General features: G+C 36.5%; 1 protein-coding gene and 3 long non-coding RNA genes across 4 annotated transcripts; 1 reads left to right on the forward strand and 3 right to left on the reverse strand.

The window, feature by feature from the left end:
- Positions 1-28,483: 28,483 nt before the first annotated feature.
- LOC110881426 lies at positions 28,484-31,457 on the reverse strand. The gene is made up of 3 exons (XR_002559728.2): positions 31,218-31,457; positions 29,967-30,056; positions 28,484-28,700 (listed from the first exon to the last, which is right to left on the reverse strand). It is a non-coding gene; the product is annotated as an uncharacterized LOC110881426 (long non-coding RNA).
- A 2,813-nt stretch (positions 31,458-34,270) lies between these two features.
- Positions 34,271-37,245, reverse strand: LOC110881425. Its single transcript, XR_002559727.2, has 3 exons — positions 37,005-37,245; positions 35,754-35,843; positions 34,271-34,487 (listed from the first exon to the last, which is right to left on the reverse strand). It is a non-coding gene; the product is annotated as an uncharacterized LOC110881425 (long non-coding RNA).
- A 13,406-nt stretch (positions 37,246-50,651) lies between these two features.
- On the reverse strand, positions 50,652-60,108 carry LOC110881424. Its single transcript, XR_002559726.2, has 3 exons — positions 59,818-60,108; positions 51,209-51,360; positions 50,652-51,123 (listed from the first exon to the last, which is right to left on the reverse strand). It is a non-coding gene; the product is annotated as an uncharacterized LOC110881424 (long non-coding RNA).
- Positions 60,109-61,768: 1,660 nt separating this feature from the next.
- Positions 61,769-64,362, forward strand: LOC110881257. Its single transcript, XM_022129576.2, has 3 exons — positions 61,769-61,877; positions 61,989-63,251; positions 63,347-64,362. The coding sequence occupies exons 1-3, from the start codon at positions 61,769-61,771 to the stop codon at positions 64,360-64,362; spliced, it is 2,388 nt and encodes a 795-aa protein (XP_021985268.2).
- Positions 64,363-72,089: the final 7,727 nt, after the last annotated feature.

The raw sequence follows: 72,089 nt of genomic DNA on the forward strand, positions 1-72,089 counted from the left end.
ACCAACTACCCACAGTATTTGTCACTCGACCGGATCTGTGACTCTGGTCATATCACCATTGGTTGCCCCAATGAATGACGTATATCACTTAATTTTAGGTTCGCCCACCTAATGTGATTAAAACAGTAGTAATGTGCACAATACCCCACATACTGGCTGTAATTTGGTGATTACATAAACTTAATCACTGTAATTATAATTCTGAAAATAATTTGGAGTATTGTAAAACAGTTGATAAAAAGAGAATGACTCACATTGCAGATTTAGTACGAACAGAATATGGATTAGCCTTGTTAACCTAATTTAAATAATAATGCACACAAAACCGGGTTAATGATCAATACAGCAGTTACGATAACTCACGAGATCAAATTCTCACAACGAACGACAAAGTGCGATACTTAAACATCCATCGAATTAACGACGAACGACAAAGTATCACCCTAATGTGGGCGGCACTTAAACATTCACTGGATATATTGATCAGTCGGAAAATGAATCGTAATAGCGATCGAGTGATTACCCTGTTTTGCGGCAGCAATTCGATATTAGTGTGTGTTTATTGTAATAATACTGTGATATCTCGACGTCCACAGAGAGTTTTCACGTCGTATTAACTTCAGAAAGCTACTGCCAAGGTCTGCTATTTATAGTGATTTTTGAGACATGCTTACGGACCGTATGGCTTTTCCCTTTACGGTCCGTAAAGGGTGCAGTCTAATTACATAGACTAGCTGGGTTTGGGACTAGCTTGTATGACTCACTCTAAATTCGAAATTCAATCTGTACAACGAGACATAAGGATAATTATCACTAGGGTTTACTCCCCTTGAGTTTTAGGGGCCCTGATCCTGATTCCAATTGTTCTAAAAATTTTAGGGTTAGTACAGAATTACTTGGGTGTCTCAATTAGGGTTTTCTTATCGACTAATTATCATCCTAATTATGGATTTTAATGAGAGTTGTTACAGTCGGCAACGAGATTTGCTTTGCCTAGGTGGTAGCGAATCTCACAGTCGTAATCGTTGAGAAGTTCAACCCATCTGCGTTGGCGCATATTCAGTTCCTTCTGGTTCAAGATAGGTTGTAGGCTCTTATGGTCGGTGAAAACCGTACACTTGGTACCGTATAGGTAGTGTCGCCAAATCTTTAACGCAAAAACAACTGCACCTGGTTCGAGATCGTGGGTTGTATAGTTCTTCTCGTGGACTTTGAGCTGACGAGAGGCATACGCGATAACCTTGTCCCGTTGCATAAGGACACAACCGAGACCTAGGTTAGAGGCATCGTAGTAGACTACAAAGTCGTCGTTTCCATCGAGTAACGCGAGTACAGGAGCGTCGCAAAGCATACGCTTGAGCGTTTGAAAGGCTTCCTCTTGTTCGGTTCCCCAAACAAAAGGCTTGTATTTATGCGTCAAAGAGGTAAGCGGGACAACGATTTTTGAGAAATCAGCGATAAATCGACGGTAATATTCCGCCAATCCAAGAAAAGAATGAACTTCGGACGAGGATTTTGGTATAAGCCAACTCTTAACTGCTTCAATCTTCATGGGATCGACGTGAATACCTTAACTATTGACGATGTGACCGAGGAATTGAACGTCCTCAAGCCAAAATTCACACTTGGAGAACTTGGCGTAGAGGCGATTCCCTTGGAGAAGCTCGAGAACCAAACGAAGATGTTACGCATGTTCGGCTTTCGACTTCGAATAGATAAGGATATCATCGAAAAACACGATGATGAAGCGGCCAAGAATGGGTTTACACACGCGATTCATCAAATCCATGAAAACCGCGGGTGCATTGTTGGTGCATATGTCTGTTGACTTCGTCTTGTATCGAGTCTTGTATCTAGAATGATAGACTAGGTCACGTAGTTCGAAAGAATAGGGAAACTGAGCTGAAACAGCAACTTCACACGAACTGACCAGTTCGTGCGAAGTGGCCAGTTCGCATGAACTGGACCATGTGTGTTTCATGCGAAGTGGGCATGCCTATATATAGTGGGCTTGGTCATTTCATTTGTAAGGTTTTGGATTCCGGTAGCGAAGCTCTGCCGAAGTATCTCAAGGGTGTAAATCGTTCCGAAATCAATATAAGAGATAGTTAAAGTGATTCTAGTGTGTATAAAGCTGAAATAACTCCAATACGTCTGATTCCGCCTTTCGTATTGGACGAGATCTCTTCTGAACGACTCGTTTGGTCGTCACAACGATTCTACAAGTGGTATCAGAGCTCAGGAGGAAGAGTTCTTACCATTTTCAGCTTGATTTCATCAAAATTTCTGATTTCTACTCACTTTCTTCACATTTTTTCAAAATTAAACGAGATTTTACGGATAAAATGGCTTGATTTTCTCACATAATACGCGAAACACTGTTTTAACAAACCCTTGAAAGAATCAGACCTAAAATCGAACTAAAACTTGATCAATTTTGGCAAAAACCATCCGATTGTGTGACATCAGCTTCACTTCGCTTGAATTGGACTTCCAGATCGTTTGAAATTGGATCAGTTCGCACGTAATGATCCAAATCGTGTGAAAAAGTTCTAGTTCGTTTGAAACAACACCTCAGATCGCGTGAAATTTGATTTCGGGTCGTGTCAAACTCAGTTCGCTTGAATTGTACCTCCACTTCGCGCGAAATGCATCCAGGTCGTGTGAGATTGTGCTTCAGTTCGTTTGGAGACCAACCAGTTCGCACGGATTGGTAGATTAGATCCAGTTCGTTTAGAGTGTTTCAGTTCGTATCAAATTCAATTCGTATTAGTTCAGATCGTGTGAAATAGTTCCAGGTTGTTTGAGTTTGGTTCAGATCGCTTGAAATTAGGTTCTTAGTTCGTGTGAAGCATCTCAGATCGTTTGAAAAAGTCTGTGTTTGTGAACTTTTGATACCGAATCATGGAGAACGAATTTTACAATGCATTTGCTACCCCGATCACTATGACTCAGAATGCGATGTTAGAAAATGAAATGGGCACCATGCAAAAACCGCCTAAGCTCATGAACATTGAGGAGTGTAGTGGATGGGAGGAACGTTTTGAAAATTGGGTTCAAGCAAATTATTTAGATGCATGGGAATGTATTGAATATCGATATATTAAACCGGTTAATGACAATGGAGAGAAGGTTGCTATTAAAGATCTAAGTGTTGATGAGAAAAACAAATACAAAAGTGAAAAGATGATGGTTAGTATCTTGCAGCAAGCTATTAAGGAAGAAATTTTGATTTTATTACAACACAACGGAAGTGCATACTCAATATGGAAAGAACTAAAATCGAAGTTTGTTGGAAGTGAAGACATGATCAAGATCAAAAAAAACGCTTTTGAAGAAAGATTTTGATCTATTTCGTGGATTAAAAACTGAAAACACCAAGCAGATTATAGAAAGATATTGCAATTTGGTGATGAACATGAAGAGACTGAACATCAAGAAAGATAATGATGAATGGATTGAAAAGTTGGCCGATGCGTTGCCACAAGATGTTTGGGGCACGTATCTTATGATGTTGAAAAATAAACCTGAATTTGACAATTTAACGTTGAGCAAGTTTATTGAACAACTAGAAGCTCAAGAGATGGAACAGCGAAAAATAGCGAGAATGAAGGACTTTGATGGTGAACAAGACATTGGTCTGTATTACAAAGGAGGTACTAGTGATAAGACCCACATTGCACCAAAAATTGAAACTGCTTTCAATGCAAAAAGTTCTTCTGGAGGGTCATCTCAAGGATCAAATAGCAAAACTGGATTTTCTTCATATCCATCATTTGATCCAAATTTTTCAGCAACTAAGAATGGCAAAGTACTATAATGCAACATTGCATTAAATCTTGAGAATGGTCAGAATTTTTCAGAAGAGGTTGCCAAAGGTCATATATTTTTGTTGGTAACTGTGTTAGAGTCTTATGATAGTTTAGTTGCGGGAAGGATTGGAAATCCAATGTTGACAAAAGAGGATTACGATCAGATCGATGCTGAGGAGATGGAATTAATGGATATTAAGTGGTGTTTGGCTAGTGTGTTGAAAAGAGCTGAGAAGTTTAAACAAATCACTGGAAGATATGATTTTCATGATACTAATGTTTCTACTTTAGGATTTGATAAATCTGATGTTACTTGTTTTCGTTGCAGGGAGAAAGGGCATTTCAAGCGAGAGTGCACAAACCGTGAAGCAAGTGGAGCTCAAAATCCTTTCGGAAACAATGATCATTATCGGAAAGCTATTTATCATCAAGTTGCTCAACTGCCGTATCAACAACAATCGCCACAAACTTCACATGCTAGGAAGGAGATTGAAGAATCAAAGAAAGCTTATCTAGTTAATCAAGATGATGAAAGATCGCCAAAAGGATTTAGCTGGGACAAATATATTTCAGATAATAGTAAAGCATGTTTGATAGATCAAGATGATGAAAATCTTCCAAAAGGCTTAAGTTGGGATGATTATGATCCTAACAGAACTTCTGATTATAAAGTTTTTGTTGCTCAAATCATTGATGATTCAAATACTGAAGAAGCAAAAAGTCCTAAAAAGAAAGAAGAAGAACCAGTTTCAACAAAAAGGGTTTCATGAAAAACACCAGTCGTTGAAGATAGTGATGATGATTATTATGAAAGAAAAATGAAAGAGCACTTAAGATTACTAGCCGAGAGAGATGACAATGATGATGCAAATGTTCGTGTGATAAAGAAGCAGGTTAAAAAACAAAATGAAAGTGATGATGAAGATGTTCGTGTAATAAAAAAGCAGGTCAAAGAAATTCCAGCTTTCAAGATTGAAAAGGAAGATATTGCAGAAGAGGTATCTGAGAAATGTGAAAATTGTGAGACTATGAAAAAGCACAACAACAAGTTGATTCATAACATGAACAGATTGAAAGAATCGTATGATGTTATAAACAAAGCCATGAATCAATATAACGAGTCAAGCAGTGAACAAGCAACAACTATGAAGACACTCAATGGAGCGTTCATGATTAATAATTACATTGAGATATGTGCTGAGCTTGGACAAAAATTGGAAACTCAGAGGATAGAAACTGAGAGAGTAAACAGGTTATTAAAAAGTTACTCAAGTTCTTCTTATGTGATTGACAGGATTTATCCTACAGTGGAAGGCATGAAAGCATTTGAAGAAGAGAAACCTGAAGAAAAGAATTCTGGTAAGAAACAAAGTGTCAGTTATAACAAGTGTCCACCTCCGCTTGAAAATGGATATTCTCCACGAAATCCTAATTCAGAAAGAGTCAAAAAGGCAACCAACTTAAAGTGGGAATCTGAACCTTCAGATAACTTTCCAGACAACATCGATGTCACTTTCACATCGTCTGACACTGATCATGAGTCCGAGATAATAAAGAAAGTGGTCGATCAGGTGTTGGCTAAGGATGAAGTGTCAGAGTCAAAATCTACGTCAAGGTCTGACACGTCAAAACCAACAGTCGAAAAGGGCAAACGGGTTTACAATAAAGATTTTCTGTTATCAAAAAATAATTTGAATGACGAAACATTCAAAGTAGCATATACTTTAAATGATTCCGACAAATTATATTCTGATGAAGAATTTCCAATAAGAGGTGTTAAAACTGAAATGATTAACAAGGTTTTCAAATTAACAGAAATTAATATTTCTGAAATAAAAGATGTAAATCTTACTGAAAATAAAAAAAATACACCTCAAGAGTTCAACAAAGGTTAAACAAGAAAAAAAAGGTTACAGTTCTGGTTCTGGTTATCAAAAGAAACCAAACCATAACGGTAATTTCAAAAAGAAAGGTTTAGGTTTTATTTCACCAGAAAATCATAAAAATGAGAAAACTTATAAACCAAAAACTGTATTTGTTTCAGGATCAAGTTCGGAAGAAGAAGAAAAGAGCTCATTCTGGAAGCAGACGAACAAAGAATTCCTTGCTCAGAAGCAAGAGGGAATGAAGAATAATGAGCAACATCAAAGGAAGGAGACGAGAACCTGTTTTCAATGCAAAACAGTTGGTCACATTGCCCGGAACTGTCCAAAGGCAATCCAAACAAAAAAAGGAGTCTCTGATAAACTCAAAGAAAAAGTTGTTGAGAAAACCAAACCACCAACTAAAAAATTTAAAGTTTTTGAAAATTCAATATTTGAGGTTGGTGAGTGTTCAAAAGGTTTTTACAAAAGAAAGGTGAATCTTAACAATCAAAAGTGGGTTGTTAAGAAATCTGATGTTAGTTCTGAAGATGAATCTGACTCGTCAAAGTCAGAGGAGTCATGTTCTGGCGATGAATCTGATTCGTTAAAATCGGATGAGCCACAAGTTGAGCTAAAAAAGGATATTTCAGTTCCGCCACTGAATGACAAAAATTTTCCACCATTGCGGGCTGAAAATATAAAATCAAAAATTGGAAAAGTTGAAATTTCAAATCAATTCTTTCCTGAAAAGAAAGAATTTGATGTTGAAAAATCTTTTAACCCCAAAGTGAAGCATATTTTTGGAAAAATGGTTGACGAAAAGGTAAAAGGGGTAAAGGAATTTTATGAATTGAAAAAGAGTAAACCAGATGAAGATGGTTCACCCATGTTCGTATCGTCATGGGATAGAACCTATCAAGAGTAAAATCCGGACTTGCCGGAGCTCCCAAGTTGGTAATCGTGGAGCATGAATCGGCATCTTTCTTAAGAATCTCAAAATTATCATATTTCAATTTACAAATGGTATTGTTGATAAGTGAACCTACAAGTGCTTAATCAAGGTCATTAAGTTGAACTTGATTTAACTTTCATACAAAAGGTTGAAATAACAATGTGATGAATTTAATCCCCGATTTTTCAAGAGGTTTGTGAAATGGAAAACACACTAATTTTCCGGAAAAAACACTTTGATTAAAACAAACTTAAGTGTTTTGAAATCATAATGGGAAAATAGTTTGTTGTCAGGAGGAGTTCTGATTGTTTATGCCAAGTGAATAGAGAGTTGAAGCATTTCTCATCAGTTTGTCAAATTTTTCTTTAAAGGGTTTTGAATTTTAGGGGAGTAAGAAATTTCAGAAAATCCAAAAACATTAGAAAATTTGAAAAATCCAAAAACATGATAAAATCTAAAAACCAAAAACATCGAAAAATTCAAAATGAGTTTTGTTGTGAAAAAGAGGAAATGATAGTATATCAGTTGACTATCACAGCACGCTAAAGAATTGGAAAGTCAAATGTTGTAGGATCGTTTGCACGACCAAACGAGTCGTTCAGAAGAGATCTCAACCAATACGAAAGGCGGAAACAGACGTATCGAAGTTATTTCAGCTGGTTTGCATACAGAATCACTTAAACTGTCTCTTGTATTGATATCAGATCGTTTTACAATGCTGGAGACACTTTGGCAGAGCTTCGCTACCGGAATTGAGATCTACCTAATGAAATGGACAAGGCACGTATTTATAGGCTCACCATTCCGCACGAGATGGCTCACACGAAATGGCTTCACCATTTCGTGCGAAATAGACATCTTCCATTTCGTGCGAAATGGCCCAGCTTCATTTCGTGCGAAATGGATTTCTCCATTTCGTGCGAAATGGTCACACTCACATATTTCTCGTATTTCGTGCTCTGATCTATCTAATCAAATACAAGACTCGATACAAGACGAAGTCGACAGACATATGCACCAACAGACTCCCCCTTAGATGTTGACGAAGTCTTCAGTGTCGAGTCTTCGGTATGTCAACCCTTCAGTCTTTATCAATTTTCACGCTCTGTTCAAAGTATTCTCCATTGTAAGCATCCTCAATCTCTATCTTCTTTTTTTTTCTCTTCCAGAATCTCAACCTGACTTTATCTTCTCTTGATCAGATCTCTTGATTCCTTAAGTTCATCAGCAGTTGTTATCTTGAACACAAATCCAGAATCAGAATCTGGCCCTCACATCTTCAGACTCCCTCTTGAATCAATCCTGGCTTTAATGTTTTCAGACTCCCCCTTTCAATAAGCTGGGATCGCAGTCTGGAATTCACAATCTACAGGCTTTGGATCGAAAACCTGGCTCTTTTAACTCTCACAGGTTCTAAGATCGTAACCTGGCTCTAACCTGCACAAACTCTACCTCAAAATAAATTTTCACAAATTTAACAATTTGACAAATTTATATACCACACGCAGATATCGTTTAATCATCAATCAACTTACTTTCGGGTAGATTTATTTATAACAATTTTTCAATTCAAAATCAACTCTCCCAACCCACTGTTCATCATGTTTAGCACTCGGAATTTTGAAAATCAGCTTTTCAACATCAGTTGTCGAAAATCTTTTTGTATTTTTCAAAATTTTATTTTAAAACACATTCTTTTTGGGTTTTTGTTTTTAATGGAAAGCAGTAAAGAAATATTTACACTCTAGGTTTATATTGCCTATAAATATTTTTGTGAGTTTGTTTAAGAAGATCATATCAGTTTATGAGACAAATCACTAACACCATTAAGCTTTAAACATTTTAAGTTCTAAACAATTCACTTAGATTGTCAGTATACTGATCCACTTAAATTTTCACACAAAGTTCAATTATTTCAAGATACGAGATTAGTGTTTTAAGAAACTTGAACTTATTTGCGTGTCCTACCTCAGAATATACTCCCGTATCCAGACTTCTATATTCAGTCTTACAGGTGATTGTACACTAATGATATCTGTAAATGGGTAAATGCGAAACCATGAGAGCTCAGGTTAGAACTTCCGTTTAGACAAAGAGATGATGGCTCGACTTTAGGTGTGTCCCGTTTGGGGATCTTTTCTTCAATCAGCACATGATTAGCATTTTTCAATGTTTCATCATTTTTATGCTGAGGGTGAGCTTTATGATTAAAGCATGTGCAAAGTATTATACGAGGACTAGGCTATTGCTCCCGCAAAATCAGAAGTCCTGGTATAATACCCCAGATATCACCACGCACAAAGACCTAGTATGTCAGAAATAGAAAGTCTTTCAAACAAGATTTCGGGGGTTACCCATATATCCGAGAGATGTTCCCCACGAAATAAGTAAGTATTCGTATTTAGGTTTATATCTCGAAAACAATCTACAGAATGTATAAAAACCTACTGGCATATCGTCAGTGAGATCGTTTATCACATTTGACTTTACATTTCTTTAGCGTGTTGTGATTGTCCACTGATGTACTATCATTTCCTCTTTTTCACAACAAAACTCGTTTTTGAATTTTTTAATGTTTTTGGCCTTTTGGATTTTATCATGTTTATGGATTTTTCAAATTTTCGAAATTTCTAAAAATTTTTACTCCTCCTAAAATCAAAAATATGTTTCAATTTTTGATTTTCAAAGAAAATTTGAAAACAAACTGTACAAGTAAAGTGACAACTGTTGTGAATTGCTTCAATTCGCCATCGCTTGGCATAAACAATCAGAACTCCCCCTGACAACAAACTATTTTCCCATTATAATTTCAAAACACTTAAGTTTGTTTTAATTAAAATGATATTTTCGGAAAATTAGTTTTGTTGAAATTCACCAACCACTTGTAGATTAGGGGTTTCATCACATTGTTTTTCAATCATCTATATGAAAGTTGAATCAAGTTCAACTTAATGAACTTGATTAACCACATGTAAGTTTAACAAACAAACATTTTCAAGAATGATGCCGATTCATGCTCCACGATTACCAACTTGGGAGCTCCGGCAAGTCCAGAGTTTAGTCATGATAGGTTCTATCCCAGTTACTAACCTGGGATGACCCATCTTCATCTGGTTTCTTCGTTTTCTTCTCATAAAATTCCTTTACCCCTTTTACCTTCCCGTCAATCATTTTTCCAAAAATTTTTTGAACTGTGGGGTTAAAGGCTTTTTCAACATCAAATTCTTTCTTTTCAGAAAAGAATTGATTTGAAATCTCAATTTTTCCAATTTTTGATTTCAAATTTTCAGCCCGCAATGGTGGAAAATTTGCATCATCCAATGGCGGAACTGAATTTTCACCTTTAATCTCAACTTGTGGCTCTACTAACTTTGACGAGTCAGATTTATCGCCAGAAAATAGCTCCTCTGATTTTGACGAATCAGAATCATTGCTAGAACTATCATCTGATTTCTTAACAACCCACTTTTTGTTGTTAAGCTTCACTTTTCTCTTGTAAAAACTCTTTGAACACTCACCAACCTCAAACTTTGAATTTTTGAAAACTTTAAATTGTTTGATTGGTGGTTCATTCTCAACCATCTTTTCTTTTAGTTTTTCAGAGACTACCTGTTTTGTTTGGATTGCCTTTGGACAGTTCCTGGCAATATGACCAACTGTTTTGCATTGAAAACAGGTTCACGTCTCCTTCTTCTTCTGAACAACTTCATTCTTCATTCCCTCTTACTTCTTAGCAAGGAATTCTTTGTTTGTCTGCTTCCTGAACAAATGCTCTTTTTCTTCTTCAGATGATGTTCCTGAAACAAAAACAGTTTTCGGTTTATAAGTTTTCTCATTTTATAATTTTCTGGTACAATAAATCCTAAACCTTTCTTTTTGAAATTACCGTTATGGTTTGGTTTCTTTTGAAAACCAGAACCAGAACTGTAACCTTTTTTATTGTTTAATTTTTGTTGAACTCTTAAGGTGTATTTTTTAGGTTTTTCAGTAAGATTTACATCTTTTATTTCAGAAATATTAATTTCTGTTAGCTTGAAAACCTTTTTGATCATTTCAGTTTTAACACCTCTTATTGGAAATTCCTCATCAGAAAATAATTTGTCTGAATCATTCAAAGTATATGCAACTTTGAATGTTTCGTTATTCAAATTACTTTTTGATAACAGAAATTCTTTATTGCAAACCCGTTTTCCCTTTTTGACTGTTGGACTTGAAGTCTCGGACTCAGACTTTGACTCTGACTTTGACTCCTTTGTTTCATCTTTATCAAACACCTGATCGACCACTTTCTTTATTAACTTGGACTCATGATCAGTGTCGGGTGATGTGAACATGACATCAATGTTGTCTGGCAATTTATCTGAAAGCTCAGATTCCCACTGTAAGTTGGTTGCCTTTTTTACTCTTTCTGAATTTGGATTTCGTGGAGAATATCCATTTTTAAGCGGAGGTGGACACTTGTTGTAACTGACACTTTGTTTCTTACCAGAATTCTTCTCTTTATTGTCTTCTTTTGTTTCGGAATTCTTCTCTTCAGATGTCTTTTCTTCAAACGCCTTCATGCCTTCAACTGTGGGATAAATCTTGTCAATCACATAAGAAGAACATGAGTAACTTTTTAACAACTTGTTTACTCTCTCAGTTTCGATCCTCTGAGTTTCCATCTTTTGTTCAAGCTTAGCACACATATCAATGTAATAATTGACCATTTCCTGCTTTATCATGTATGCTCCATTGAGTGTCTTCATGGCTGTAGATTTTTCACTACTTGACTCGTTATATTGATTCATGGCTTTGCTTAAGACATCATACGATTCTTTCAACCTGTTCATGTTGTGAATCACCTCGTTGTTGTATTTTTTCAAAGTCTCACAGTTTTCACAATTCTCAAACATCTTTTCTGCATCAGCTTCCTTTTTAATCTTGAAAGCTGGAACTTTTTTAACCTTTATCACTCGGACCTCTTCATCATCATTCTTACCTTTCATTCTTTCTTTATCTCTCTCGGATAAAAATTTTAAATGCTCTTTCATTTTATCTGCCCAATAATCATCTTCACTATCATCTTGTTTTTCAACCTTCTTCTTTGCCATCGAGCCTTTTCAGCATCTCTCTCGGCTAGATATTTTAAATGCTCTTTCATACTATTTGCCCAATAATCATTTTCATCATCTTCAACTTTTTGAGCAACAAAAGCTTTATGATCTGCAGTTCTGTAAGGATCAAAATCATCCCAACTGAAATCTTTTCGAAGCCTTTCATCATCTTGATCTGTCAGACATGCTTTACTCTCAGCTGAAATATATTTGTCCCAACTAAATCCTTTTGACGATCTTTCATCATCTTGATTCACCAGATAAGCTTTCTTTGATTCTTCAATCTCCTTCCTAGCATGAGCAGCTTGTGTTTGTTGTTGATACGGCTGTTGAGCAACTTGATGATAAATTGCTTTCCGATAGTAATCATTGTTGTTGAAAGGATTTTGAGCTCCACTTGCTTCGCGGTTTGTGCATTATTGCTTGAAATGCCCTTTTTCCCTGCAACGAAAACAAGTAACTTTAGATTTATCAAATCCTAAAGTAGAAACATTAGCATCACGGAAATCATCTCTTCCCGTAATTTGTTTAAACTTTTCAGCTCTTCTCAACACGCTCGCCAAACACCACTTAATATCCATAAGTTCCATCTCCTCAGCATCAATCTGATCGTAATCCTCTTTTGTCAACATTGGATTTCCGATCCTTCCTGCAACCAAACTCCCATAAGACTCTAACACAGTTACCAACAAAGACATATGACTTTTAGCTACTTCTTCAGAGTAATTTTGATCATTCTCAAGATTTAACGCAATGTTGCATTGTAGTACTTTGCCACTCTTGGTTGCTGAAAAATTTGGATCGAATGATGGATAAGAAGAAAATCCAGTTTTGCTACTTGATCCTTGAGATGAACCTCTAGAAGAACTTTTTGCATTGAAAGCAGTTTCAATCTTTGGTGCAATGTTGGTCTTATCACTAGTGCCTCCTTTGTAATACAGACCAATGTCTTGTTCACCATCATAGTTCTTCATTCTCACTATCTTTCGTTGTTCCATCTCTCGAGCTTTAAGTTGTTCAATAAACTCGGTCAGCGTTAGATTGTCAAATTCAGGTTTATTTTTCAACATCATAAGATACGTGCCCCAAACATCTTGTGGCAACGCATCGGCCAACTTTTCAATCAATTCTTCTTTATCTTTATTGATATTTAATCTCTTCATGTTCTTCACCAAATTGCAATATCTTTCTATAATCTGCTTGGTGTTTTCAGTTCTTAATCCACGGAGTAGATCAAATTCTTTCTTCATAAGCGACGTTTTGTTCTTGATCATCTCTTTACTTCCAACAAACTTCGATTTTAGTTCTTTCCATATTGATTGTGCACTTCCGTTGTGTTGTAGTAAAATCAAGATTTCTTCCTTAATAGCTTTCTGTAAGAGACTAACCATCATCTTTTCATCTTTGTATTTCTTTTTCTCATCAACACTCAGATCTTTAATATCAACCTTCTCTCTGTTGTCCTTAACTGGTCTGATATACTGATATTCAGTACATTCCCATGCATCTAAGTAATATGCTTGAACCCTATTTTCAAAACGTTCAGCCCATCCACTATACTCCTCAATAATCATAAGCTTAGGCGGTTTTTGCGTAGTGCCCGTTTCATTTTCTAGCATAGTATTCTGAGTAATAGTCATCGGACTAGCAAAGGCGTTGTAGAACTCGTTCTCCATGATTTGGTTATCAAAAATTCTCAAACACAGACTTTCAAACGAATTGGATTTCTTCAAACGAAATACTCTTCAAACGAAATGAACCTTTCATGCGAAAAGAACCCTGTTTAAACGAAATGAACCTTTCAAACGAAGTGGACTCTGTTCAAACGAAATGGATCAACTACTCCCAATTTGTACGAAATGAAATGTAGTTTCACACGAAATGACAATTGGTGCGAAATGAAGGCTCAATCCGTGCGAAATGGAAGCACTTTCAAACGAAATAACCCAATGAAGGTCCGTTTCATGCGAAATGGAAGCAAAGTCAAACGATCTGGTACCAATTCGTGCGAAATGGTGCTGACGTCATACTTTCAGACAGTTTTTGATTAAATTGATCAAGTTTTAAGCCGATTTAAGGTCTGATTCTTTCAAGGATTTGTTAAAACAATGTTTCACACGCTATTTGTGAAAATCAAGCCATTTTATCCATGAAAAATTGTTTAATTTTGAAAAATGTATAAAAGAAGGTGTAGAAATCAGAATTTTCAGCTAAAATGGTAAGAACTCTTCCTCCTGAGCTCTGATACCACTTGTAGGATCGTTTGCACGACCAAACGAGTCATTCAGAAGAGATCTCAACCAATACGAAAGGCGGAAACAGACGTATCAGAGTTATTTCAGCTGGTTTGCACACAGAATCACTTAAACTGTCTCTTGTATTGATATCAGATCGTTTTACAATGCTGGAGACACTTCGGCAGAGCTTCGCTACCGGAATTGAGATCTACCTAATGAAATGGACAAGGCACGTATTTATAGGCTCACATTTCGCACGAGATGGCTCAGACGAAATGGCTTCACCATTTCGTGCGAAATGGACATCTTCCATTTCGTGCGAAATGGTCACACTCATATACTTCTCGTATTTCGTGCCCTGATCTATCCAATCAAATACAAGGCTCGATATAAGACGAAGTCGACAGACATATGCACCAACAAATGTGATAAACGGTCTCACTGAGGATGTGCCAGTAGGGTTTTATACATTCAGTAGATTTTTTTCGAGATATAAACCTAAATATCAAATACTTACTTATCTCGTGGGGAACATCTCTTGGATATATGGGTAACCCCCGAAATCTTGTTTGAAAGACTTTCTATTTCTGACATACTCGGTCTTTGTGCGTGATGATATCTGGGGTATTATACCAGGACTTCTGATTTTGCGGGAGCAATAGCCTAGTCCTCGTATAATACTTTGCACAGCTTTAATCATAAAGCCCACCCTCAGCATAAAAAATGATGAAACATTGAAAAATGCTAATCATGTGATGTTGAAGAAAAGATCCCCAAACGGGACACACCTAAAGACGAGCCATCATCTCTTTGTCTAAACGGAAGTTCTACCTGAGCTCTCATGGTCTCGCATTACCCCTTTACAGATATCATTAGTGTACATTCACATGTAAGACTGAATATAGAAGTCTGGATACGAGAGTTTATTCTAAGATGGGACATGCGAATAAGTATAAGACCTTAAAACACTAATCTCGTATCTCAAAACAATTGAACTTTGTGTAAAAATTTAAGTGGATCAGTATACTGACAATCTAAGTGAATCGTTTAGAACTTAAAATGTTTAAAGCTTAACGGTGTTAGTGATTTGTCTCATAAACTGATATGATCCTCTTACACAAACTCACAAAAATATTGTCTGTAAATATTTCATTATTGCTTTCCATTAAAAACAAAAATCCAAAAAGAATGTGTTTTAGCATAAAATTTTGAAAAAACCAAATAGATTTTATTTCATCTTAGTTTCGACAACTGATGTAGATAAGCTGATTTTCAAAATTCCGAGTGCTAAACATGATGAACAGTGGGTTGGGAAAGTTTGTTTAGAAATAAGAAAAATGTTATTCTTACAAGTGGTCATCAGAAATTGTAAATTGTTAAATCATTTTGAATGATATTTACAAGTGATGGTTTGAGATTGATTTTACAGGTGGTAAGCAGAGATTAAATTTGTCAAATTTTAAATTTGTGAAATTTATTTCTAGGTAGAGATTGTGCAGGTAGAAGCAGCCAGATTTTGACTCCTAAGGATATGCAGATTCAAGCCAGGTTCCAGATCCTGTTGCTACGGAGAGCCAGGAAACGGTCCGGAATCTGTGAAAGCTGCAAAGCGTGAACAAAGTTTGAGCCAAGTTTCTGATCCAAAGCATGTAGATTGTGAATTCCAGACTGCGATCCCAGCTTATCGAAAGGGGGAGTCTGAAGACATTAAAGCCAGCTGCTGATGCTGATAAGAGAGAGAGGATAGAATCAGTTTGAGTTTCTGGAAGAGAAGAAAGATAGAGATCGAGGATGCTTAGAATGTCAAATACTTTGGAGAGAGCGAGAAGACTGATAAAGACTGAAGATGTGACATACCGAAGACTCGACACTGAAGACTTCGTCAACATCCAAGGGGGAGTCTGTTGGTGCATATGTCTGTCGACTTCATCTTGTATCGAGTCTTGTATCTAGAATGATAGACTAGGACACGTAGTTCGAAAGAATAAGGAAACTGAGCTGAAACAACAACTTCACATGAACTGACCAGTTCGTGCGAAGTGGCCAGTTCGCATGAACTAGACCATGTGTGTTTCATGCGAAGTGGGCATGCCTATATATAGTGGACTTGGTCATTTCATTTGTAAGGTTTTGGTATCCGGTAGCGAAGCTCTGCCGAAGTATCTCCGGGGTGTAAATCGTTCCGAAATCAATATAAGAGATAGTTAAAGTGATTCTAGTGTGTATAAAGCTGAAATAACTCTGATGCGTCTGATTCCGCCTTTCGTATTTGACGAGATCTCTTCTGAACGACTCGTTTGGTCGTCACAACGATCCTACATGCATTGGTAAGACAAAAGGGCATAACGACAAACTCATAGTGGCCGTAACGGGTTCGAAAAGCGGTTTTAGGGATATCTTTTTCCTGAATTTGTAACTGATGATAACCAGAGCGTAAATCGATCTTAGAAAAACACGTAGCGCCCTGCAATTGATCAAACAAATTGTCGATTCGGGGTAAGGGATAGCGATTTTTGATAGTAAGCTTATGATGTAACGACTTGCCCAAAAATGTCCTAAAACACTCCGTAAGTGAAAAACCGGACCCCTGAAACCTTAATGTTCATGAAAAACCAAGAAATTAAGAAATTAGAATTTCACGCGGGCCGCGTAAGACATAAGGGTACGCGGGCCGCGACAGATCGAAAATCACCGGATAAGCATGAAGGTCACGTAGCATGACACCCGTCGACCAGACGCCTACGCGGGCCGCGTAGGTGTTCCTTCGAGTTTACGCGGGCCGCGACGCGCCCCAGTTTCAGCCTATAAATAGAGGACAATAGTTTCATTTCAAATCGTTCAATTCTTTTCTTTCTCTTGTTCTCTTGTTCTGTCATTCTAATGTCAGAACTTCTAAATCCCGAAACTCTACCCGTATTAGGGTAATAACTCTAATCACTGGTACGATACTTTATCCGATCGATTATGTTGGATCGTCGTATGACCCGAATGAGTCAATCAGAAGAGTTTTTAGTCCATATACAAGTAGTAATTTGCGTGCCTAAATGTCGGGTAGGTTATCTGAGAATGATCTAACATGTTATATGTCAATGAAAGTGTTATGTGCAATGTCGTATGTTTGCTTATGAATGGGAATAGATGGGGAAGTTTATATGGGCATGAACCGTTAAAGTGAGTGCATGTTATGTGGTAGATACATGTAGGAACTTCGTGCTTATTTGAAGTCATTAGTAAACTAAGTGGTAATCATACTAGGACGTGTTTGACCGACCTTGACTGTTAGCTATTTTTGAGAGTCAAACCGAGCAACCAAAGGTGAGTTCACACACTTTCTAAGGCATGGGATTCCCGGTGGTTGGGAATGGGTTAAAGAATTAAAACGGAACCTACATATCCTCCTTGGGTAGGATATGTACGGCCATCCTCCATAGGTAGGATGCCAATATTAATCCTGCGTATTCTCCTTGGGTAGAATACGTACGTTCGTCCTCCTTGGGTAGGACAACAACCTTAAAACTTACTAGACAAAACTCTATCATTAAGTCCCTCATTTTATATCGACTTAATCGCCGAGGCCGATGGCGAGCGAGTCATTAGTTAATAGCGCTATTAGGTTTAACAAACCTCACACCGTGCCAGTCGGACGGGCGTGTACTAATGGACTATGGCAAACTGTCAATGATTATAGACATTGACTTAGGGCACAACTATTGTTCGTCAGTTGTCGATATGGTAACGGTCTAGTGGTTCACATGGGGAAGCCCCACTGATTATGGATATGGTTTGGGTAATAAAGAAGGAACTGGTTAATCATACTTTCAACTATGGGGTAACCCCTACGGCAAATAAGCCAACGAAAGACAAACCAGGTTTTCGGAAACAACATAAAACTAAACAACCAACCGTGACCTCACTCAACTTTGTTGTTGACTCGTTGTTACATGCCTTACAGGTCGCTAGATGCTTATGGAGCTTGCACGAGGAGGAGTATCGTTGTGGGATATGGACTATTATGTCCCGTGGTTAATAAATAAACTTTATGAAACTTATGGAACTCATGTTTTGGTCTTTAAACTTGTGAATTATGGAACTTATGTTTTGGACTTACGTTTATGCTTCCGCTGTTAACTTAAGGTCAGCTACTTTCTTTTGGTCACCAATTGTATTGTGGTTGGTTTTATTTACTTAATTACGATGTTCAATATGATTGGTAGCTCGATCCTGGTCATGTCACGCCTCCAAGCGGTGATACTCCGCATGGTGGATTTTGGGGTGTGACAGATTGGTATCAGAGCCATTGGTTATAGTGAACTTGGTTTTAAAAAGGGAAAAGCTTTTTAACAAAACCAGACTATAACCTGTACAGTGCTCAACGATCCACAACGACGCTTTGCTCAACGTGCAAGACTCGACACAATAGGTGGTATGATTTATGTTATATTGTCGGTTAGATAGTTCACACTGGGCGTTAATTAACGTGAAAATTGCTACTTGAACCTTGTGTGCTTATTCTCTACTGTCGTCCCACACTTACGCACTTTCGCGACACTTTTTTCACTTACGTTGCTTCGTTGTGAAGATCATGAACGGACGCAGAGGACGTATCAACCTAACTCAAGCCCAGTTGACGGCTTTGATCAATGAACGAGTTGCTGAGGCACTCGCAGCTATCCCTACAGGAGGTATAACCTGCCATGTCAACCCATCTTAGGGCGTTTAGACCCTACCCTCGCAAAACAACCCACGTGCTTAACCTTGTCTTTTATTCTCTCACGACAGGTCAACCTGCTCAGCCTCTTATGTGCACGTTCAAAACATTCATGGATTGCCGACCTAGTACTTTCAGCGGCACAGAGGGAGTTGTAGGCCTTCTTCACTGGTTCGAGAAGCTTGAGTCTGTTTTTGAGATGTGTGAATGCCCTGAAGATCGTAGGGTTAAATTTGCTACTGGAACGCTTGAAGGTGTTGCGTTAACCTGGTAGAAAGCACAGGTTCAACTGTTAGGGCTGGCGGTTGCTAATGCCACCCCATGGAACGACTTCAAAGAACTGATCAAAGAAGAGTATTGTAGTTGTGACGACATCCACAAGCTAGAGGTGGAATTTTTCAATCTGAAGATGACGGGGTCTGAAATTGAGGCATACACAAAGAGATCGAATGAATTAGCTATCTCGTGTCCTACTATGGCGGACCCTCCTATCAAACGTATTGAGCTGTACCTCAAGGGTCTAGTACCAGAGATTTAGAGTCACATGACTTCAGCTAACCTGGGCACCATTCAGCAAGTTATACGACTAGCTCACCATCTCACTGATCAGGCAGTTGAGCAGAACAAGCTACCCAAGCGTATTAGCACTACTACTACTTCTGATGCTCCCAATGATAACAAGTGCAAGTGGGATGGAAATTCGAGCAAGGGTTCTACTTTAGTTCAGTCTCAGCAGCGAAAGACTGATGACCACCAGAGTCCTGGTCAGCAATCTTCTGGTAGTCAAGGACAGGGTGGATACCGAGGGAACCACCCAAGTGCAACCGGTGCAACAAGCATCATAGCGGGCAGTGCCACAAGGGTCGTTGCCTGAGATGTAACAAGCTGGGTCATGAAGCCAAGGATTGCAGGAGTGTTAGGACCGGTTTCGATACCGTTCGATTGCGTAACGAACGTTCGACGTACGGAATCCGTGAACGTATGAGATCGAACACACAATAACGTACGAGAAAACGTGATTCGATTAAGATGACGTCTTGTACAATGCCGAGAATCACTTGGAGAGACTTTCTCTCTCTAGACTTTCTCTCTCTACAACTAGATCTCTAATTCTCCAAATAAGCTCCAAGTCTTCCAAAAGTCTTAATCTTTACAACTTAATAAGCTATTTATAGGCACAAGGATTATAAGGATTTCTCCTTATTTACAAGTTTGCCACCTTGCCCTTTTTAACTAGTTGTAACCTAGAATGCTTAAAAACCTTCGGTTTCTTCTATTTCTGCTACGGAATAGATTGACGGAGGCGATAGACAGATATTGCACTAACAGACTCCCCCTTGGATATTGCCGTAGTCAATCTCGTAGCGCCTTCTCTTTCTCTCTCTTGAACAGAATCCCCGTGGATCTGTCTTCAGGCTCCCCCTTTCGTCAAGCTTCCGTGCTTTTGGGATCGGCACCTGGATTTCCGTATACAAGCTCCTCCAGGAATGATACCTGGCTCTTTGTACGCTTTCGTTTGCCTTGAGCTTGTCTTCAGACTCCCCCTTAGACTCAGCTGTCGGGATCGTAGTCTGGCTTTCATCGTTTCACAAGATCAGGATCAGTTCCTGGCTTTGTTCTTCATCTGCTCAGGACTTGAAACCTGATTAACTTGCATATCCTCTACCTCATCATAAGTTTCACAAATTTATGTCAAATTAATTCCCGTAAACTTACCGGTAGAAATCATTTACAACAAACATATTAGTTACATCAAGTTCAAATAAATGACCTTGATTAACCAAATAAACCATTTATATATGTCATTTAAAGTTTTCAACATATTCCCCAAACCTGTTCATCATGATTAGCCCTCGAATTTTGAATATCAGCTATTCAAAATCAGCTGTCGAAAATCTTTTTGACTTTTCAAAAAATTTATGCTAAAACACTCCGAAAATCTTTTTGGGTTTTTGTTTTTGAATGAAATGCAGTAAACAAATATATACAAATAATATTTTTGTGAGTTTGTGTAAGAGGATCATATCAGTTCATGAGACGAATCACTAGCACCGTTAAGCTTTAATCATTTTAAGTTCTAAACGATTCACCTCGATTGACGATATAGTTGTCCTCTTAAATTTTCACACAATTCTCAATCTATTCAGGATACGATTTAGATGTTTTAGGAACTTAGATCAATTCATGTGTCCCACCTCTTGAATATACTCCCGTATCCAGAATCCCAATATTCAGTCTTACAGGCAAGAATACTACAATGATGTCTGTACATAAATTAGGGGAAAGATGCGAGAACTGAGGGATCTCAGGTCAGAACTTCCGTTCAGCAGAGAGATATCAGCTTCGACTTTGCAGTGTGTTCCCTTTAGAGAATCTTTTAGCTACAACAACTGATTATAAATTTTATTGTCTAATCAACCGAGGGCTTTATGCTATATTTCAAGCATTTTGGAGAAAGTATTAGCCAGGGACTAGGTCAGAACCACCGTTCAGCAGAAGTCCCGGAATAATACCCCAGACATCATAGAGTATAACCACCTAGTATATCAGAATACGAGACCTTTCAAACGAGATTTCAGGGGTTACCTATATATCCAAGTAATGTTCCCCACGAATTTCACCAGTTTGAAATTTTAGGTTTATATCCCGAATGAATCTACTAAATGTACGAAAACCTATCGTCACATCATTAGTGAGACCGTTTATCACATTTGACATTACATTTCTTTAGCGTGCTGTGATAGTCCACTGATTTACTATCATTTCCTCTTTTTCACAACAAAACTCATTTTTTAAATTTTTCAATGTTTTTGACTTTTTCAAATTTTCTAATTTTTTTAAAATTTTTCTCCCCCTAAAATCAAAATATGTTTCAATTTTGATTTTCAAGGAAAATTTGAAAACTGTACAAATAAAATGACAAACTGATATCGAATCACTTCAATTCTCCATCCACTTGGCGTAAACAATCAGAACTCCCCCTCACAACAAACTATTTTCCCATTTAGATTTCAAAACACTTAAGTTTGTTTTAATCAAAATGGTTTTTCCGGAAAATTAGTTTTGTGTGTTGTTTCATAAACTCGGGGTTATTTCATCACATTATTTTCCTTTAATCACAAACATCACTTGTAGAAAATCAAGTACAACTTAATGTCCCTGATTTACCACATGTAAGACGAAAAATCACCAGAGTGAAATTTCTCAAGAAATATGCCGATTCATGTTCCACGCTTACCAACCTGGGAACTCCGGCAAGTCAGGATTTTTCACTTGAAAAGATCCACCCAAGCCTGACCAGCCTTGGGTTTGATAGTTTTTACCTCAACAACTGGCTCTTCTGGTTTTGTCGAACCAGAATCATTGCCTGAGTGTGGCTTGTCTGACTTTGACCTGTCAGATTCATCGCCTGAAGGTGGCTTGTCTGATTTCGACATATCAGATTCATCGCCGACCTTTTTCTCGTCCTTTTTCGTCCTCAGATTTGCATCTGACGAATTCGGTTTACTTGACTTTGTTGTCGAGTGAATCGTTTCATCAGCACTATTATTCGATTTGTCGGGTGAACCGGAGGACAAAATCCTTTCGAGATATTCTCTCTCCTTCTTCCTCTTCTTCCGCATTCTGTCTTTTTGCCCCTGAGAAAGTTTTACTTTCGTTTCCTGAACTTTCTGTTCTTGAACTTTTGGTTCTTGAACTTTCTGTCCTTTAGGCTTGACATTGACTGGTTTCTTTGCCATTCTTTGAGATTCAGCCCTCGATCTTCCCATTGATCTCCTTGGGCAATCTCTTGCAATGTGACCTCTGATATTGCAATTAAAGCATCTTCTTGTCTCATAATTCCATCTTTGGCAGTTAACAGCAATGTGTCCTTGATAGCCACAAGAGTAACACACTTTGTTATCATACCTCTTCTCTCCTTCATATCGTATACCATTTTCATACCACACACTTAAATCATAGCATTGAGTTGCCATGTGGTAGTCATTTCTCTTCTTGTATCCTTGATTTGGCATTTGAGCACTGTGGTCAAACCTGCACCACATATTACCAACACTTTGTAAGTTTTCATTTTTAAATTTTTCTGTTTTTTGAAAATGATTGGATGACTTATCTGATGAGCTTTTATTTTCTTTTTTAGGATTTTTCAAATTTTTATCTTTTTGTTTCTGTTCCACAATCTTCTTTACAGGTTTTTGCTTTGAGCATTCACCTTTCTCAGTAGATTGCAAAACAGTATTTTCAATTTTTCTTTTAAATCTAAAAATATTTTTCTTTTCTTTTCTTTTTCTTTTTCATCATCAGATACATCATCACAATCTTCAATTTTGACTTTGTCAAAATTTGTGACCTTGTCACTTATTGGAACAGAATTGATCGGTTTTGGACAGGGAAAATTCAACCTATCTGATGAAGTCACAAAACCTTTCAATTTCGTTTCAAGTTCATCAATCTTGATCCTTGAATTCTCAGCTTCATTTTCAAGCTGAGATATTCTCTCAAGATGAGACTTAATTGATTTTTCATTTTCAATTTTAAGATTTTCAAGAACAGATTTTTCATTTTCCAAGACTTTTAACTGTTCTTGAAATCTTGTTTCATTTTTTTTCAGATTTTTGTTTTCCAATTTTATCCAGCAATCTTCATCTTCTGAAGATTTTCTTTTGCTTTCAATATCTTTTTCATTTTCTTTCAAAATTTTGTTTTCTGATGTTAAACTGTTCAAATCATTTAACAGTTTATCATTCTCAGATTTCAGTTTTTCACAGTTCAAGCGTAACTCCAGAATCTGTTCATTATCAGCCTTCTTCTCGATCTTCAAATTTTTGTTTTCCAATGTCAAACTCTCTACATCCTTCAGAAGTTTGCCATTGTCTATTTCTGATTTTTCGCATTTCAAACCATCTTCAATCATCTTTTCATATGTACCTGCACAAAAAAGTTTAACAAAATCAAGAGGATTCGAATCTTTATCAATATAACAACCCCTCTTAATATCATATCTCATATTCTTTTTTGCTGCAAGACACACATTAATTCGTTTTCTTATTTCGTTGATTACATTCAAATCAATATTTTTTGATTCTTCTTTTATTTCATCCAATAACTTCCTTTTATCTGCATTTTCATGAAACTGATGACTTGTAACTGTGTTGAACAGACTTCTAAGATCAATGCGTGATAATCTAGAATCTCGTTTTAGTTCATTATTCACAAATTTATTCCATTCCAAAGGTAACGCATCAACAAATTTTAATTTTTTATCATCATTTGAATACCAAACATTATGTTTATCTAATTTGATGATTAATTCCCAAAATCTCTCTTTCAACATCTCCATCGATTCATCCTTCATACACAAGAAATTTTCGTATCTGTTTATATAGACCTCTTTATCATATCTCGTTTCATTCCAAGCTTCCTTTTTCCAGTTATTCATATTTTCAAGATTCTTGTTTTCTTGTTCATCAAACATTTTTGTCAAATTTTTAATATTAGTGACTTGATTTAAAAAATGTTTTTCGCTCAAAATTCACACAATTTCAACTTCTTGGAATTTACCCCTTGTAGAAATCCCTCGAATCACCTGTGAACACACAACCAAATGATTAGTAAACAAAATATCAAAACCTCAAAAACTAATCAACTGTCTTTTGAACTTGTGATAAAACATGAGATTTGACCGAATTTAAACAAATGGGCTGTACCAAACAACCAATCACAAACACTTTAAGTGGGGCTGTGATGTGCAGTGGATTAAAAAATCTGATTGGGCCTCACACTCTTTAATGGGCAGTGCAAAAGATTATGTTGATTGGGCGGTGGAAATTGATATCAGCAACTGACCAACAAAATGATTTCACAAAATTTTGATTGTGGCCGACAATCAACTTGTAGTGGGGCGGTGTCTTTGAAAATATATTGGGTAAGTGGGGTGGTGGTGAACAGGTTACAACTATTGAATGTAGTTTTGGGCGGTGACACTTCAATCAACAACTACACGTAAATGGTATTTGGGCGGTGGAATGAAGAACCTGGATTGGATAGTTTTGGGCGGTGCAAAGTTTGAACGATGTTTGGATTTTCAAACTTAGTGGGCGGTGATGTCAGCTATTGATTCGTTTCACGTGATATTCAAACACTCACGTGATGTCACCTGATGGTTCAGACACTCACATGAAAAAGATGACTAATGAGCGACCCAACACTCAAACCTTATAAGCGAACCACGCTTGACACAAAAGCGGTTCAAGAGTTGACTTATGAGCGATTCACATGTGTCACTATGAGCGGTTCTGAATTTGTCTTAAAAGCAATCCAACACTTTTTCGTATAAGCGGTTTAACCCAAATATGTCCTATGAGCGATCCAACACTTGTTCGTATAAGCGGTTCATGTCAGATCTGATCGTATGACGCAAAATCGGACCAAAAAATCGTGATATCTCCAAAACGGCTTGGAGTTTTGAGCTGAAACTTGGTAGGGTTGTAGATCGAGTCTAAACGCACAACATATCCAAAAATCAGACGATTTGGACCGTGAAAACCTGTTCAATTTGACGTTTTTCAAAAAAAACGTGAAAAGTAGGTAGAAGATGATGAAATAGATGAAATCGGATCAAATTCTGCTGAAATCTAGTACGAAAAGATGTGTTTGATCAAGCAATCGAGCTCCTAGCTCTGATACCACTTGTTAGGACCGGTTTCGATTGCGTAACGAACGTTCGACGTGCGGAATCCGTGAACGTATGAGATCGAACACACAATAACGTACGAGAAAACGTGATTCGATTAAGATGACGTCTTGTACAATGCCTAGAATCACTTGGAGAGACTTTCTCTCTCTAGACTTTCTCTCTCTACAACTAGATCTCTAATTCTCTAAATAAGCTCCAAGTCTTCCAAAAGTCTTAATCTTTACAACTTAATAAGCTATTTATAGGCACAAGGATTATAAGGATTTCTCCTTATTTACAAGTTTGCCACCTTGCCCTTTTTAACTAGTTGTAACCTAGAATGCTTAAAAACCTTCGGTTTCTTCTATTTCTGCTACGGAATAGATTGACGGAGGCGATAGACAGATATTGCACTAACAAGGAGCCCACCTCCTGCGAATCAGAATCGTCAACAGCAACAACAAGCTCCACAAAACCACCAGCAGCAGCAACAGCAGGGCAATAAAGGATGCTTTCAGTGTGGCGCTGAAGGCCACTTTAAAAGGATCTGTCCTCAGCTGAACCAGAATCAGAACAACAACAACCAAGGAAACGGGAACAACAATGGAGGCAACAACGGGGGTAACAATAATGGCAATGGCGCCCGAGTCCGTGCCTTCGTGATTGGTTAGGGTGATGCAAGGAACGATCCCAACGTTGTGATGGATAAGTTTCTTCTGGATGACTTCTTTGTTACTGTTTTATTTGATTCGGGTGCCGATACTAGTTATGTGTCCTTAAAAGTTAGCCAAATGCTTAAGCGCACTCCAACACTTCTGAAAACGTTGACGTCACGTTCACCTCGTCTGACACTGATCATGAGTCTGAGTTAATCAAAAAGGTGGTCGATCAGGTGTTGGATACTGATGAGGAGTCTGAGTCAAAGTCTAAGTCTGGAGGGTCAAGTTCGTCAGTCAACAGTTCAAAACCGATGGTTAAACAGGTTTATAGTAAAGAGTTTTTGTTATCAAAATCGAATTTGAATGATGAACATTCGAAGTAGTTTATACTTTGAATGATTCTGACAAATTATATTATAACAAAGAATTTCCAATAAGAAGTTTTAGATCAGAAATGATTAAAAAGGTTTTCAAAATGACAGAAATTAATATTTCTGAAATAAAAGATTTAAATCTTACTGGAAAACCTAAAAAATACACTTCAAGAGTTCAACAGCGTTTGAACAAGATAAAAGGTTACAATTCTGGTTCTGGTTTTCAAAAGAAACCAAACCATAATGGTAGCTACAAAAAGAAAGGTTTAGGTTTTATTCCACCAGAAAATTATAAAAATGAGAAAAATTCTAAAACAAAAACAGAATTTGTTTCAGGTGGAAGTGCTGAGGATGAACAGAAGAAACCGTTCTAGAGACAATCAAACCAAGAGTTTCTTGTTGAGATGAAGAAAAAAGGAACTGGAGTTTTTCACAGAAAAGATACTCATACCTGTTTCAAATGCAATGAAGTTGGTCACATTGCATCAGTTTGTTCTCAAATGGCAAAACCAAAACAGGGAGTATCTGAAAAACTGAAAGAAAAAGTTGTTGATGTTGAACTACCAACTAAAAATTTTAAAATTTTTGAAAATTTTACTAATGAAGTTGGTGAATGTTCAAAGAAAAATGTTTATAAAAAGAAAGCAAAAGACAACCAAGTGTGGGTTGTTAAGAAGGGTGATGAGAAGGTCGGCGATGAATCTGATTCCATAAAATCAGGGGAGCCACAAGTGAAGGCACAGATTAAAGTAGTTGAGGAAAAGTTAGTATCTTCAAAAGATGATGTTGAAATTCCATCTTTGGAGTTTGAAAAAAATAAGCAAATGGTTGGTAAGGTGGAAATCTCAAATCAATTCTTTTCTGATCAAGAAGAATTTGATGTTGATAAAACATTCAATGGGAATGTTAAGAAAATATTTGGGAAAATGATTGAGGGGAAAGTAAAAGGGGTTAGAGATTTCTATGCTACAAAGAAAGCAACTTATAACCCGACTGAACAAGAGCTGAAAACACCCAAGGTTGGTAAGACTTGGGAGGAAATTCATTTCCCTTGAAGTCTTAGGACTATGCCGGAGATCCCAAGTTGGTAATCGTGGATCAGGAATCGGCATCATTCTTGTTATGTTTGTTTATGGTGAAAAGTTTGAAATTGTTGAAATTTTACAGGTGATGGACTATGCCGGAACTTCCAGGTTGGTAAGTGCGAAGCAGGAATCGGCATCCTGATTGGTAAAATGGTTTGTGTAGATGTTTTATTCCTACATATGGTTAAATGTTTTGGATATTCTTATAAGTGGTAAGAAGTTAATTCTGACAAAGGGATTACTCAAGGTCATTAGTTTGAACTTGATGTAATCCTGATACAAGTGGTTGAATGGACAAGATGATGAACCAATCCCTACAAGTGGTTTTTTTATCAAACCTACAAGTGGTAAAAACAAACTTATTTTCCGGAAAAATCATTTTGATTAAAACAAACTTAAGTGTTTTGAAATCATAATGAGAAAATAGTTTGTTGAAAGGGGGAGTTCTGATTGTTTATGCCTAGTGGATGGCGAATTGAGGCGATTTGATATCGGTTGTCATTGTTATGTACAATTTGTTTTCAAATTTTTTTAAATGTGTTTGCATTTTAGGGGGAGTAAGAAAATTTCAGAAAATCCAAAAACATTAGAAAATTTGAAAAAGTCAAAAACATGATAAAATTCAAAAATGAGTTTTGTTGTAAAAAGAGGAAATGATAGTACATCAGTTAACTATCACAACATGCTAAAGAAATGGAAAGATAAAATGTGATAAACAATCTCGCTGTGGATATGCCAGTAGGTTTTTGCACGTTTAGTAGATCGTGACGAGATATAACTTAAAAATTCAAACTTGCTTATATCGTGGGGAACAACTTCTTGAATATATGGGTAACCCCCGAAATCTTGTTTGAAAGGTCCCTCTTTCTGAGATATTAGGTCTTTATACTCAGTGATATCTGGGGTATTATCCCGGAACTTCTGCTGAATGGAAATTCTGACCTAGTCCCCGTATAATACTTTTTGCAAAATTGTAACACCCTAACACGCTTTAACTGAAAAGACGCAGCGGAATTACGTACCATAAAATTTCTTTCATTAAAAACGTTTTATACTACTTGAAACTTCAATATAAAATAACCTTTTTACAATATACGCAACCTTCGTACTCATTTACAAAATGAAAGTCTAACTTATGTCTATCATTTTACATACTCCAGGATCCCCGTACAATCTATCTTGCAACTCGGACCTTGATCGCTACACCTCATGATGATAATTTGTCATTCGTACAACCTGCACCCACCACATACATTCACAGCATTAGTATACATCATTTACATACAAGATTCTTAATCGTGTAATCTCGCTACGTTCTATCCACATATACTTTTCGTCCTGTTTTCTTTCTAGGTCTAGTCATTCCATCCGGGCGTCTAATCCTTGACGAACTTCAATGTAGTACCTGCACCATATTTCATTCTCGAGGCACACTTTTAATAACGTCAATACTTAAATGTATTGAAACTACGCATACATTACATACCTGACTGTGTACATACATCTCTACCCACATACATGCCTACATACATACATAACTACATACAACCATAAATACATGCATACCTAACTACATACAATCATACATTCATAAAACGGATCATAGCTACACATGTGCATACCTTCGCTCACACGTACATGTACTTACATAATTACATAAATACATTCGTACATACATACATACTACCTCATCTTCATGATTACTTATTAGCTTAAGTGTTTTGGGAAGAAGCTAAATCTATATATACTGACCCACATACTTAATTCGTTTTCCGTACACACGCTTACCCTTTCCATTCTTACTCATGCTTCCTAAACGCTTTTTAAATAACTTTCGGGTACATTTCGGACCTTAAAGATGAGTTCCACACTTAACCGTAGCTTATCAAGCCATTTGGTAGGGTTAAGGTGCATTATAGAAGCTTATCGGGGCTTGGGATGAATTCACGAGGCCCGAAATCAAGGGAAAACAAAGAAAATACATAACTTACAATTTGCACCTGACCTCCATCGTAAGCTACGGTGGCTACCGTAGCTTACGGTGGCCCCAAAACTTTACGGTGGCAATACACTGTCTTACGGCAGAAGGAAAGGCCCAGCATCCACCGTAGCTTACGGTGGGCACCGTAAGCTACGGCGATGCCCAGATCAGCCCCCAATTTTAATACTAAAATGTGCATAACTTTCTCGTCTTACATCCGTTTCACTTGAAACTTGTTTCTAAATGTTCATAAAACATTTCCCTACCTTATTAACTAAAAATTTATCCCTTGAGGTCCTTAAACCTCATAAATTACATCATCGATACACGATTCATGCATATATGTTTGACCCGCTTGATCTATATCATGCATTTCCCAACTTACCTAGCCACATTCGGCTACCTTCCATTAGACTAACCCTATCACTACTTTTACTTCACACTTTCTTACATAACTTCTAGATAATTTACCAAATAACAAAACATATTAAATCAAAAGGGTAAGTTTGGGATTCACTTACCTTGAGCGTCCGTTTTCGTATCCACTTTCTTGTCTCCTCTTGACCCGTTAGTCTTTCTTGCTTGAGTCCATTTCCACATGATCCCTAATGCTTTCGTGTCACCGCAATCACATCCTTGTTAGTATACATGATTTTACATAAAAATGATCATGTCGAATGCATAACTCGCAATTAGCTTTCATAGTCAAGCCTAACAAACATAAGGCATACGCCCAAATCATATCTTTTCAAACTCATACAATCCATCATGTTAACGCATAAAACGCATATTAATTTAACACATACCATATGACGTTCCAAGATCTTATAATTGTGTCAAAAATCTAGCTATGTCCCTTATGTCCAGTTGACTTCCAAAAGTCAACGGTTTAATGTATAAACTTCCGACTTAACTTCATATATTCACTACATCATATTAGGCTATACATATGACACTATATACATTTCCTACTTATGATGCAAATGTACTTACAGCCACATAATCACATAATCATACACGCATACATATTTACTCACACATACATTCGTTTCATTACACACACGTTCTTGTTAGCATATGAAATTATATAAGAGAACAACCATATTAATTCACAATTCACATTCGACTTCCATTAATCATATCAATAACACGTGGTACACTCATGGTGAAATACTCATTTAATCGCATGATCACTTGTTTACATGTACGCACCATACTAGGAACCTCATTAATTCTACAATTGCACCATAATTCATACTTAGCAATGAACTATATCTAAACTCAATTCTCATGTTATTTTACTATCAAACACCCTTTTATCACATTCCATAACTAATTACCACTTTCTTGCATATTATTTCACCTTCTACACTCACTTAGTCATTTCATCGAACACTTGGCATGCGTACAAGTTTCTAAACATGATGTACAAGTAACCTTCATTCTTTTCTTCCTAATTCTTGTTTTCAATCATCCAAACTACCAATAACAATTCAATCTCATACCATATTCAATATAACTAACAATTTGGTCACATGCAACATATCATATCAAGAATTAAACAAAGATTGGACATGGGTGACATACCCATGTCGCCATTTCTACTAACCCAAGTGGGTTTCATCTCCAAATCTCAATTAACATCAAATCTTGCATAATTCACATTCCAATGATAATTCTAACATATGTTCATGCTTAATTTCATCCCAATTCATGGATTAAGACCTAACCCATTTCATACAAGATCACCAATCTTAGTTTTTGAGACATACCTTTTGATCCTCTTGTGATGGTGAGCATTAATTCGTGTTTATTCATGATTTTGAGCTTGGATTCATCCTTCAATTTGGACTTCTTTAAGAACTAGGGTTTGCACCCCTTTGTTCTTCTCCAGAGCATTCCACGCACACACACACGATGTATGTGTGTTGTGTGTTGTGATTTTATTTAATAAAACATAACTTTCCCCCTTGTTCATATATGGTCCCTCAAGTTTGTTCCCTTGTTTGCTTTGCTAAACTTTTGACTAGGTATAATAACCTAGTTACTACATTCTATATTATTAAACATGGGGTCTCATTAGCAAATTTAGTAATTCGAGTTTTTGGAGCGTTACTTAACTAGGTTAAATAACCTAGTCGTTTATTTCATGCTAAGTCATATAAGAACACATGGCAATTATAAACATTCGGGTTTTGGGATGTTACAAGTCTACCCCCCTTAAAGAAGGTTTCGTCCCCGAAACCTTTCTCATTCAAACTAGACCAATTTTACTCTTACCCCTTTCAGGTTGTTCATTCACAATACTTACTACCACCTAAACGCTTTCGGGATCTTGACAAAGGTGTTATTCATGCATGAACGTAATTGAACACATCGTTCCTATGCCCTCATATTACGTAAATTACTTTCATAATTATACTTATGTTAGACTCTGCTCCAGAGCTCTTATTAGTGTCTTTTACTTTGTCTTTTACTTCATAATACTAGCTCTTAACACATATCATCACTAACGTTTCTTTCATCGAATTTATTCCAATTGTATACAATTATTAATTGTATAAACCTTAGTCTGTGGTTTGTTTCTAACTTCCTATCTAAGCATATTTCATTCATATATTTGCTAATCGAAATAAATCGATTTATTTCATACTACTCATACACCATACGCTACCTTTCATTTTGATCACTATGAGCCATGTTAAACATTCCATTACTATCATTACTCCCGATTACCTCTAAGCTCATAGAAGGGGTCGATACATTACCATACGCATACTATAATCATTCAAGGACTTATTATTACAGCTAGATTCACCCTTCTTAACTTATTTATCCATACTTAATCCACAAAGACTAAGCATTATTTCCATGGTTACTGCTGTTATTTATGCCATGCGTATCTTTTCTACAATGTCTTGTTCAAATGAACATGGCCAACAAGCCGAGCATCAAAATTAGCATTTCTTAATAACACTTGCCGTCTTTTATATTCTATCAGAATTTCCATAGTTACTAGCATTTAAGTTCAATACCACCCGAAGATCATTACAAACATTTGAAATTCACTCCTTATTGACATACATTCTTCTTATGTCAATTGTTAAAATTAAACTTTCCATATCATAACATTCATACCCTATCAGTCATTTCGTAGGTCTTTCTCTACCTACCAATCCATACCTATCCAATATGAATTACACCTTTTACTAACCTCGATTTCGTTGCATAATTAGATGGTCTGCAAACCGGATCTATCCGCTTCTTCACGAGTACTAGCCATATCAGGCCAGATTTCCTTCATCCGTGTAGTGTGCTTCCGCTCGTGCACATCCTTACCCCCAATTCAATGGGCTTCATCACCCTAAGAATTCCAACATCACCACCTACAAAATTGGCGGTTAGCATATCTCATTCAAATACTGAGTCCACTCGGCGATTAGTCACCTATAATTCTCTTACATATTACCTGCGTACATGCTATAACATATCCTACATTCAATTTCTTACACGCGATTCTTTCTTTTTAGTTACTTATTTCGTCAGCCCTTGCAGTTTGACCCTTTTAAGGTTAAACTGAATTTTCTTACCTATCATAGATGCATTGAGGTACACATTCGTACTTCCTTCCATTCATGCTTACTTACCAGGACCTCCATTACATCGTTTTGATATTCTTAACAAACTTGCCCCTCTTGTTCATACTTAATCCATTGTCTGGGTCATAGCCCGTCACTCATTCTGACTCCTAAGAGTAGATTTCTAGAACATCTACACATAACGGGTTTAAAACTTCTTTCTTTCATTTTAAAACTTAGCTTTGCGTGCCCATTACGATCATTCCTTTGTTCATTTACTTTACATTTACTCATAGAACTCGTTTGACATAACTACGGTCAATTATTGACATAATTCTGATGTGGGTAAATTTTATCCTTCATATGTTTTAAATCTGTCCTGCGGTTTCTAACCTATCCTTCATTCATTTTCTTCTTTCTATGATTTGAATCTGTCTCGCAGATTCAAGCATGTCATTCCTGCATTTCATTCCTTGAATCCGTCTTGCGGATTGAAACATTCCATTCGAGCCTTTCATTTCTTGAATCCGTCTCACAGATTCAAACATTCCATTCATATCTTTCATTCCTTACACGTGTTGAATCCGTCTCACGGATTCAACAGATCATTCATACTTTCATTCCTGAAAGTCTTACATTTCCCTTCACCCCCACGTCCACCTACTACCTAATTCTAACGGACATACCGGTAGCAATTATCACGGGCTCACGAACATCATACGGTTCTTGTGTATTGGCCAGGTACACGATCCACGTACTCGTTTCGTGTCTTCGTGTAATCGCCACTTTATGTCCAAGAATTAAGTTTCGGCACGTGTAACATTTCCAAAACTTCATTACCACTCTTATTATTCTATTTCATTTAAAATTTTCCTTTTACTTGATAGGTTTTACCATTTCATGCACCCATATGTTAATTCTACGTACCTCGGTAAATACCTCATATTACATACCTTGGTGCTGGCGCTAGACCGCATTCACAGATTATCCTTTCCAAGCAATCATGTTTACCTTACACATAACCTACTGTTTGTTATCTTCAAATACATACTTAAGCACATACTTACCTTGGCTTCTATCCTTAGATCTTGATCGAGTCTTAGATTGTACGGGTCCTTGGTCATGGGAGCACACCGGTTTGAGTTCAAGTATTTACCTCCTTCTACTTGATTCTCTCAAACCAGGGCTCTGATACCAACTTGTAACACCCTAACACGCTTTAACTGAAAAGACGCAGCGGAATTACGTACCATAAAATTTCTTTCATTAAAAACGTTTTATACTACTTGAAACTTCAATATAAAATAACCTTTTTACAATATACGCAACCTTCGTACTCATTTACAAAATGAAAGTCTAACTTATGTCTATCATTTTACATACTCCAGGATCCCCGTACAATCTATCTTGCAACTCGGACCTTGATCGCTACACCTCATGATGATAATTTGTCATTCGTACAACCTGCACCCACCACATACATTCACAGCATTAGTATACATCATTTACATACAAGATTCTTAATCGTGTAATCTCGCTACGTTCTATCCACATATACTTTTCGTCCTGTTTTCTTTCTAGGTCTAGTCATTCCATCCGGGCGTCTAATCCTTGACGAACTTCAATGTAGTACCTGCACCATATTTCATTCTCGAGGCACACTTTTAATAACGTCAATACTTAAATGTATTGAAACTACGCATACATTACATACCTGACTGTGTACATACATCTCTACCCACATACATGCCTACATACATACATAACTACATACAACCATAAATACATGCATACCTAACTACATACAATCATACATTCATAAAACGGATCATAGCTACACATGTGCATACCTTCGCTCACACGTACATGTACTTACATAATTACATAAATACATTCGTACATACATACATACTACCTCATCTTCATGATTACTTATTAGCTTAAGTGTTTTGGGAAGAAGCTAAATCTATATATACTGACCCACATACTTAATTCGTTTTCCGTACACACGCTTACCCTTTCCATTCTTACTCATGCTTCCTAAACGCTTTTTAAATAACTTTCGGGTACATTTCGGACCTTAAAGATGAGTTCCACACTTAACCGTAGCTTATCAAGCCATTTGGTAGGGTTAAGGTGCATTATAGAAGCTTATCGGGGCTTGGGATGAATTCACGAGGCCCGAAATCAAGGGAAAACAAAGAAAATACATAACTTACAATTTGCACCTGACCTCCATCGTAAGCTACGGTGGCTACCGTAGCTTACGGTGGCCCCAAAACTTTACGGTGGCAATACACTGTCTTACGGCAGAAGGAAAGGCCCAGCATCCACCGTAGCTTACGGTGGGCACCGTAAGCTACGGCGATGCCCAGATCAGCCCCCAATTTTAATACTAAAATGTGCATAACTTTCTCGTCTTACATCCGTTTCACTTGAAACTTGTTTCTAAATGTTCATAAAACATTTCCCTACCTTATTAACTAAAAATTTATCCCTTGAGGTCCTTAAACCTCATAAATTACATCATCGATACACGATTCATGCATATATGTTTGACCCGCTTGATCTATATCATGCATTTCCCAACTTACCTAGCCACATTCGGCTACCTTCCATTAGACTAACCCTATCACTACTTTTACTTCACACTTTCTTACATAACTTCTAGATAATTTACCAAATAACAAAACATATTAAATCAAAAGGGTAAGTTTGGGATTCACTTACCTTGAGCGTCCGTTTTCGTATCCACTTTCTTGTCTCCTCTTGACCCGTTAGTCTTTCTTGCTTGAGTCCATTTCCACATGATCCCTAATGCTTTCGTGTCACCGCAATCACATCCTTGTTAGTATACATGATTTTACATAAAAATGATCATGTCGAATGCATAACTCGCAATTAGCTTTCATAGTCAAGCCTAACAAACATAAGGCATACGCCCAAATCATATCTTTTCAAACTCATACAATCCATCATGTTAACGCATAAAACGCATATTAATTTAACACATACCATATGACGTTCCAAGATCTTATAATTGTGTCAAAAATCTAGCTATGTCCCTTATGTCCAGTTGACTTCCAAAAGTCAACGGTTTAATGTATAAACTTCCGACTTAACTTCATATATTCACTACATCATATTAGGCTATACATATGACACTATATACATTTCCTACTTATGATGCAAATGTACTTACAGCCACATAATCACATAATCATACACGCATACATATTTACTCACACATACATTCGTTTCATTACACACACGTTCTTGTTAGCATATGAAATTATATAAGAGAACAACCATATTAATTCACAATTCACATTCGACTTCCATTAATCATATCAATAACACGTGGTACACTCATGGTGAAATACTCATTTAATCGCATGATCACTTGTTTACATGTACGCACCATACTAGGAACCTCATTAATTCTACAATTGCACCATAATTCATACTTAGCAATGAACTATATCTAAACTCAATTCTCATGTTATTTTACTATCAAACACCCTTTTATCACATTCCATAACTAATTACCACTTTCTTGCATATTATTTCACCTTCTACACTCACTTAGTCATTTCATCGAACACTTGGCATGCGTACAAGTTTCTAAACATGATGTACAAGTAACCTTCATTCTTTTCTTCCTAATTCTTGTTTTCAATCATCCAAACTACCAATAACAATTCAATCTCATACCATATTCAATATAACTAACAATTTGGTCACATGCAACATATCATATCAAGAATTAAACAAAGATTGGACATGGGTGACATACCCATGTCGCCATTTCTACTAACCCAAGTGGGTTTCATCTCCAAATCTCAATTAACATCAAATCTTGCATAATTCACATTCCAATGATAATTCTAACATATGTTCATGCTTAATTTCATCCCAATTCATGGATTAAGACCTAACCCATTTCATACAAGATCACCAATCTTAGTTTTTGAGACATACCTTTTGATCCTCTTGTGATGGTGAGCATTAATTCGTGTTTATTCATGATTTTGAGCTTGGATTCATCCTTCAATTTGGACTTCTTTAAGAACTAGGGTTTGCACCCCTTTGTTCTTCTCCAGAGCATTCCACGCACACACACACGATGTATGTGTGTTGTGTGTTGTGATTTTATTTAATAAAACATAACTTTCCCCCTTGTTCATATATGGTCCCTCAAGTTTGTTCCCTTGTTTGCTTTGCTAAACTTTTGACTAGGTATAATAACCTAGTTACTACATTCTATATTATTAAACATGGGGTCTCATTAGCAAATTTAGTAATTCGAGTTTTTGGAGCGTTACTTAACTAGGTTAAATAACCTAGTCGTTTATTTCATGCTAAGTCATATAAGAACACATGGCAATTATAAACATTCGGGTTTTGGGATGTTACAAAAATGCTTGAAATATAGCGCAGCCCTCAGAAAAAATGATTAAACAATAAAATTGATAATCATTGCTGTTGAAGAAAAGATCCTCTAAAGGGGACACACCAAAAGTCGAAGCCGTCATCTCTTTGCGTATACGGAAGTATCGACCTGAGCTCTCACGGCCCTCGCAATATAACCCTTTTACAGATATCATCTGTGGTATACTCACCTGTAAGACTGAATATTGGGATCTGGATACAGGAGTATATTCAAGTAGTGGGACACGCGAATAAGTTTAAGTGCTTAAGACAATAATATCGTATCTCGGAACAGTTGAACTTTGTGTGAAAATTTAAATGGACCTATATATTGACAATCTAGGTGAATTGTTTAGAACTTAAAATGAAATCAAGCTTAACGGTGTTGGTGATATGTCTCAGAAACTGATATGATCCTCTTCCACAAACTCACAAAAATATTGTCTATAAATATTTCTTTACTACATTGTTTCATTTTATTAAAAAATTTTAGTGTGTTTTAGCATAAATTTTGAAAAATCCAAATAGATTTTCAACAACTGATATTGGAAAGCTAATTTTCAAAATTCCAAGTGCTAAACATGATGATCATGAAGTGAGGGGGAGTCTATGTTTAATGAAACTTGTTTTTGTGTAAATCAAACAAGTGGTTCATCATGCGTGTAGTGAGTAGGGAGTCTGAGTTAGTGCATTCATCTCGTCTATATTTGAAATGTGTAAAAATTTACTTTGAGGTAGAGATTGTGCAGATAACTTGAGCAGAACGTGAGCCAGGTTGCGATCTTGAAACCAGGCTGTTCGGTCCTAAGAAGCTTGTGTTTAGAGAGAGCCAGGTTTCCGATACCTGTGGATTCTAAATTGAAGAATAGAGCTAGGTGATCTTGGGATATGAGCCAGAAAACGATCCTGAAGCAGATGATGTTGATGAACTTAAGGAATGCCAGCACATTGTTAGGGGGAGTCTGTTGATGCTAATTGAGAGAGTGAAGCCCAGAGACTGATAAAGACTGAAGTTGCAAAGACTCGACATTGCAAGACTCGTCAACATCTGAGGGGGAGTCTGTTAGTGCATGCATCTGTCGACTTCATCTTGTATTGAGTCTTAGTTTAGATTGTATAGATCAAGACTCGTAGATCGAGAAAATAGCTGAATTTCATGTCTTATAGGCTGATTCCGCTTGAAGTGACAGTTGGTCATTTCAAGCGAAATCACAAGATCATATTCCGCTTGAGATGTCAGTTGTGGGGTTTCACTTGAACTGATGGTTCCGCTTGAGCATGTTCAAGCGGAATCAGAATAGTATATATAGGTGATGTGTGGTTCAGGCGAAATAAGAAGTAATAGTTGTGTAAGTTTCCGAATTCCATACCGAGGTGCTGCCGGTGTGAGGACTGAGCAGTAATCCGTTTTATATCAATTCAATCAGTGTTTAAAGCATATTGCAAGTTGTTTCGAACTCAGTTTCTTGTTTTCCGCACCTGAAACTGTTTCAAATTCCTCTGAACGACTTGTTCAGGTCGATACTCGATCCTACAGATTTCGTTACTGGCCTGCCTAGATCTCAACGCGGAAATGATACCATTTTGGTGATCGTGGATCGACTGACCAAGTCTGCACATTTTCTGGCTATCAAGGAAACGGATAAGTTTTCTACTCTAGCAGACATCTACCTAAAGGAAGTAGTATCAAGGCACGGAGTGCCAACCTCCATCATTTCTGATCGTGACTCACGTTTTACATCTGAATTATGGCAAGCTATGCACAAGTCCTTTGGTTCTCGATTAGACATTAGCACGGCATATCATCCACAGACGGATGAGCAATCTGAACGCACCATCCAAACCCTTGTAGACATGCTTAGGGCATGTGTAATCGACTTTGGTAATGGCTGGGAAAAACATCTCCCGTTAGTGGAGTTTTCGTATAAACACAGTTACCACACCAGTATCCAGGCCGCTCCGTTCGAGGCATTGTATGGACGGAAGTGCCGATCACCTCTTTGTTGGGCAGAGGTTGGCGACAGTGAAATCACAGGCCCAGAACTTGTAGTGGATACAAACGAATGACAGCAGCTCGTGACCGTCAGAAAAGCTATGCTGACAAGCGAAGAAAGCCACTCGAGTTCTAGGTTGGGGATCGGGTGCTACTCAAAGTCTCACCTTGGAAAGGTGTAGTTCGTTTTGGCAAACGAGGCAAACTCAATCCGCGCTATGTCGGACCGTTCGAAATCATTAAGAAAATTGGCAAGGTCGCCTACAAGCTGAATCTACCGGCAGAACTCAGCGGAGTTCACAATGTTTTCCACGTGTCGAATCTGAAGAAGTGTCTGTCAGATGAGACCCTCATAGTTCCTCTTAAGGAGCTCACTATCGACGACCAGTTGTGATTCGTCGAGGAACCAGTAGAGATTGCTGATCGAGATGTTAAGATTCTCAAGCGTACCAGAATACCTCTCGTCCGAGTTCGTTGGAATTCCCGTCGTGGGCCAGAGTATACTTGGGAACGAGAAGACCAAATGAAACTCAAGTATCCCCAATTATTTAAGAAAAGTGCAACCACTACTGAGACTGAAGCTACTGCAGAATTTCGGGACGAAATTCCAAACCAACGGGGGGTGATGTGACACCCCAGGAAAACCAGGAAACCACGCAACTTAACTAGCTTCCTCAGTAACCACGTGCTAAATTTCGGGACGAAATTTTCTTAACAGAGGGAGAATGTGACAACCCTCAAAATTTCATGTATCTGTACGATTTATTAATGATAATTGAAGTGCTTGATGACTGTGCTGAATTACTTAACTGCTTTCTGATTACTGTGTCATACTTACATGTGCTTGTTAACATACTAGTCTTGTGCAGAAAAGATACTAAATAATCCTGTACGCTTTCCTGAGTGTTAGGAATTAAAAATGTTACAAGAAGATATATATAGGACACTAAACGGGATAACTTAGCACTTTAACGGAACGGTATCTAACCGAACACCGGACATTACCCGGAACACCAAAATAATGCTAGAAGCATTGTTCTTATTTTTCTGAACTAGTTATGATTCCCGAACATCATAACGCACTATATAACATCCTAACACCTAAACACTTAACTAGTTCACTTATCTTCTAACTAAATTGGTTAACTTCCATTACATTGCAACTAAACCAACCCCCCCCCAAACCGGTTAGGATGTGGCGCCCACCCCTTTGATTTTCTTTAATTAATTAATGGATATGTTAAGTACTATTGGGACATATGGACCAAGGGATTAAGGAGTGTTGGAAGACTTCTTATAAACCCTTTGGATCTTCACATTATCATCATTCACCAAACTCAACAACACTTTCTTTCCTTCTTCCTTCCCTTGTTCGGCCGACCCCATACCACACCACCTTCACTATCATTCAATCTCCTTCTTCCATTTTTCTTGCATACAAGGGTGTTAAAGGTCACACAAGAGAGCTAGGAACTTTCAGATCATCAAGGACCTTCTTTGTTTGCTATTAACCACCTCATTTCTACTCTTGATCTTCCCTAGCATAAAAGCTAGTAGTAAGTCTTTTGAATCCCCATTTACTTCATGTTTAGAGTGGTTATAGTTATTTATGATGAAATTCTATGAACACTAAAAGATCATGCACATAAACCTTGAACATAGAGATGTAATATGATGAAATAATGCTAGTGTGATGTTGTTATGTTGATGATGGTACTTGACATGATAAATCTAAGTTAAATAAAACAATAACCTGCTGCAAGTGATGTTAGATATCGTTGTCGATCACTAAGCATGATAACGGAACAAATAGAACTTGCGTTAGAACACTATAAGCTGAAAACAACTTCTGTCCAAGCATTTACAGCCAACTTCAGTTGGCTATAAATAGGTCAAAATTTAACGAAAAACTGATTTTCTTGAGTCTATAATGGGTTATTTCGAAGTACGGTCCTAATGACACTAGAATCATAATTTTTTGACTTCGTTTACTATTTTTAAAGGTCTGTTTTTGGACAGCAGCTCAAGCTGCGTTTTTACTGCAGAAAATGTGTGTTACGTTTTTCGTCATAACTTGAAATCTGTGTAGAATTGGGTCATGAAATTAGTACTGTACATGGACACTGATGTCGTTGTAATTCTCCCACTGGAATTTCGTCAATCGGACTTACGATGAATCTTAAATGAATTTTTCCGTGGACTGTAGTCAGAAAGTGACGAATCTGATTGCAGTCCGGTAAATGATTTTTTATAAAATTTTAGTAATGAATTGGATCCCGAGATTTTTACACAATAATATTTGGATTGTTTAAGACCATCTGTAAAAAGTTGGGAATTTTTGGAGTAAGTTAACTATTTTATTAAAATTCCCGAAAACAGCCCCAGTTTTGAATATAAAAGCTGAAACGACATAAGTAGTAATTTGTGTGCCTAAATGTCGGGTAGGTTATCTAAGAATGATCTAACATGTTATATGTCAATGAAAGTGTTATGTGCAATGTCGTATGTTTGCTTATGAATGGGAATAGATGGGGAAGTTTATATGGGCATGAACCGTTAAAGTGAGTGCATGTTATGTGGTAGATGCATGTAGGAACTTCGTGCTTATTTGAAGTCACTAATAAACTAAGTGGTAATCATACTAGGACGTGTTTGACCGAACTTGACTGTTAGCTATTTTTGAGAGTCAAACCGAGCAACCAAAGGTGAGTTCACACACTTTCTAAGGCATGGGATTCCCGGTGGTTGGGAATAGGTTAAAGAATTAAAACGGAACCTACATATCCTCCTTGGGTAGGATATGTACAGCCATCCTCCATAGGTAGGATGCAAATATTAATCCTGCGTATTCTCCTTGGGTAGAATACGTACGTTCGTCCTCCTTGGGTAGGACAACAACCTTAAAACTTACTAGACAAAACTCTATCATTAAGTCCCTAATTTTATATCGACTTAATCGCCGAGGCCGATGGCGAGCGGGTCATTAGTTAATAGCGCTATTAGGTTTAACAAACCTCACACCGTGCCAGTCGGACGGACGTGTACTAGTGGACTATGACAAACTGTCAATGATGATAGACATTGACGTAGGGCACAACTATTGTTCGTCAGTTGTCGATATGGTAACGGTCTAGTGGTTCACATGGGGAAGCCCCCACTGATTATGGATATGGTTTGGGTAATAAAGAAGGAACTCGTTAATCATACTTTCAACTATGGGGTAACCCCCACGGCAAATAAGCCAACGAAAGACAAACCAAGTTTTCGGAAACAACATAAAACTAAACAACAACCGTGAACTCACTCAACTTTGTTGTTGACTCGTTGTTACATGCCTTACAGGTCGCTAGATGCTTATAGAGCTTGCACGAGGAGGAGTATATCGTTGTGGGATATGGACTATTATGTCCCGTGCTTAATAAATAAACTTCATGAAACTTATGGAACTCATGTTTTGGTCTTTAAACTTATGAATTATGTAACTTATGTTTTGGACTTACGTTTATGCTTCCGCTGTTAAGTTAAGGTCGGCTACTTTCTTTTGGTTACCAATTGTATTGTGGTTGGTTTTATTTACTTAATTACGATGTTCAATATGATTGGTGGCTCGATCCTGGTCATGTCACGCCTCCAAGCGGTGATACTCCATATGGTGGATTTTGGAGGTGTGACACTACAACATTACATACTCCTTTCCACATGTTTATTGTATATCTCTCAGAACTCCTCATAGGTTCATCCCCATTTCAGAGACCGCAAATCATGAATAGCTAGACCTGTAGCAAGCAAACAAACTCAAATGCTAGTGAGTGTCAAATATATTTAATCAGTTTCTAGCAAAATTATGTGACAATATAGTTTTTTGTTTATGGTTAAATACGTACACTTCAGATGATAATAGAGAATATCCATATAGAGAAACTGGAATGAGCACCAGGAGCTGAGTTATAGAGAAGACAACTGTTCCTTCACAAAGATAAAACCAGTAAAAAAGAGACCACTCCACAAAAGCAAAAAAAAAAAAAAAAAAAAAAAAAAAAAAAAAACCGATTTCTTCTCATCTCTCAATAGTAAAATCTATGCAAGTGCATCCACAACTTAGCTATACCATCAACACCATAATCGGTCATTTTGCATAAAGTCAAGGACATGTGTAATCAAAATTATTTATATCCGTAAAATGGATATTATTTTTGCGTATACCTTATTTAGGAAATATTTATGTAGAACTTTATCACGATAACGCTAGAACCAAATATCATGATTTACTTTAGCTTAAACATATTATTCAATTAAAATTATATGAATATGTTTGCTTAGAGCACAAACTACTAATGGTGTAACCCTATGACCAATTTCTATCTCTAACATGACCAAATCAACTTTAGATAAAAATACATATACAGTGACGTAAATTTGATCATGAACTCACATCTTAGAGTGGAATTGAATTTTAACTACCCAATTTAAAAATCTAAACCATAATTTTATTTATTATAACAACTATCAAATGAATTTGTCCTTCCAAACCAATTTATAAGTGTGAGAATAGGTGTGAATGCATGTTTGATCATAATTGATCAATTTGGTAAAACATTTCACAAATCCTAAAATTTTGCATTCGTTCACAATTCTTGAAATTAAAGCTTAGATTTCATCCAACTCATTTTTAGTGGTGATTATAATTAGTTTCCGTAATAGTCGGTGCTTTTGTTCAAAAAATGTACTCTTTTGCATAATTCTACAAGGTGTCAGTACTAGTAAAATTTCATCAAGAATACCAATACCTGTTATAAGTTTAGTTTCTAGAAATTACTACTTGGTTTCAATAACCAATTTAAAACACAGATGATTGGATAATCAATTTCCTTAAAAGTTTTTGTTTCTTAATTTTGTGTTTAAAATGTAAATCAAGTCCAAGGCTTGCAAGCAGCCTATCCAAGGAATCAAGTTTGGTCGAATAACACAATTGGTCCGCTCAAGTCCAATTTTTGGGTCATTAAACACAAACGCTTGATTATTATTATTTTTATAATAACCACGTGCTTAACTTTTATTGACTTTCTTAGTTTCTCATATAGTGTTTCATAATAATTTTATTTCATTCATCCAAATGTAAAATAAGTAACAATTTTCCTTTTATTATTCAGTAATAAATTAACAATAAAACACTAGAGTTATTTACACAGATAGAACCTGTGGTTTATAACTATTTCGCTTTTGGATACTAACTTTTTTTAACAGGTTCAAGTTTTATGGTTTCAATTCTGTAATACCTTTGTGTATCAACACCAAACTTCGTTAATTTTTATGTTAAAATTCAGTAAAATGACTAAAATTCCCTTATATTTTAAAAGGACCTTGGAAATAAAATAGAATAATGACATAAATGGTCTTTGAAATTAAAATAGAATAATGATATAAATGGTCCTTTGAAAATGAAAGGGCATTTTAGTCGTTATATTAAGAATTAAGAGAATAGGTGAATAATCCACCTTATTGATCACAAGACAATCTACATGTTAATTTGTACAAGAGTGGATGTCCTAAATTGGTTAAAATTAGTTATCTTTCAAAAACTGTACTTGTGTAGTTGTGTATCTTATATAATCTTTCACAAAACGAGTGTGCCATCAAATTCACAAGCATTCGAAGTGTGTAGTGCTTTAATTTAACTTATGGTCAAATCATATAATTTTTGTATTTGGTTTTGAGTTTCTTAAAATGTTAACTTTACTAACTTTCGTTTAAATAATAGTTTAATGAAATTTACATTTGAGTTTTATTTGATTTATTTTTTTCAAAACACTTCGCAGATCTCTTAGTTTAATTGTAAATAAGTTTCTTATACATTTTCGCAAACCCTAAATTTGAATTTTGTTTCATTTTTACAAAAAAGTAATATCTGGTTTGTAAAATATCTTATACCCCCATTCAACAGAAATATAATAAGTTACAAACAATTATACATGCATGGTAAAACTAGTTCTAGTCATCATAAGATATTAAAATATGAAGGAACCTATTCAACTTAGATAATTATTTAGATTAATAACAGGTCCTTGAAACTAAAATAGAATAATAATATAAATGGTTATTTGAAAATGGAAGGGTATTTTAGTTATTATATTAAAAATTAAAAATTAACTAAGTTTGGTGTTGGTATCCAAAGATGTTATAAAATTGAAACCATGAAACCTGAACCTATTAAAAAAAATTAGTACCAAAAGGTCAAACTAGCTATAAACTATAGGGTCCATCTGTGTAATTAACTCAAACAATATTACTATTTACTATGTATAACAATTTGGATAGGTTACCAATGAGGTGGTGGTTCATTGAAAAAGGCCGAGCCTTTAAAACACCTAGGTTAGGAAGAAGAAGGTCTTGAGTTCAATTCCCACATATAAAAAGAAATCAAAGAAATTAGCCGTTCAAAAAGTAACAATTTGGATAGGTTTTTCTAACCAATATTTTTTTTTGTCTTTTAATGTTTTTTTAGTACTTCAAGTTTGTATGGTTCAGTTTTTGCCCTTTAATTTTTGTGTTTTTTTAATCTCTAAGTTAAAGCTTTTTTGGTATAACTTCAAGTTTGTTCACGTTTTATACCAACTCACGGTATAAGTTCTTGATTATTTTTTTCTATGTTTTACGTCACATGACGGTATAAGTTCTCGATTGGCACTCAAAATGATTTTATCGATTGGTTTTAATTGCTTGCGTTGCTGCTAAAAAAATAGATGGATAATATAATTGTTATTCCTTTTCGAAATATTAGCATTCACCATGAACGTGTGTAGGCAAAGATCACAAAGTCATAAATAATGGTGTAGATGATTGGAGTGCCCAAGTGGGTGATGTGACTTATCACATAGGTTTTAGTCTTATCATTGTTTGATAAAAAAACACACACAAATATTTTAGGGTGTAACTATTTGCACACCCATTTGCCTATTGGCATATCAAAAATGTGTTTTTTGTCTTATATGTACACCCTGCAGTGTCGAGCTGTGGCCAAAGCGCAGCGTTTTAGTCCGGTCAACCAGACAAAGACTGACGGGTGTGTTGACCGGACCAAAACGCCGAGCTTTGGTCCTGTCACTGGTTGACAGGACCAAAACGCGGCCAAAGCTCGGCGTTTTGGTCCGGTCAACAGACCCGTCAGACACCCGTCAGTCTTTGTCTGGTTGATCAGACCAAAACGTCGCGCTTTGGCCATAGCTCGACACTGCAGGATATGCACATAGGACAAAAAACACCTTTTTGGGTTGGCTATCTACACACTTGGTGTGTAGATAGTTTGAGCCGTATTTTATTATATATGTAATCTCTTAACTTTTTCGTATTGCTTAAGTTAATAAAATTGCTCTTATATCAAAATGGGACAAGTAATCTCTTGTCCAACAATGTATTTTAAATGTACAAACAATTACAAGATCTAGAGGGTATGGGGGCGTCACCCCCGCCACCTCACCATGTATAGCGCTCATATGGGCTTCATCATCACACCCTTCAAGTGAAGAGGGGGGCGTCATAGCTTCATCGCCACCATGGTAACGCCAAGCTTGAAGGTTTCAGGTGGGGCCCACAACATGTCAACCAATCAATTTTTTTTAATTTTGTTTAATAGGGGGCTTCATCCACACCCTGCAAATTAAAGGGGGGCTCCATGGCTAACGTGGATCCTACGTGGCCTGATAAAGCCCTAAGGGGCTTCAACCACACCCTCCAGCCTAAGAGGATGAGTAGTGATTTGATAAATCATATGCTTTTTTTCAACACATGGCATCCACATCATCTTAACTAAACCATTTGGTGAAAAGGTGTAGTAATACGGTATGTGATTTAAAATTGAAAAAAAATATATGATTGGTAAAGTTATTGCCTAACCAATCACAACTCTCTCTCTATCTAACAAGCTCATGGCCACAACCACATGCTTAACCCAAAATGTGACAACCACATGGAAGAGGGTGGTGTTCCTCATGTGGTTTGCAAACCACATAACCATTACGCATGATCTAACAAGTATTATTACCTATCTAAATTGATCTAAAATGTTACTCAACCCATCAGAAAAATGAGTCGGTCCATGTTAAAGGGATGATATTCTAACACAATATAAATATACACTATTAATCTAATTTAAAAATATGACTTTATTCGACATGGGTCCGGATCAATTTTGGTTCGAGCTCACGTACATATCTAGGTGAGCGGGCATGATTTGTTGAAACCACGAGTTAACTTATTTAACTTCATGCTAATATTTAAAGTTCAAAATTATAGTTTTAAAGTTGAAATTTTGTTATATACACATTTGTTTCATTTCACATGTAAACACACTTGTTGTGTTTGAATTCATTTGTGTGACACGATTTCATGTACGTGTACAATTTTAGATTCATGTCAAATCTGAATCAACAACCAAGGCAAGCCATTACACTTTATAAAAAGTCGGCTTTAGTTCTTACCAGACTAGACTATGAGCCTATAATTTTTTTTAACTCATCTTTAGCACGCTAAACTAGCCTACTAAAGGAAGAGAAGAATATCTGAGGATGATTCTATAAAGGATTAAATCAATAATGTAAACGGACATGCGGCGGTAGTAACGGAGAAGTTAAAAAGACCGTGGTCCACACATAATCTAGGTTTGGTATTATAGAAAGAATCAAAAGAGACTCATTTGGACATAAAGATGGTATTGGTATTATTTTATTTAAACGTCGAACTAGAAGTATGACAAATTTATATATTAACAAATGGTGAAAGGCCTTAAGAACAGTATCGGTATCCAGGTTTCAAAAGACCGACATCTTCCGGTATTCCCCACCTGTGCAAAAACCATCTTCCAACTCAACAACACTGTACTCATCACCGGCATTTCTTCAACACTTTCATCTCAGTATCCCACCGCTGAAAACACCCAGCCTCATCTAGGTTTCCAGTCCCAATTTCGAATTCCAGGTGCCCATCTTTGATCTAATTGTCCAATTGGCTCTCTTTTTTCTCCGATTGTCTCTATCTGTGTTACGGTGGTAGCCTACGGTGGTTTTGGCCGCTTCTTCTGTGCCTTTGTTTGTTCAGGGTAGTCACGGGTTTCTATGCTTAATTTCGGCATCATAATCTATAGTTTTGTTCTTTTTTTTAGGCTCTGTGTTTAAAGTTTGCCCTTTTTTTTTTTGTTTTTGTTAATGCACGCCAAGTGTTCGACAATTTCTCTTGAAAAATTTGTTGTTCTTTGTTATATGATTTTCTCTTAAAGTTTGCCTCTTCTTTGGGTTTTTGTTAATGCACACCAATTGTTCGATAATTTGTCTTCATATATTTGCCTTTGAGGTTTTACTATAAGCTTTTGAAGATTGTTCTGTGTATGTTAGGAGTACAAAACCTTATAAACTCAATAATAATAAATAAACTTAGTAAAAATGATAGATAGTATGATAATATTTTAGGAGTATTATTTAAAAGAAAAAGAAAATAAACATAATCAAGTTAGGGAACCAAATGGTTAAAGCCTTTAGCAATTTAGTTTTTAAGTTTTAACTAACTGATCTTTGGTTCAAGCTCACAACACTTCTGAAACAATTACTTTGCTCCGATTCTTTATAAATATATCAAAAAATAATAATTATGACTCAACTACCAGCCGAACCACCCAGTCCAAAAACATACTGTTTAAGAGCACTGGACCAGAACGGAGAAGAGTGCTTTTCCGGTCCCACAATCCGATCACGGTTGTTTTGTTGACCACACTAAAAAATCAACTCCACGAGTAACTTCTATCATAAATAGGTTTTAGGTAGCACTAATATGTGACCATACTACAAATTTCAATGAAACATTGCTATCAATTTCTAGGATTCCTTGACTATAAAAAACACAATAGGTACTCACTTCACATCTGAAATCATAGGCCATTAGCAATACATTAATGTTGCAATGTTGGTTTTGTATTCACAGAGGGGATTATATATGTTCCAGGGCAGGAATCTTAAGTCAACTTCAACTTTTGTTTAAAGGCTTTTGGTATTTTCAAATCTTTAGGAACTGTCATCAGTTCGTTTTATTTTTGGCGGACATTTTTTTACTCTTTTGTAGCAAACATTAAATGAATGTGATTATCATGTGTTTTTTAATTCAATTATGTCTTTATTATATTAGCGACAGTAGGTTAAGCTTAGTCGAGTTATTGGTCCCTGTTTTTTTTAAGGCCAAAAAACTATATTAATTTTGGGCTAACAAATGTTAGGCCACACCAATAACATGACGCCAACAGACATTACAAACCCGTATTCGAAGCTTCCGTGTTACACCATTGGTTCCACGTGATGTTTATATCCTTAACCCGACTACCAATCCATGTAAAACTCAGCTGATGGATCTGTTCTTGCACTCCAACCAGGCTGGTAACCTTTTCATTAAAGACAAGGTTGTTCCTACTTTGCCAAATGCACCAGACAATGACTTAAACTATTGAATACAGCAGTTGCTTCCATCTTAGCGAGCCCCGGACTTGATAATGTGCTTCAAACAGATCGCTAAGGCTGAACATAAATAGCCTTGGCCACCTGCACCATGACCCAACAAATTCCCACACGGCTGCAGCGAACAACATAAATTACGTATTTGCATTAATTAGTAAAACAAATATTACATAAAATACATATCAACTTTTGATCAGCAAGAAGCCTTAAGTTAACTGCCCATGGTTTCAAAGTTTGAAGGCTTAAGTTAACTGCCCAGTTGTTGAGCCAATGAGGTAGTGGTGGAATGGTTGGGGAAAAACGCGGTGTTTCTTGTGACCCAGCTTCGACTCCCACTCTCCCCATTATTTTCTGCGGCATCCAAGTGAAGGGCGAATACGGGTGGCGCCGAGAAGACTAGGTTTTACCAAAGCGGTTCGCCTTGGATGGGAGACGAGGTTTTACCGATTATTCTACTGTCGTGCCTTCGGGCGGGTGGAGATCGAGTTTACGCGGTGTCACGGTGGTTGCCACGGTCCTTGCCATTAAAAAAAAAACTGCTGAGTCGTTGACTGCTGGCTGCGAATATGGGATTTCAAAGTTTGGTAGGCCCATTGTAGTCAAGCTTCATCCCATATTCAACAAGTTTTTTATTTTCTTTTCAAACTAGATGAGTACCCCACCGCGATGCGGCGGGGGCACGCATTGCGACGGGTTCTGTTAAACCATACCAAATAGCAAAACCATGAATTCTTTAATTTATCAATATTCATTCTTAGCTGTAAATCAATATATTTACATGGCAATTCAACATGTTCTAAAAACTGGTTTATTTTGATTTAATTTTTGTTAACTTTGATAGTGCACCATCCCATTTGCATAACCCTTCCACCAAAATCTTCTAAATGTCCTTCGTGAGCCTAAAAAGAAACTGGTTGCTGCTGTTTGAGATATGGCTATATGAACACAAAAATATTTAATGTTTCTTTTGGTTTATTTCATTTGGACCACAAAAAACTTACATGATTATAAGGCTGCAGACACGTCATCAACAAAGTTGTAATCATAAACTTCATACTCGTAATCTTTGAAAATATCCTGCATTGTTCTGCCGTAAACAAAATGTTGGGTTCCCATTGATGTAAATGACATTAGTCTTTGTCTCTCTAGCAACCTTCCTTTGGGCTTGAGCTTTGGCACTGATAGGCTACATAATATGATTAGTTCAGTTTTAAAACCCATACAAAAAGACAAGATACATGAACTTCATAAAAAGAGAACATATAAATCACCTTCAAGTAAAGTGTTATTTCTGTCCCACGGCAAAGCTGCTTTTCGGGGTCAGTTTCTTCTTTAATTACGTATGAGCTGATGCTTGCCAAATGTATTGTCTGTCTGATTTGTGACTCTATGTAGACACGCTCACGTACATATGTATTTCAACCTACTAAATCAATAACTTATTACCGGGTAAAAAAAGCTTCTTATCTAAACTTTGAATTAGATAATTCAAACTCATCTTGTGAAACCATCCACTCAGCTAAGTAAACGTTTGATGTTTGAAGTAATATGATACAGTTATGAAATCTAGCACATATTCAGGAGAATTTATATGCAAGAATCTTTGGTTGTTACTATGATGCTATTTCCAACATAACACTTTATAGCTTAAAATTATTTTAAAGAATCAAAGTAGTGATCACTGAATCAAAAATGTAAAGATCTGAACCCACGCCCTCTCCCGAAGACCAGAATCGGAACAGCCATGGTATGTCTGGCGTCACTCATCACTTTTCTAAAAGGGTTGAATGGGTCGTATTCGGGTCAACCCACAAATATTCGGGCCATGTTCGGGTTCATATGTATGACACAATTTTGGGTTCAGGTCGTGTTCGAGTTTGTCTAAGTTTTTCGTGTTTGGGTCGAGTAACCCGCCAACCCGCGAACACTGTAACGCCCCGCGTTTTCATACTTCCTAAAATTAGAAACCATCGTTCGTAAAACTATTTTTGGAAACCTTGTATTCTTGTAATCTTTTCTTCCTTCGTAATCCTTATCAAATCGAGACTTGGATCATTAATGCAACTGGTATTGCGTTACTCATATGTTGTATGCAATCTAATTATGCTCGTATGTTCGACTTCGTGCATCAATCAAAGTTTAATCATTATACTTGGAATCTATGTGTGAACTTGTGATCAAACTAAACTTATGCTTCGAACGTATTTTGAACAAGAACGACACTTGAATTGATACTTATACGCTTAATTATACTTGGTTTATACTCCTCATACTAAATCATGTCTTGAACTATGCCTTTATGGCAAATATGGCCCTTAAATACCTTAAAAATATCAATTACACAACTCTAGGGGCCAAAATGTAATAAACGAAACTTAAATCCGGAACCACAAAGAGCTCGCGGCCCGCGTGAACTTGCCCCATCCTCTTACGCGGCCCGCGTGAGGTCCCTGATCTGCAGAAAGTTGGACGGTCGTGACCAGCTTCCATTTTTGAGCGGGATTTCGAGTTTAAACCGAGTTTAGGCACTTGTTAACCCCTCTAAACAACCCTAATCACCTCCCTATAAGTACCCAAGCTTCCCCAAGCACTTGGACACTTTCACCACTCTCTAATATCACCAAAACACTCCCAAATTCAAGCAAGAATCTGCATTTTCGGACAGATTCATACCTCTACACTAAACTTGGCATAACTTGCTCATTTCTTGATGAAAACACTTGATTCTTCTTCCTATTTGCTTGGTTAATCATGGGGTTTGATTCTTTGACTTCTCCTTGGAGAAATCAGACCTGGAATTGCTCCGTAATTGACCAAAAACTTTCTGTTTTGTTACAAACTTATGTAAACTTCATCCAACTTGTGTTTGACACAACTCAAGCCAATGTCCTAATGCTTACAACTCCTCTTATGGTTGGTTAAGCTTAAAAACATGGTTGAGACATCTAAATCAGGGGTTAAAACCTCATAAACTTTCTGTTTTTAATTAGGGTTTTACCCACAAGTAGTGTTCAAGTATGAAACTTGATGAATGTGTGATGGTTGGACTAGCTTGGGCTATCCTTCATAAGAATCCACTCATTACTTGATGTTTTGCTATAGTTTAGTTGTTGTTAATACCATAATACTTGTATGTTCATGACCCTCCTTGTTGTTTATAACAACAAGTGTAGCGGTGAACAATAGAGGTGCCTAAATGGAAGCTTGTTCTTCCTACCTCATGTATGAACTCTATGACACAAAGAGGTGCCTAAATGGAGACATTGATCTCCTACCTCATGCTTGAATCATAAGACTTGAAACCAATATAATATCTAAGCTATTCTATGTACATACATATATACCTAAGTAACTAAACTTGATGGTAACTTAATAGTTACTTGTCAAGAACATGTTACATCATCTATGACCATGCTCTTGTTACGACTCTGATGGACCTTTGAATCCATGAAATCATACCAACTCTCTTGAGTTCTAATAGTGTCAAGAACAAGGGTTATGTGTGCAAGGTGATTATTTTCACATGCTATTCTCATATCTTACTTTTATGCTGTTTTAAATACCGAATCTCGGCTCCAAGCATACTTGAACTTTAACCCCGCACATTCAATCCTCTAACCTCATCAACTCGTCAATAATTGGATAATCGGAAAGCATATGCAAACTTTGTGAGTATACTCGTATTCCCCTTTTTACTTTTACCACTTTTGGGGTGTAACATGTTTATCTATCAACAAACTTACACATGAACATTTTGCTTAAACACATGAACATTCCTATAACATGCTTGTATACGTGATGGCTTGATGCTTTAAACTTGGATTAATCTTATGTGTCGAATTTATCATTAACTTCGTACGAGCCAAACCGTGACATATGTAGCGCTGTAGGATTAACGACCCGCCTCTTTATCTTCGGTTATGTCATGAGCATATTGCGTTTCCTTGGTTTGATATGTTAGACACATACCATATTTAAATGTTCATCTTGAATCACATGCTTGCTATGAGGAATTGTTCAAACTTATGTATTGCTATGCACGTATCAAACTTGTATACTCGCCTTTGCTTTTGCATTGAACTTTATTTTAACATGTTACAGGTGGATGTTGACGATGCATGGAATCTAGTAGGATGCTTAGATACACACTTAGAAAGAATCGTATTTGTATTATATCATTTTGTTATTCATGTTGTTGTACTTTGTTTCAAAACCTTGTACTTGATTCTTTAGAAATGAAATGAAACGATTATTTAAATACTTGTCACAATTATTAGTGTTATGATGTCTCGAGCAATCTTCACACTTCGTCTCATCTCGATGTTTCCGCCATTGGTTGGGGTGTGACAGATTGGTATCAGAGCCATAACTATAGGGAATTAGGAAAAGTAGGAATGCTTTAACCTAGTCTATAGTTCTAGAGCTTTATTCGTATGTTTTACTTGAAATTACTAGCATGCTATCTTATTTGCTTTTATTTATTCTCTTTTGATATTGTAAGCATATGTGTCACTTATGTGTTAACACTTAACATGCTATACTTGTTTTTTATTATGTGTTAATACTTGTTTCATCATTTTATCCTTTATGTGTGTTCTTGACATACTTTTTATGCGTTAATATTCGTTTCATCATTTCACTTTTATTGTGATATTCTTGACATGTTATACTTGTTTGTTTAATCTTTAATATACACTTTTCCTCACGCGTTCTACTCGATTATTCCAAATCCGACCACACACATATTACACAAACGAGACGAGTTCACCAAAATAGGCGTGAAACCCATAATTTGGTGAACAACCCTCAATTCATCCACTTTCCTTTTCTTTTTACACGAAATTCACCATCAAGTTAGGAGTGAAATCCTCACCTTGATGGAGAAGTTTAAATTTCAAATTCTAGTGGACCCTCGTCAAAGTGTTGAAATTAAATTTTGACCCGACGAGTACCAACCACACTTAGGATACGAAATCGCCAAGTTAGGGGTGAAACCCGCACCTTGTCGACTAGTTCCACTCCTTGATATTTTTTTAATCCCTCCAAGTCTCGAAATTTCGATTGATTTTGGACATGTAGTAACCGGAAGGGTAAATACCGTTAACCGACTTGTCGGCGAGAGTATTTTACCTATTAGGCCAAAGCATGCTCCTCAAATTCAAAAGACTTTTCGACCACTTTGGTTAGTCAAAGTTCCGTTTTGGAACACTCCAAACTTTGGTTAAACATGTGTTTCTATTATTCATTTTATACGATATGATCTTTCAAATTGAATTTACTTTCGATATTCTCTTTTTACACACACCACATATTGAATCTTTTCCATACATTTATACATATGCATGATTTCATATAATTTAAATTCATAATCCTTGTAACGACAAGTGGAGACATATCATCGAGATAGGAGTGATTTCCTTACCTTGACGATTAACTCCACTCCCCTTTTCTTAAAAACGACCTCACCAACGAATTAGGGGTGATTCCCTTACCTAGGTGATCGTTACCAAAACGTCTCTTCAATATACCTTATGATGCAAACTCGATCATATTTTATACCCAAATTGTTTATCATTATTCAAAATACCTACTCATACCGATTTCAAAATGCATTGTTTTTATCAAGCGTACTTTCTATCATACAATCTGCTTTTCACTCAACTCATATACACGGGATTCTAAATCATGTCTTAAAACGTTTTATTACCCAAATTTCAATCATTACAAAATACGTTATGCATAACCAATAAGTACTTTATATCCTCTTACATATGCAAACTATAGTCTACCTTTTAAACCAAGCTCAATCTAATTTTGATTAGATAAACTCAACGTTTTGTTTGAACAACTATACATGCATATCGTCATACGCGTTTTAGTCGATACCTCGCGATGACACCATTTATATCGTTCGTATCTACATACTTAGCCTTTCTAATCCGCAATGACTCAACGTACACCATGCATGCAATATTTATTTTTCATACCTACACCTATGTTCATACGTTTTATGCTTGTACTTATACACATACTACTTATACGTTTTACACTTCTGCTTGTACACATACTACTTACACGTTTTATGTTTATGCTCGTACATATATGCGTATTCATACTTAAACTTATGCTCATACTTTCATCCTTACTCATGATTCATACATTCGTACCTATACGCGAGCGTAACCCGAGGGATTCGCTTGCGTGGGTCCCACGCATACTTAAGCATGGACTTGCTTACATACTACATTCTTATACATACACATTCTAATTTTTTTTTTATGTATACCCTAATTCATACATAACTAGTACAAGCTATGCGGACCATACGATGATCAATATAATCACGGGTGCACACGGGATTATAGTGATAAGCGCATGAGAACCATAGAGTGTACTACTGTGTATGGTAAGACACGGAACGTAACATGACACCGAATACGAAACGGACGTAACGTGGTCAAAACATGGTGGATACGCCGCTGGTACTTCCTATATATAAGTGTTTTCACCATGTTACAAAAATTTCGTAGGAACGTGCCATGAGAAATTCAGTGTTTTGCAGACCTTTTGGACCTAATACAACTTCACGCAACTCACAAACGCATTATATCCGATTATCCATGACGAGACTTCATCCTTAACACACTACGTTCATCTATCCAACATTTATGCTAATCTCATACTTGTACTCTTTAAGAGTCATTCGTTCATTCTATACTCGTATTATTCTCCTTATCCTTTTAGTTCATACAAACCGCATTCGCAATTAAGCTTGTTTAAACATTCGAGTCCTAACTTACCTATAAAATAGTCTTCCTATTTTGATTTTTGTGTAACTGTACTTAGTACGACTTTAAAGCTTTATTTAAGGTGCCAAACCTTCTCGTTTCACTCAATAATCAATCTTCTACAAATGTGATTCCGTTACCACGTCCCATCAAAATACAAACCATTTGTCATCATCTTCTCTCTTAATACGTCACCTTTTTAAATACGTCACCTTTTTAAATACGTCGCCAATTTAAGCTACTCAAAGCGGTTAAACTCACTTCGCCTGTATACGCACCTACATATTTCAACTATGTCAGACACCTCAATTTATTTTAGGCAATAAACTAACTCACAAATTTACCTTATCGTCCTCCAAAGTTTTGTGCCTTTCAAAATATTTCAAAATTTTCAAGTCTCAAATTTTTACTAAAACTCTTCAAGTCTACCTCTTGAATAAATTTCGGGACGAAATTTTCTAAAGGAGGGGAGACTGTAACGGCCCGCGTTTTCATACTTCCTAAAATTAGAAACCATCGTTCGTAAAACTATTTTTGGAAACCTTGTATTCTTGTAATCTTTTCTTCCTTCGTAATCCTTATCAAATCGAGACTTGGATCATTAATGCAACTGGTATTGCGTTACTCATATGTTGTATGCAATCTAATTATGCTCGTATGTTCGACTTCGTGCATCAATCAATGTTTAATCATTATACTTGGAATCTATGTGTGAACTTGTGATCAAACTAAACTTATGCTTCGAACATATTTTGAACAAGAACGACACTTGAATTGATACTTATACGCTTAATTATACTTGGTTTATACTCCTCATACTAAATCATGTCTTGAACTATGCCTTTATGGCAAATATGGCCCTTAAATACCTTAAAAATATCAATTACACAACTCTAGGGGCCAAAATGTAATAAACGAAACTTAAATCCGGAACCACAAAGAGCTCGCGGCCCGCGTGAACTTGCCCCATCCTCTTACGCGGCCCGCGTGAGGTCCCTGATCTGCAGAAAGTTGGATGGTCGCGACCAGCTTCCATTTTTGAGCGGGATTTCGAGTTTAAACCGAGTTTAGGCACTTGTTAACCCCTCTAAACAACCCTAATCACCTCCCTATAAGTACCCAAGCTTCCCCAAGCACTTGGACACTTTCACCACTCTCTAATATCACCAAAACACTCCCAAATTCAAGCAAGAATCTGCATTTTCGGACAGATTCATACCTCTACACTAAACTTGGCATAACTTGCTCATTTCTTGATGAAAACACTTGATTCTTCTTCCTATTTGCTTGGTTAATCATGGGGTTTGATTCCTTGACTTCTCCTTGGAGAAATCAGACCTGGAATTGCTCCGAAATTGACCAAAAACTTTCTGTTTTGTTACAAACTTATGTAAACTTCATCCAACTTGTGTTTGACACAACTCAAGCCAATGTCCTAATGCTTACAACTCCTCTTATGGTTGGTTAAGCTTAAAAACATGGTTGAGACATCTAAATCAGGGGTTAAAACCTCATAAACTTTCTGTTTTTAATTAGGGTTTTACCCACAAGTAGTGTTCAAGTATGAAACTTGATGAATGTGTGATGGTTGGACTAGCTTGGGCTATCCTTCATAAGAATCCACTCATTACTTGATGTTTTGCTATAGTTTAGTTGTTGTTAATACCATAATACTTGTATGTTCATGACCCTCCTTGTTGTTTATAACAACAAGTGTAGCGGTGAACAATAGAGGTGCCTAAATGGAAGCTTGTTCTTCCTACCTCATGTATGAACTCTATGACACAAAGAGGTGCCTAAATGGAGACATTGATCTCCTACCTCATGCTTGAATCATAAGACTTGAAACCAATATAATATCTAAGCTATTCTATGTACATACATATATACCTAAGTAACTAAACTTGATGGTAACTTAATAGTTACTTGTCAAGAACATGTTACATCATCTATGACCATGCTCTTGTTACGACTCTGATGGACCTTTGAATCCATGAAATCATACCAACTCTCTTGAGTTCTAATAGTGTCAAGAACAAGGGTTATGTGTGCAAGGTGATTATTTTCACATGCTATTCTCATATCTTACTTTTATGCTGTTTTAAATACCGAATCTCGGCTCCAAGCATACTTGAACTTTAACCCCGCACATTCAATCCTCTAACCTCATCAACTCGTCAATAATTGGATAATCGGAAAGCATATGCAAACTTTGTGAGTATACTCGTATTCCCCTTTTTACTTTTACCACTTTTGGGGTGTAACATGTTTATCTATCAACAAACTTACACATGAACATTTTGCTTAAACACATGAACATTCCTATAACATGCTTGTATACGTGATGGCTTGATGCTTTAAACTTGGATTAATCTTATGTGTCGAATTTATCATTAACTTCGTACGAGCCAAACCGTGACATATGTAGCGCTGTAGGATTAACGACCCGCCTCTTTATCTTCGGTTATGTCATGAGCATATTGCGTTTCCTTGGTTTGATACGTTAGACACATACCATATTTAAATGTTCATCTTGAATCACATGCTTGCTATGAGGAATTGTTCAAACTTATCTATTGCTATGTACGTATCAAACTTGTATACTCGCCTTTGCTTTTGCATTGAACTTTATTTTAACATGTTACAGGTGGATGTTGACGATGCATGGAATCTAGCAGGATGCTTAGATACACACTTAGAAAGAATCGTATTTGTATTGTATCATTTTGTTATTCATGTTGTTGTACTTTGTTTCAAAACCTTGTACTTGATTCTTTAGAAATGAAATGAAACGATTATTTAAATACTTGTCACAATTATTAGCGTTATGATGTCTCGAGCAATCTTCACACTTCGTCTCATCCCGATGTTTCCGCCATTGGTTGGGGTGTGACAAGCACGACCCGTTTAGCACCCCCTAAATTGGACTACCTTTGAGGTGCACAATATACTACTTGAATTCAAAGAAATGAAAAATATAGTTATATGGTTACCACATTGATACTTCCTTTGATAAAGCTTAGCGACGTATTCAAGTTAATATCAACATTAATATTACAAAATTCTTTCTTAGATATAGACAGAACAGAAACCTTATGATCACGAGTATACCAATCGCCAATGGGTAATGACAATATCGCCATCAGGGGTATTAAACGGAAGCATGATAACCTTACGGTTTGTGATTATAAACCCACGAAAACCACCTGCAGCCCATTGAAAATTGATAGACGGGACATAATAATAGCTACCGATTTGATCTTTAACTTGAAACTGGTATGTCCAATTCCAATGTGCGGGAATAAGACAATTGGTGTCGAGCACTCCGTCTTGCCACAAACCTCGTCTCATCTCTATCCCAGGCCTAAATAACAACACTTTTAAAATTTAGAAATGTAGAGTAACGTGTTTAAAAAACTATTAACACACACTTTGTTTTCGTATTTAATGTAATCGACTTAAAGAGTACCATGTGACAAGGAGGCTTTCATCCAAGTTGTTCTTGACATTGACAACCACATTGTAATTGGTTGTAACATTTAGTGTTGGGGCGGGAAAATTTCTGTTCACTGCGATAACCAGTAGTTTGAGTTTAAAAGAGACAAGTGTTAAATATGCAAAAAAAAAGGCCAGATCTTTTAATTCATGTTAGTACTAATTTCAACTAACATAATCTGTCTAGTGGAAGACATTTGTAGTGGGTGTTTTTATAACATCTTGTAATTTGTGTGCCTAATATTTGAAGATGTTAGTAACTAAATCTACCCTCTTTTGGGGGGAGTCACAGTCTAAAATCTCTTCTAATACAACTACCCATAGATAACTAATCACACACCATCACAAAACAACAAAAAGAAACAAACAAATTCATTCAGGCATTTCATCGAACACTTGCAACACACACTATATAACATACAAATTAATTCAGCACAAGAGCAGATATGAAATCGACCTTTTGAAACACCAAGTCGAGAAGCAGTCACATAAGAAAACTCAAGATCGAAATGTGCAAACGGGTTACCAGCAGAACAAAGCCCACAAAGCATCAAACAAATGGCGACAAAACAGAAGAAATTTAGGCCAAATATGTCATCTTTGAGGTGATTTGTAGTCGATTTTCAGTGGGTTTTGAGGGTTCTTCACATCATCGGAGAACAAGATTCTGATTTGGAATCAAAAGTTGAAATTTTTGTGGGTGTTTGTGTGTGTGTTTTGCTTGGAGAGCGACATGATTGAGTGTGTGTTTGCTTTGCCCTACGAGACCTGGTTCCATACTTCATATAAGTGTTTTGAATTGGTCCCGGCTATCAACTTACCCTTCGTCGAAAGAAAGTCTCTCTACCGCTGCAAGGTGAAGCAGCCAGAATTGCTGGAAGTCTTCAACGCCGGTGATTTTGAGAGAGAGAGAGAAAAAACAGTGGGCATACATATATCCATATATGAAGAAACCAGCAGACAACATATCATGCTTTTGAAGAATTATTTTACAACCACATAATACACATACAATCCATTAAGCATAACTTACAACCACTTGTTGCCTATTTATGTTACAAATTAGAGTATATATAAATATGTGTCTGTTATGTAGAGAGTTAAGTTATGTGGTGGTCAGCTTAAAAAAATAAGTTAAGTGCCATCATAGGTGTGTAAGCCACTCTTTCTTCCTTGATAACACCTACATGCTGCATCTGTAGCTTATCATTAAGAAAAAAAATGCCTACAAGTTTCAACTTTCTATTACTTTAAGGTTTCATGCTCTGTTGTTTGCCAACATTGTACCTCCAGTCCTCTACTGTACATGTTGATTATTTTATTGCTTCTTAATAATTTATAGTGACTTGTGAGTTTGTCGTCTTATAGGTTGCGGTGTATCGGTTTTGCACATTCTGTTTGGTCATCTTTTCGGTATGTTTGTATTCTTATATATAAGTCATATTTACATTTCTTTTATGTTGATGTATATCGTTTTATTGGTATGATCTGTATATGTATTGTTGCTCTTATTAATAATATTTCGCTTTGCCAAAAAAAATATTACATATGAATACACTTGGTAAACGTAGAGGAATAGTTAGTTCACATGAAACAGGTGAAAGTTCTACAGCCCGTTCTTTCCATAGACAGTCACGGCGACAACAATTACTTAATGGTTCGTCTACATTGTCATATGAGGCTGTGTAAAGGCCGCTCCCTTTGTATTCTGATTGTGGAGATTGTCGCTATATTTGTGAATACTGTAGTGCTAAGTTTTGGTATGCAGAAAGGGTTGTACATTGGTCTCGTGCTGAGCATCCTTGCTATACTCAATGTTGTAAATTAGGGATTGTAAGGTTGTCGTTTCCTATTCAGCCGCCTTCCGTTATCAAGCAATTGTTTGAAGAGAGTAATTTTTTGGAAAATATTAGAGCATACAATAGCATGTTCTCTATGACATCGTTTGGGGCGGACATTGATGAGACGGTTAATGATGGTCGTGGCCCTTATGTTTTTAAAATATCAGGACAAGTTTCCCACTGGATTGGGTCTTTGTGCCCACCATCTAATGAGAAGCCGTGGTTTTTGCAATTATACATTTATGATACCGAGAATGAGGTTTCAAACAGGCTCCGCGTTTTTGGAGACTCAACTCAATGTAGTCTTTCTGCAGATATTGTTAGAACACTTAATGATGTGTTGACCACCCATAATAAGTACGTGCGTGTTTTTAAAAATGCCAAGGAGATGGCTGATCCAACTAAGAACAACTATTCTGTACGCCTTTACAACAATGTACCTGATAGAAGATATGGACCCCCCTCTCCAGGTACCTTAGGCGGTATTGTATGTGGTGATGACGCTAACTCTAGCGGGTACGATATCATCGTACACTCAAAGGACGGAATACCTCAAAGGGTTAGTAAGTTACACCCATGTTATATGCCATTACAGTACCCATTGTTGTTTCCATTTGGTGAGGAAGGCTGGTCACCACGTTTTCATTTACATCAAGTTCATAGTACCAAAGAGAAGAGGTTGACGGTTAACATGTATTATAGTTATCAAATCCACGATCGAGTTGGTGTCTATTCTCTTCTTTTACATGGTGGCCGCCTATTTCAGCAATACTTAGTTGATGCGTATACATGTATTGAACAAAACAGGCTCACCTACTATAGTACACATCAAGATCAGTTGCGATCTGAGTATATTGCTGGTGTCTATGACGCTCTTTCTAGAGGTGACACAGAATCCCGCGAAATAGGCAAACGAATATTCTTGCCTGTTTCATTTACTGGTGGCCCGCGATATATGCACAAACATTATCAAGATGCATTAGCGATTTGTAGGGTTCATGGCAACCCTCAATATTTCATCACATTCACATGTAATGTTAAGTGGCCTGAAATTACAAGATACATGGACAGCATTGGCAGCACCAATTCTCAACACCATCCTGACATTATAGCTCGAGTTTTTAAGTTAAAAGTAGAAGATTTCATCAAGTTTATGAAAGCTGACAAAACCTTTGGAGATGTCGGAGCATGTAAGTCCCTTTTCTTATTACGATACAAACTTGAATTGCTTCTCCTATTTTATACACACATCATAATATTATTTATTTCCTATAATGTTTTCCAGACTTATATACAATTGAGTTTCAAAAAAGGGGATTACCACATTGCCATACTTTATTGTGGGTGACCGAAGCTTATAAAATACAGGATGCTGCTGCTATTGATAATTACATTACAGCTGAATTTCCCGATCCACAGTCAGAAGCGTCTTTGTATCAAACAATTACTGAATGCATGCTTCATGGGCCTTGTGGTTTGTTAAACCATGCCGCTACATGTATGCGTGAGGGTAAGTGTTCAAAGAATTTTCCAAAATCTTTTCAACCTACTACAACATTCGACAAAGATGGATATGTTCATTATAAAAGGAATGCTGGTATTCATTATGTGTTGCGAAGTGGAATCCGTGTTGATAACGGTTATGTAGTTCCATATAATAAACGCTTGTGTAGCCGTTTTAATGCACACATAAATGTTGAATATTGTGGCTGGAACATGTTGATCAAATATCTATTCAAATACATCTCTAAAGGAGTTGATCGTATAAGATTTGTTATACAGAAATCTAAAGATGATGCAGCTTCCACATCTGTTGAGTCAACTCCTATCATCAATGAAATTCAGAGTTTTGTTGATGGCCGCTTCATTTGTCCACATGAAGCATGTTGGAGAATTTTGAACTTCCCTATTCATGAACGTGATCCTGCTGTTCAAATCCTAGCTGTTCATTTAGAAAACATGCAAAATGTTACCTTCAAGGAAAATAGTCGTTTGCAGTCAATCGTTAACAACCCATCTTTTGGAAAAACAACATTAACTGAATGGTTAAATAACAATTGTAAAGAGCCAGAAGGATTGCACCTTAGATACAGTGACTATCCATCTAGGTTTTGGTGGGAGTCTTCTAGTAAAGGATGGATTCGTAGAGCACGGTTAGGTAGCACAGCCATTGGTCGACTTGTATACATACATCCAACAGCTGGCGAATTATTCTATTTGCGTATGTTACTTTGTCATCAAAAGGGCTGCAAATCATATGCGGATATTCGTACAGTCGCACATGTTACCTACACCAAATGAATCCCCGCCGCGTAGCGCGGGTTGTTTTTACTAGTTCTTAACATATGATGATTGGTATTATTTTATTTACTCTAGTTGGTTAAATATTGAAAACCAATATGTATCATATGGAATGTAGTCCATATTAATAATTTATCATTTTGGGATGGAGGAAACGGAGATGACATATAAAAATTGGTTTAATCGTTGGTGGGAATTCGATTATATAAAATAAGAAAATTGAGTCATATCGTCAACCATATGTACGGAAGACCATCCACTTTTCAAGTTTGTATTATTATGCTATCACTTATTATAAGCTGCCAAAATTACAACCAAACCTTATCGCCACTCACCGAATAAATATTAAACCCAAATAAGCTTTTTAAATGCTTAAAGTGTGATAAGTTTCTAGACATCAATTTATCTTAGTATAATCATTTGATAGTTATAATAGCATTTTTATTTCTGTGGTTACTCAATCATAACCTTCTTACTGGGATTATATAGGGGACAAGAGTAATTGAAAGAGAGGGTGTGAAAAGTAGAGACTAGGGAGAGGAGACGTGAAATCTCAAGCTCGAGCTACATAAAGAGGGAGGCGTCAAATCTAAAATCTATGAGAGAAGGAGACGTAAAATATAAAGCCGAGAAGAGAATGTGTATTGTTTTATTGAAGGATGTTTTTCATATAATGTTCTAGATTACTTTCTAACTTCTTTTATGTTCATAACTGACGTATATGTTATGTTAATTTAATTGGTAAAGGAACAAAGTATTTCACATTGTTCAGAACATTATCTCTTATCTTTACTTTTTGGATTTGGATTTGGATCTACGGTTGTTTGAAAAGCGCGTGATTCAAAACTCCCATGAAAAAGAACTCACTCGAAATCGGGTTGTCTGTAAATGTGCCGGGCTGAACTGGCTTAGTTTGTAAACAAGCCAAGCCTAAGCCAACGTAAGTTCAATCTATTAGCTGGTCGTTTAATGTAAAGCCTAATTTTAATATTTAAAAATTATAATTTGCATATAGAAGCCCAACCTTAATATATATATTGATAATGAACTCGTGATTTTATGACAAGCCTCTTTTATTTTTTACATATTCATATAAAATCCACCTATATGATCCTAATAATCTATTATTATTATTATTATTATTACTAGTTTATTTATTCTTTTACATATATTCTTTGAACCAAAAGTATCGGTGTTTAGGGCTGTAAACGAACCGAACGTTCAGCGAACAGTTCGTGAACCGTTCGGCGGGAAGTTCGTTTATGTTCGTTCGATAAGCTTAACGAACGAACACGAACAAAAAATTTCGTTCGATAAGCTTAACGAACGAACACGAACAAAGGTCTCGTTCGTTCGACTACGTTCGTGAACGTTCGGTAATATGTTCATTTATGTTCGTTCGTATTCGTTCGTTTATGTCCGTTCGTGTTCGGTTTTTTATGTTTATTTTTCTAAAACTTTTTAATGTTTTATTAATTTTTTACTTTCCCCATATGTATTATTTATCTCTCTCTCTGGCCCTCTCCCTCTTTTGATATCACGCTCCTTCATTCAACTTATCTCTAATCGATCGAACCCAATATTATCTATCCCTTCAATCTTTAAATGGTTATATTTAACTACTTTCGTTGTGTACAATGTTTAAGATTAACGGTGCCTTTTTTAATTTTCAAAATTAAAGTTCTTTTGTGTTCGTGGTTAGTGTTCACGAACTGTTCACGAACAACGAAAATTCCTTAACGAACGAACATGAACACAAACTTCTGTTCGTCATGTGTTCGCGAACAGTTCACGAACATCCAAATTTCCTTAACGAACGAACACGAACATAGCCTTGTTCGTGTTCGTTCGGTTCGTTTACAGCCCTATCGGTGTTTATATTAAATCTGTAAAACTCGGTGTTTATTATTATATTCGTAAAACCATATATAGTATGTTACGCGTTATCTAAAATCATTAGGACAGTGGCATTCCTGTAAATTTGTTTGATTACGAATCCTCATTATTTAACCATTAATTACACCAGGAAAACCTTAATTCAAGAAGATTGTAAAAATTCAAAACCTCAAAAATCGGATAAGTTATCGAATTCCTTATCAACTATTTTTCCGTCGGAATGATTTCGAGAAAGTTTAACATGATGTGTGTGTATATATATATATATAGTAGGTTAGCAATCCGTATATTATATGGGTAGCATATATATAATATAATATGAAAATAATTTGTTCATATCTCGTAATTACAAAATTTATAATGATAATTACTCGACTCATGCTACAATTATGTACATTGTACATACATAATTAAGTAACTTATAAAAAATTATTACGCAACAATGATAATTAAACATGTCATACACACAACACAACAACTACTTTATTATATTATATAATAAATAGTGAATTTTTTTAATACAACACAACAACTACTTTATTATATTATATAAATAGTTAATTTTTTTTTAATGTATAGCAAGACTATACTTAAATTAAAGATTTTTTTAATAATATAAAACATGTTACAAATAATGATAACAAAAATTTAAAAGATACCATGGATGTTTAGTTTGCTATTTAAAAAGTATATAAAAAAAGATTTCTTGCTTTTTATTATAATAATAAAAAATAATGAGAAATAATATCGAGTTGACAAGTGGCAAAATTTTAGGTGGATACTCTAGGAATGAACTCGGTGTACTCCTATTTTTATCTACTAGCCTAAGACCCCGCGAGCTTCGCGGGTGGCTAAACACCAACTAAACACATAAAATAATTTAAACGTAGAAGCGTTAAAGTGTGATTTGTTAAGCCTAATATTTTGAGACAGTTGTGCACGTCCCAATAGTACATCTACATAATGTTCGTTACAAATTAAGTTTTTGTCAACTAAACCTTCATGATGTTTTCATGATGTCTTCTTTAACTCCACTATCTCATTCATCCTCTGACATTATCAATTCCAATTAGGACGACTTAGAATTTAAAGCTCTATTGCTAGATTATTAAAAAGAGTTAATTAATGTTTTCGTCCCTGTGGTTTGTCAAAAATCACTATTTCAGTCCATTAGTTTAAAAATTGCGATTTCAGTCCTTGTGGTTTCACTTTCGTAACCATTTCAGTCCACCTCGTAACCATTTCAGTCCCTGTACTTACAGAATAAATGGATTGAAATGGTTACGAAAGTGAAACCACAGGGATTGGAATGGTCACGAAAGTGAAACCACACGGACTTAAATCGCAATTTTTAAACTAATGGACTGAAATAGTGATTTTTAACAAACCACAGGACGAAAAACAGTAATTAACTCAAAAGAGTTAGTTATTGTTTTATATACATGAAATTAATTTGAAAAAAATAGATTCTTACTTAAGTGTAAGAACAACTCAAACGGGTTCTTAGAGATATCAACTGGTTGGTTACCCTCCAACACTTGATTTGCTATAAATCCCTTTTACTGTTATAGAAAAAAATAAGGCTATAACCCGGAAATTTTCCGGGTAGGAAAATTTAATTTATAACAAATAAAAGTATATAAATAACACTTTAACATCTAAAGTATCCTCTTTTCCTTTTCTCCATCATAAATTTTTAATTGGTTTCTTAAACTTTTTCTTGTTGTAAAGAGCCATAAAAACATACAAAAGTAAGAATGTAAAGTAAACGTCTATATTTAGAGCATTTACATTGGAACCTCTATTCTATATTATATAGAGAAAATAATAGAGGAAACAACAAAAGTACCATCACATTGGAATTTCTATAATAGAAAAAAAAAGTACACCTCTATATTAATAGGGTCACATACATTCAACCCTCAATATTATTATTCTGAGTGTGTAATATCTAATATGATTTTGAAAAGTTTCGTTTATACCACAGCCTCACCAATTTTGAAAAGACCCATTTTTAAAAAAAGACTCATTTCATCACAACCTGTTTTAATCGAGTTAATCACAGGTTATCCTCTAAATATCTTTTGACATCTATACATAAAATAAATACAAACAAACTAATCATAAGTCCGTCTTTAAACAATTTTTCAAAGTTTACCTACTTGAGCAATTAGAGATAAATATAAAGCAAATCACCCGTTAGGTAAAAACGGTTGAAATTGCGTCTTTTTTTTTTCAGTAAACCAAACTTTATTAATCACCAAAAGAGGCATACAAACAACAATTAAGCTTCCAAAAAAACACACTAAGATACATCCAAAATACTCTTACCCCATTACACATCCAATCACTTTAAAAAAAAATTATCTATACACATACACTAACCAAAGTCTAAACCAGAGAAAGTGGACCAGATTGAGAGATTGACGCCTATCGATCTGTTAATCATCCACCAGAGAGTAGCCTCCTTAATGTCTTGCACTATTTTAGTTTGAAAAACATCAACCCCTTTGAAGGTCTTATCATTTATCCTTAACCATAGCCTTCATACTGTAATGAGAAATACAATATAAATCAGCATTTTTTTTCGTGGGCGTATCCAGACTAATTCTACATACACAAACCTTCCAACATATTGATTTAGCGAAGATACCTGAAGCGAACAAAAGACAGGAAGAGCAGCTTTTATATTTTTTTTATTATACCTGTAAGCATTTTATAAATAATGCTATACAAAATTACAGGAAGAGAAACTGTTATAGTTATTTTTTTTTATAATATCAATCATAATGCTTAAACACATTTCTTTAGATTATGGCCCAATTTGATCAGATTCTAAAAAACAAAGAAAGATTATCATGAGATACTGTAAAACTGGGGTTTAGGATGCAAACCATAAAAATAACAAATTAATTTAGATGATTAGCCTTGCAGAAAACCCAAATCGGGAAAGTTTACCTGAATCGTTAACGAAAAAAATCAGACTCAGATTGGGTTACTCAAGCGGATATTAATCACTGGAGTAAGATCGGGTATCAAACATAAAAGCACACATGAGTTGATTAATGGAACAAAATGGTGAGGAGAAGAATATACATCAGTGAATCGAATAGAGGTCAATTTCCCATAGGATCCCATTTAAGATATATAGATATATAGATATAGATAAAGGACGGTGCAAGATATACCTTTCCTTCAACTTCTCATAGGATCTCATTCAAGAGTTTCTTGTAGGGGAAGGAGTCTGAAAGAAGCTCATCACCTAAACTTACAAAACACAATTTGAATTAGATATGCAACTCGAGTACAAAAACAATAGTCGAAGAAGACTCGAAGCATCCCTAAAATTACAAATAATATAGTCAAAGCATCTCATAAAAAAACATCAAGATTTCAAAGCATTCAAAATTTAAAATTGTGACAACTCGAAATTTAGAACCTTTCTTGTATCTTGATGTAACTTGCTTGAAACATTTCGTGACTAGTAACTTGTTAATGTGATAACATAAGTGAACATTTTATGTGACTATGTGCTTGCTTGTACGTATGGTATATATGTATGTATATTACGTGAACCGAGAACCCAACTCGAGACGACAAGGACCCGACTCGAGACCATGAGGTCTCGAGTGAATAGTGACCGATTTGGGCCTTTGGGCCGTGACCTCCTCTAACCGGTTTTGGTAAGCCCTTTAGGGTGGATCATGAAGAACTAGTATAAATACTACACTCATGACCACACTCACCATTTCCTTGGACTACACACACTCACACTCTCATACTTTCCCTCTCACTAAAACCCTAAGAACACAAACACACATCATTTTCAGATCCAATCGGTTAGCACTAGGATTTCGGTTCAAGCTTGGAAATCAACATTTGGAGTTCACCTTTCATACCTCTTAACCGGTTAGTAACTCACATTGTATTTCGGTTTGATGTTGATGTGTAATGAGGTTGAATGATAATATGTGTTGGCTTGATGATTGTCTATCTATGATAAAGATGGTTGCTAGATAGAAAATAGTTGGTTGTTGTCAAAAGATGATATTACATGTATGATAATAATGAACCGGTTAACATGCTTGATTTCGGATTGTTGATGCTTTGTGTTTAAGTGAAGATCGAATCACTAGTCTTGTTGAACATGAAACCGGGTTGCACTTGTTATGTAATCGGATTTGTATAAAAACCGAGTTTGTGTGTTGTGCTAAGTGTTTTGATGCTTGTTCATAATTTGGTAGAATAAGGGTTGTTTATGCTTTGAATAAATGAAGAACTTAATGTTTGTGTTATGAATATATGATGAACATGACTTGAATATATGAAGAACTTGTTGAATATGATATGAATGTGATTTGAATGTTTGAAATCTGAGTTGTTTGATCCGTTTTTGGTAATGTTTAGACAAGAAAACATGTTTAAGTGGATAGTACACAAATAGGGTGCATGCAATTGGAATTCTATTGGATAGTACAACTGTGCAGAATCAGCAACTGTTGGGGAGTCGAGACCCCTGGTTGCGACTCGAAACCTCAGGTTACGACAACGGTTGCGAGTCAAGAACGCCTGGTTGCGACTCGCAACCACAGCATGATGAACCGAGACCACAGGTTGCGACACAGGTTACGAGTCCCGTTGCGACTCGAGACCAAAACATGACAAGCCGAGACCACGGTTGCGACATAGGTTACGACTCGCAACCACCTATGATCAGCACAAACAGCATGACTCGAAACCACGCTTGCGAGTCCGGTTGCGACTCGAGACCACGCTTATTGGACTTGCTTAGTTACGGGCCTTAATCAATGGGCCGGTCTTATGGGCTTCTGAGTTACCGTTGACACGTTGTTTTGGGCCTGTTACCACGAGCCCAACTGTTAGGGCCTCACACTTAGACTTTGAGTTGTGTTTGACTGTTAACGGTGAACTGTTAATGTTAAACGTGTTGCCATGATTATTACCTACGTGTTGAACATACGTGCACTGCTTGGCTTGAATCTGATACGAATAATATCTGTGATAGGACCTAATTGATTACCTGCAATTTGATTGACCTTTCTGTGATTTAACTGCCGAGCAAACCAAGGTGAGTTCACACCCTTTTACAAAGCATGGGATTCCCTGGGTTGGGAACGGGGTTAAGGAACGTGGATTCCTCGTCCTCCTTGGGTAGGACGGCTATGGTTCAGGAATGTGATTCCTCGTCCGGATGGACGGATAACTCGTACTAGACTAAAACTCTATCACGAAGTCCCTCCTTTTTGTATCGACTTAATCGCCGGGCCAATGGCGAGCGGGCCATTAGTTAGATAGCGCTATTTAGGTCTGACAAACCTCACACCGTGCCGCAGAGGGCGGGCGTGAACTAATGGATCTGGGGCACGTCAATGATGATAGACATTGATGGTTTTCAGGGCACATAAACATGACTACAGTCAGCAGTCGATATGGTAACGAGTCTAGTGTACGCATGGGGTAGCCCCCACGGCCGAAATGCCTGATAACTATCATGGGGTAGCCCCCACGGCTGGAATGCCAGAGTAACTGGGAACGAACATGTCACGTTTTAAACTATGGGGTAACCCCCACGGCAGGATGCCAGTTAAAGGAAACTGTTTTCGAAACAACTAAAACGAACACCCAACTGTGAACTCACTCAACTAGTTGTTGACTCGTTACTACATGCTTTGCAGGACCATAGGTACTCAGCTGGAGCTTGCATGGAGGAGAGTCGTTGTGGGACACGGATTGCTGCGTACCTTGTTAAACTTGAAAACAATTGAACTTATGTTTTACTTTTGAGACTTATGCTTCCGCTTGCAACTTAA

Source organism: Helianthus annuus, chromosome 10 (genome assembly GCF_002127325.2).
Source record: "Helianthus annuus cultivar XRQ/B chromosome 10, HanXRQr2.0-SUNRISE, whole genome shotgun sequence".
Taxonomy (NCBI): Eukaryota; Viridiplantae; Streptophyta; class Magnoliopsida; order Asterales; family Asteraceae; genus Helianthus; species Helianthus annuus.

Excerpts from the sequence above, each read along its gene's own strand:
- LOC110881257 (XM_022129576.2), top strand. The coding sequence starts at position 61,769 with ATGAATACACTTGGTAAACGTAGAGGAATAGTTAGTTCACATGAAACA. Across the intron at positions 61,878-61,988 it reads GCGACAACAATTACTTAATG|AAAGGGTTGTACATTGGTCT; the intron begins GTTCGTCTACAT and ends TTTGGTATGCAG. Across the intron at positions 63,252-63,346 it reads CTTTGGAGATGTCGGAGCAT|ACTTATATACAATTGAGTTT; the intron begins GTAAGTCCCTTT and ends AATGTTTTCCAG.